The sequence below is a fragment of the Zingiber officinale genome, chromosome 1A (genome assembly GCF_018446385.1).
Source record: "Zingiber officinale cultivar Zhangliang chromosome 1A, Zo_v1.1, whole genome shotgun sequence".
In the NCBI taxonomy this organism is placed as follows: domain Eukaryota; kingdom Viridiplantae; phylum Streptophyta; class Magnoliopsida; order Zingiberales; family Zingiberaceae; genus Zingiber; species Zingiber officinale.
In genome coordinates, this window is record NC_055987.1 from 11,341,730 (window position 1) to 11,413,818 (window position 72,089).

The 72,089-nt window shown below is 41.9% G+C and overlaps 2 protein-coding genes across 2 annotated transcripts; one reads left to right on the plus strand and one right to left on the minus strand.

Moving 5' to 3' along the window:
• Positions 1–12,797: 12,797 nt before the first annotated feature.
• On the plus strand, positions 12,798–13,805 carry LOC122018818. Its single transcript, XM_042576244.1, has 4 exons — positions 12,798–12,942; positions 13,027–13,170; positions 13,269–13,439; positions 13,523–13,805. The coding sequence occupies exons 1-4, from the start codon at positions 12,865–12,867 to the stop codon at positions 13,619–13,621; spliced, it is 492 nt and encodes a 163-aa protein (XP_042432178.1). The 5' UTR covers positions 12,798–12,864; the 3' UTR covers positions 13,622–13,805.
• A 1,306-nt stretch (positions 13,806–15,111) lies between these two features.
• LOC121996516 (WRKY transcription factor 55-like) lies at positions 15,112–16,432 on the minus strand. The gene is made up of 3 exons (XM_042550509.1): positions 16,002–16,432; positions 15,744–15,863; positions 15,112–15,535 (listed from the first exon to the last, which is right to left on the minus strand). Exons 1-3 carry the CDS (start codon positions 16,430–16,432, stop codon positions 15,112–15,114), a joined length of 975 nt encoding a protein of 324 aa, XP_042406443.1.
• Positions 16,433–72,089: the final 55,657 nt, after the last annotated feature.

The window sequence follows — 72,089 nt, forward strand, 5'->3', positions numbered from 1 at the left end:
GATGAGTCGACGAGGGATGCCGAACCGGCAAATGATGTTATGCCATACGAACTTGATGACCATCTGCTCGGTTATTTTGGCTAGGGGCTCGGTTTCAACCCATTGGAGAAGTAGTCCACCGCAATGAGCAGGAACTTCCGCTGACCGGTCGCCATGGGGAATGGTCCTACGATGTCCATGCCCCATTGGTCGAACGGATAAGATACAATGGAAACCTTCATTTCCTCTGTAAGCAGGTGTGAGAGGTTGTGATACTTCTGGCAGGATAAGTACGTGGTCACCGTCTGAGCGGCATCCTCCTGGAGGGTCAACCAAAATATTCGGCTAGTAGAATTTTCCTAGTCAATGAGCGACCGCCCAGATGCCCTCCGTAGGATCCTTGATGCACCTCTCGCAGTATGTAGTCAGTGTCCTCCGACCCCATGCACTTGAGTAGAGGCCTAGAGAAGGCCTTCTTGTATAACTGATCTCTGATCAAGGTAAACCGTCCAGCTCTTTTCCTCAACAGGCGAGACTCTTCCTGATCGGGCGGCATAGCTCCTGTATGTAAGAATTCTATCAAAGCTGACCTCCAATCATTCGGGAAGATGAGCCCCTCCATTCGGTCAATATGAGCCACCAAAAATACCTACTTGATTGGTTGCGCTATGGCGATCGACGATAGTGGACTGGCTAGCTTGGCTAGCTCGCCTGCAGCCTGATTTTTCGATCGAGGGATCTTCTATATGATGACCTCCTGAAAATTGGCTTTCAGCTTTTCGAAGGCTTCAGCGTAGAGCTTGAGCTGGGCGTTACTTATCCCGAACGTCCCGGTTAGCTGTTGTGAGGCCAGCTAAGAGTCCGAGTGGATGAGGACCCTGATAGCTCCTACATGCCGAGCGGCTTATAAGCCAGCAATCAGTGACTCATACTCCGCTTCGTTATTGGTGGCTTTATAATCCAACCGAACGGACAATTGCATCCAGTCTTCTTGTGGCAAGATGAGCAATACGCCGATGCCGCTCCTCTGCTGAGTGGACGAACCATCCACGTATATCCTCCAAACGACCTCTTTCTCGGGGCTTTGGACTTCGATAATAAAATCTGCCAAGGATTGTGCCTTGATAGCCATACGGGGTTGATACTGAATGTCGAATTCACTAAGCTCCGTCGACCATTTGATCAGTCGATCGGACACCTCAAGATTGAGAAGGACTCTTTCCAAGGGACTGTTGGTCATCACGATTATCGAGTGAGCAAGGAATTATGAGCAAAGCCTCCGTGCGGCGAGCACTAAAGCATAAGCTAATTTCTCAAGACCAGTGTAGCGGGACTCAACATCTTTTAATATGTGGCTTAAAAAGTACACTGGTTGTTCCTCGCTGTTCTGCCTAACTAATGCCAAACCTACCGCATACTCTGTAGATGACAAGTAGATCCAGAGCAGTTCGCCGACACATGGCTTAGCTAGGACAGGAAGGGAGTTGAGATATTCTTTGAGCTCCTCGAACGCCCGATTGCACTCCGTATCCCATTGAAATTTTGTCATCCGACGTAGTATTTTGAAGAATGGTAGGCTCTGATCGGACAACTTAGAGATGAATCTAGACAGCGCCATGATCCAACCGGTGAGCCACTGAGCTTCCTTCAAATTTTGAGGCGGTGGCATGTCTTGCAGTGCTTTGACTTTGCTTAGGTTTGCCTCAATGTCTCGCTCGGTGACGATGTAGCCTAAGAAGCACCCGCTCTTTGCGCCGAACAAACACTTGCCTGGATTTAGCTTTATCCCATAGGTCCTAAAGTGTCTGGTAAGTCTCCTCAATATCTGCACATAGGTCAGCAGTTCAGAGTGGTTTTATCAGTATGACATCCACGTATACCTCCATGTTACGGTCGATCTGCTGTTGGAACACTTTATTCATCAGTTTTGATAAGTGGCCCTGGCGTTCTTGAGTCCAAACGACATGATGTTATAGCTATACGTTCCATCGGTCATAATGAAACTGACCTTTTCTTGATCTTCGTGAGCGAGCGACACTTGATGATAACCCTAGTAGACATCCAACATGCATATCAGCTCGCACCCCATAGTGGAGTCTACCATCTGGTCGATCCGAGGTAGCAGGTAGAAGTCATTCGGGCATGCCTTGTTCAGATCATGGAAGTCGATGCAGACTCACCATTTGTTGCCTGGCTTGGAGACGAGAACGACGTTGGCGAGCCAACTCGGGAACTGAACTTATCTGATGTGGCCAGCCTCCAACAGATTTTCTATCTCCACCTGGATGATTATGTTCTGCTCAGAGCTGAAATCCCTTTTCCTTTGTTTGACGGACCGAGCGTCAAGTCGGACATGCAACTCGTGTTGGGCCACGCTCAGGGAGATGTCGGGCAGTTTATGTGTCGGCCATGCAAACATGTCATGATTTTTCTTGAGGCAAAGGATCAATTTCGCCTTCTGCTTCTCCTCCATGTTGGCAGCTATGAAAGTCGTGGCTTCCGACCGGCTTGGGTGGATTTGTACCTCTTCCTTCTCTTCATATATCAAGGTAGGAGGTTTCTCGATAACATCGTTTACCTCTAGCCATGGAGCCTTCTGCGCTGCTTTGGCCTCGGCCTTGACCATCTCCACGTAACATCGTCAAGGGCCAGTTGATCGCCTTTGACCTCACCCACTTGGTCATCTACTGGAAGCATTATCTTCTAGAAGTACGTGGATATTGCCGCACGAAATTCGTTGAGGGTCGGTTGGCCCAAAATGACGTTGTAGGTTGATGATGCTTCCACCTCTATAAAGTTGGTGGTTTGGGTCCTCCTCAATGGCTCTTCTCCCAGTGAGATGGCCAGTCTCGCTTGGCCGATCAACAATACTTCATTGCCCATTAACCCGTAGAGCGGGGTCACCATGGGCAGCAGCTTACCGTGATCGATCTGTAGCTAATCGAACGCCTTCTTAAAAATGATGTTCACCGAACTCCCCGTGTCGACGAAGGTTCGGTGAATGATGTAATTGGCGATCACCGCTCGGATGATCAAAGCATCATCGTGAGGGATTTCGACCCCCTCTTGATCGCTGGAGCCGAAACTAATCTGAGGCCCTTCAGCCTTCTCCTTCCTGCATTCAATGGCATGGATCTCCAACCGCCAGGCGTACGATTTCCTGACCCGGTTGGAGTCTCCTCCGGTCGGGCCTCCGACAATCATGCCTATCTCTCCCCGAGAAGCATTATTTCTGTTCTCCTCTTCCCGTATGGATAGCCTATTCCACTCGGATGGGATTCTGGAGGGATCGGTCTCCTCCCTCCGCTGATGGTGGTGGCGCTCAGGCTACCCTCTTCTCGCCGCTCGGTCGAGAGGCGGCAGTCTCGTCGATCGGGAGATGGAGAGAGAAGGCGATACCCCCTGGGGCTGGTCGGCTGGCGATTGGCATCAGTTCCCGGCAGTTCCATGTGTTGTCCGTTGCCGATTGGTGGAACGAACAAAACATAGGCGTCCATACCTTGCCCTTCAACGCCTTGGGCTGGCCGGACGCCACATGTTGTACGACGTGCGCCCTAGCCTCTTGGTGTAGTCGTGCTCCTTCATTTCTCATCCCCTTGGGCGGCAGATGGCTACTGGGTTGACGCTCGATCGACGTCGAATGCTCGATCGGCGCCTCCTTTCTTCTGGCCGCCTGGGCTTCTTCCACATTGATATACTCATTGACCTTTTTCAGCATGTGGTCAAAGTCCCGAGGTGGCTTCCTGATGAGTGATCGGAAGAAGTCCCCTTCGACAAGTCCTTGGGTGAAGACATTCATCATGGTCTCGGACAAGATCGAGGGGATATCCATGGCCACCTAGTTGAAGAACTAGATGTACGCTCGGAGCGCTTCCTTGGGCCCTTGTTTCAGGGCGAAGAGGCTGACGCTTGTTTTTTGGTAGTGTCGGCTGCTGGCGAAGTGGTGCTGGAAGGCGGCTCAGAAGTCTTTGAAACTTCGTATCGAGCCGCCCGATAGCCTTCTGAACCATCACTGTGTCGATTCGAAAAGAACCGTGAGAAAGACTTTGCACTTTACTCTGTCCGTGTACTGGTGCAGCGTGACTTTGTTGTTGAATTGATTCAGATGATCATCTGAGTCGGTCGTCCCGTTGTACGTCCCGATCGCCAATAGAGTGTAGTGCCGAGGCAGAGGGTCTTGTAAGATCTCCTCTGAGAACTGCCTGTTGATCGATGCTTTTCTTTTCCTCGCATCCCGCACGGGTGCCTCGCCAGAAGATGATCCACACTCTTGATGGACTTGGGCTATCTCTGAGGGGGTTTAGAATAGAGCCCGATGAAAAGGGATCGACGTGGGCGACACTTCCTCTTGGGTGTAGGTCGGCCTTTTATTTTGCCCCCATACGGAGAGTTACTCGACTCGATCTTCTTGCCCTGCTCGTCGATCGACCGTCGAGGTCGCGGGCTGCGGTGCAGAACGATCGGCTATCGCCTGTTGTTGCTGCTGCTCCACTATTTTTGCTGCTCGTGCTTGCACGAGCATCTCCAACTTTTCTTGAGTGAGCGTCATGGTGGTTAGCCGTCCAGCGTCTTCCATTTCCTCGGCTCAGATTCAGGTGACGTTCCCACAGACATCGCCAAATATGATCCTGTCTGAAAGTCGAGGAGACGATTGCTGGGGACGTGACACTCTCACTGACATTCGATGGACTTCGCTCCCTCCTGCAACACAATCATCATCAGTGCCGAGCCAGGGAAGGGGTCCCCGGAGATGGCCCTCTGACGCTCAAGTCAGTCTCCGACGAGGCAAGAAGAAGCAACATAAACTATAGCACAACTGTAGAGATCGCGAGAAAAGCATACCTCCGTCGATGCCTGAACCCCCCTTTATATAGGTCTCCTGTAGTGTGTGTGCATGCTTCTCAAAGCAGGCACGCTGCCCCAAACCTTTCTCGAAGATACATGTCAGGAAACTGCCCCTGACACAGTACCTTAACTGGTCGAGCATATCTCTGAAGTGATAATGGAAGCTTCTGCCGTATGATTTTCTGCCTGACCATGCCGCCCATAGGTGGCACTTACTCCCAAAAGGATATCGAAGGATATCCTGTAGTGTTTGTTGCTAAGCTGAACAGGATGCCCACAGTTGCTCATTGTTAGCACTAATACCCAGTTTTTAGAAGAAGACTATATAATGGATCACAAGCCCAGAAGTAAAATTGTTCTAGAAGAAATTAGAGAGGATACGTCTACTTTAGTACCAATAGTAAAGATGAAGTACCACAAGAAACTGCAACACATGTCACAAATGATGCACAGTTACAGACAATATCTCGTCGTAGTGGGAGGGTTGTGAGGCAACATGAGAGATACATGTTTTTGGGAGAATCTTCGTATTTGATCCCGGGTAAACATGAACCTGATCCCCGGACATATGACGAAGCACTCCAAGATAAAGATGCAGTATCTTGGCAAAAGACGATGAATTCTGAAATACAATCTATGTATTCTAATAAGGTCTGGGAGCTTGTAGAATCACTAAATGGTGTAAAAGACATTGGATGCAAGTGGATCTACAAAAGGAAAAGAGAGACAGACGGGAAGGTAGAAACCTTCAAAGCAAGGCTTGTTGCGAAAGGGTACACTCAGAAAGAGGGAATCGATTATGAGGAAACCTTTTCGTCGGTAGCCATGCTTAAGTCTATCCGCATACTCTTATCTATTGTCGCTCATATGGATTATGAGGTTTGGTAAATGGATGTCAAGACAGCTTTCCTTAACGGAAGTCTTGAAGAAAACATCCATATGAAGCAACCAGAGGGGTTCATTGAAAAAGGTAAAGAGCATCTAGTGTGCAAGCTCAATCAGTCCATTTATGGACTGAAGCAAGATTCAAGATCTTGGAACATCCGATTTAACGAAGTAATCCAGTCATATGGATTTATTCAGTGTCCGGATAAATCTTGTGTATACAAGAAGTGTAACGGAAACGTGGTGGTATTTCTTGTACTATACATAGATGACATTTTGTTAATTGGCAACAATGTCAAGGTGTTATCGGACGTAAGGGTATGGTTGTCCAAACAATTCGATATGAAGGACTTAGGAGAATGTGCACACATTCTTGGGATCAAAGTCATAAGGGATCGCAAGAAAAAGATGTTGTGTCTATCTCAAGCTTCATATATAGATACAATCCTTGCTCATTTTAGCATGCAAAACTCCAAGAAAGGTTTCTTACCTTTTCGGCATAGAGTAGCTTTATATAAAGAGATGTCTCCGAAGACATCAAAGGAGATAGAGGACATGAAGGCAGTTCCTTATACTTCGGCTGTGGGAAGCCTAATGTATGCAATGCTGTGCACGAGACTGGATATTTGTTTTGCCGTGGGCATGGTTAGCAAATATCAAAGTAACTCTGGACAAGGACATTGGACTGTTGTAAAGCATATATTGAACTACCTGAGAAGGACTAGAGATTATATGCTAATTTATCAAGCAGATGATTTGCTCCCTGTGGGTTACACGGATTCAGACTTCCAATCAGATAGAGACAATAATAAGTCTACATCAGGCTATGTGTTTACTTTAGGAGGTGGAGCCATTGCATGGAGGAGTGTTAAGTAGAAATGCGTTTCAGACTCAACCATGGAAGCTGAGTATGTGGCAGCTTCTGAGGCATCCAAAGAAGCTGTATGACTTAGGAACTTCCTAATGGACTTAGATGTGATTCGTGGTTTACCCAAAATCATCACAATTTATTGTGATAATAGCGGTGCAGTTGCAAACTCGAAGGAACCACTAGCCCATAAGGTGAGTAAGCATATAGAGCGCAAGTACTACCTAATACGAGACATCGTCAAGCGAGGAGAAGTTGTTGTCGCCAAGATTGCATCAGAATATAACCTGGCAGATCCTTTCACTAACGCCCTTCCGGCGAAAGCTTTTGATCGGCATGTGGAGGGGATGAGAATCAGATGTATGGCAGTAGATATGACAGCTTAGTCTTTTAGTATAAGTGGGAGATTGTTAGAGTGTATACTAAAACCCTAGCTTTTGTAAATATTTATTTTGAAATAAAGAATCACATTGGTAAAAAATGTCTACATTTATATGTTAAGTGTAGTTGTTCAATTAATTTATATTGTAGATAACATGGTGTGTGGTGTCACACACAGAAGATCATGTTATCAGTTCTTTATAAATTATAAATAGTAGCTCACGACTAAGATGGATAGGAACAAACCATTAGAATAGTCATAGTGTAATTTGGTATTAATTTATCTTAACTATAAAATTACACTAGTACACTCTGAATGTATTGAGCAGGACCATTTAAGGTAAGTTCTTTTTGTGCTGACTTAATAAAAGAACAAGACCTTAGTTATTATGGAAGTGTGTGCTCTTAATCCTAATATAATAACAAGTACATATATTTGGTATTCATTTCATTAACTTATCAAAGGGTGAGATTTAGCTCGATAAATCAAAAGGCCCGATAAGTTGGGAAATGATATTACTTATAATGTGTGTTGTTGATTATAGAAGGAAACTGTGTCCTAGTAATCTAGGTTGATAATGCCCCCAAGAGGAGCTCATAAGGTTTGTCATGTTAAACCTTGCAGGTGGACTTAGTCCGACATGACAATAAAGTTGAGTGGTACTACTCTTGGACTAAGATATTAATTAAAGAGAGTTGTCAGTAACTCATTTAATTAGTGGACATTCGACATCTTAAACACAGGGAGACTAACACACTCATAATAAGAAGGAGCCCAAAATGTAATTTGAGATTGGTGCGGTAGTTCAATAATAATTCTTTAGTGGTATGAATTATTATTGATGAAATTAAGTTGGGTGTTCGGGGCGAACACGGGAAGCTTAATTTCATCGGGAAACCAAAACCAATTCCTCCTCTCGGTCCCTAGCGTAGCCTCTTGTATATAGAGAATTATACCCACCGCATACCCACCTCCTACCCACCCTTAGGTGGCCGGCCAAGCAATCTTGGAGTCCAAGCTTGGGCCGGCCAAGCCAAGGGTTGAGTCAAGATGAGGGGGTCGACCATAGCTTGGAGTCCAAGCTTGTTGTGGTCAACCCTAATAAATATAAAAGGATTTTATTTTAAATCTTTTCTTATGTGCATATCATGGTTTTAAAAGAGAGAGTTTAAAATTTAAATATTTCTTTTTATAGATTTCTACAAAAGATTAAGTGAAAGATTTGATATCTTTCCTTATTTGTAGTTAAAAGGAAGATTTTAATTTTTGATAAAACTTTCCTTTTTTGTAACCATGTTCATGATTTAAAAGAGAGTTTTAAAATTAAATATTTCCTTTTATAAGTTTCTACAAAAGATTTAAAAAAGATTTGATATCTTTCCTTATTTGTAGATTGAAAGGAAGATTTTAATTTTAGAGAAAACTTTTCTTTTTGAAAATCACCCACATGAGAGATTTAATTTATAAAATTTCCTTTTATAACCAATCATGAAGGGAAAAATTATTAGAGAAATTTTTATTAAAATTTCGGAAGCAAATTAGGAAGTTTTAATTCTTGTCTTATTAAAACTTTCCTTGTTTGAAGCTATGAGATAGTCGGTCACTTGATATAAGAAAAGGAAATTATTTTTAATCAATTAAAATTTTCTTTTTATGGAAAATAAAATAAGGAAGTTTTTATTTAAATTTTCCTTATTTGCCAAGACCAAGGATTATAAAAGATAGGGAGGGGGTGCCTTCATAAGGTACAACTCTATTCTATTTTCCTCCCTCTCTTCCTTGGTGGTGGTCGACCCTTATACCTTGCTATTCTCCTTTTCTCTTCCTCCTCGGTGGTCGGCGGTATCAACACAAGAGGAGTCCTTGGTGGCCGGTTCTAGCTAGGAGAAGAAGGAGAGAAAGGAGGCTTTGCTCTTGCGTCCCTTGGAGCTTGAAGGTTAGTGGCCGAATCTTGCTAGAAGGAAGGTGTTGGTGGTTCTCATCTTGGTAGATCGTTGCCCACACAACGTCCGAGATAATAAGAGGAATTCGGTAGAAGATCAAGAGGTTATTGCTTACAAAGAAAGGTATAACTAGTAATTATTTTTCCGCATCATACTAGTTTTTCTTTGTATGAATTCCAAACACAAGAGGCTAGTGATTCTAGATTTTTGGATTAGATATTCGAAGTTGTATTTTTTTTTTTGTTTTTTTTTTGAATTTGTGGTTCGATTGTTCCTTTTGGTTAAACCTAGAGTTATATAAGGAAATTAAATATTAGGTTTCTTTAAAAGGCTTTGTCTAGGCGGTGGTGGATGATCCCATACCCAAGAAGGCCTAGTGCCTCGCCATGCAACCCTGGAAGCCAATTATAGAAATTAATATTTAATTAAATTTATAACATAGGTGGATTTAGATCAATAATGTTAAGTATCGTTTGTGATTCAAGTCTAAACCATTAAGAACAGATAAGTTAAATTTGGAATCAATAATGTTAAGTTCCGTTTGCGATTCCGAATTTAATTTCTAAAGAACACAATAGGTTGTTAGGAAAGATTCAAGACTTGTACAAAATTTTTGTACAGTCGAACAAGTACGATTTTCCTAGGACCAACCAATAGTGGGAACAGAGAAGCGAGAAAATCAGGTCAACAATGAGAATGAGGCCCATGAGGAATCTGTCCGATCGGCAAGGCCGATCGGGAGTTAGGGAGCTGGGTCAATGTTCGATCCGGTTCATGTTTGCAATAGAGTTCTTAAAGAGCTTATCTGATTAGTAGAGCCAATCGAGAATGAGGAGTTGGATCCCTAGTAAGTCCTGTCCAAGATGAGAGTGGGGTCCACAAGGAATTTGTCCGACTGGCAAGGCCGATCGGGGAATGGGAGTTGGGTCCTTAGTAAGTCCGGTCTAAGCTGGGAGTAGGGTCCACATGTGACCTATTCGATCATCAGGGCACCTACCGTGAACTTTGACCACCATCTACACCAGTGCATTGACCTCTTTTCTTACAGGCCGACCTTTTCCTTATTCACCGTATCACGATAAGTTCTTTAGGATCGTCATTTTTCAGATTGGATTTATTGTTTTTTTATACTTCATGAGAATTCTTAAGAAAATTAATTTCCTTAATTCAAAGGCCTAATTTAGCTAGGAAATAATCCAAACAAATAATAAAATAAAACTTAATTCCATCTATCTATTTTAGATTAGAGATATATATTAGCATATTGGTCCTTATATATTTGAAGAAAAAAAATTAGATGATGCAAATTATCATTTAAAATAAAATTTCATAATCAAGATCTAAGTTTATGGAGTAATTTAAATAATTATTTTTTATTCAAAAATTATATGTAAATTGATTTGTAACTTTGTTTGTGAATAATTTTGTTATTTTTTTTGTCATCAAATTGACTTACAAATTTATCTTTAAGTTCAAAAACTTAAAATTTATGTAAAATTAAAGCGTGAAAGATCTTTTTAATGAATACTTAATCATCTAAAAAAGAGTTTACATAAACCATGCTTTCAATTGAGGTTTGAGATTACTAAAGTAGTAAGCTTTCAATAAATTCACTAGTTCAATAAGTCCAAAAGAGTGGGGTCAACTCAACCAAATTTGTATAGTGTTTGGTATTATTTTATTAATATCATTATCTACTTTGGTGCAATTGAAATTGTACGAAAATTACTGCAACGAAACACGACATCCAAATCTTTGGGTACATAATAAATTTGTTCTTGTTTGTTTTCAAATGCATGTGATCCTGTACTTTCATTCGTTCCAAACTCATGTGACCAATCCTTATAATATCAGATATATATTTAATTAGCTAAATAGTAACAATAAATCAATTTGTGCAACATATACACAAACTAGTACTCTACTGATCGATACTGCCATATATCTAATCTTTTATTACTGATAGATGAGAGACAAGATCAAGGACATGAGCATATTTCATCACAATATTGACTCTATTTTATTGGTTCTTGAAACTTTATTTGGGAGATGCTTTCCAATGAAGTTGGAGGTGAAGTTCATAAAAGACAAAAATATTAGTCTTTCAAGCTTCACGAGGAATGGAACTGATTGTGTCACGAGCATTGGTGATGTGCTCTCACAAAGTGTTTTTAGCTTTCTCCTCGCTTGTTGTGGAAAAATGCCAATGGATGAACCAAAATTATGGGACCAAAAAGATTCTCACAACTCATCAAAAACATCTCAGACGCTGAAACTTTTGTTTTTGTTTTCGAATTCATCGACTGTTGATACATTCCTAACAAGTATTTTTTATGATCCAATATAATTGACGACTAATTCCACTAGCTCAATGAACTCAGTTCTCCATTAGTGGGCCAGTGTTTAATTCGTCGGAGCTAAACTTAAGATTCCAACATAAATGGTGATCTAACTATTCATATCGAATTCAATAGATCGAAAGTTAGTTGGACGTATTAGGCCAGAGACAACTAAAAAATCCAAGGAGCAAAATTGGCATCTGACTGATCAAACTAGATCTGTGAATACTTACAAAATATATATATATACATACATATAGATATCATTCAAGGAGCAAAATTGGCATATGATCAAACTAGATCTTGGTGATTACTTTAACCCTAGAAAGTTATCTCATGTTAAAACAACTATCCATCGATATGGAAGGTCCAAAACACAGAGTATGAACATATATAAGCAGCTAAAAGGCTCAGTGAGCTTTTAGAATATGGGAAACCGATGTATACCATTTCAAGCCAACCGTAAAAATCTAACAACTAGGGTATAGGGGAAACCCTAATTCACTATCTCATCTCACAGCACTAAAATCAAACAACTTGGCTAGCTCCCATGCACGATGGAAGTCTCAAATTAGTCGATGGACTCGACTGGGAATGGGGACGAGGCCCAACTGGCCAACTGACGCAACACAAAGTTTGCACGCAGGGAGGAAAGGGACAAGAGGCGTGGACGTATGCGTTGTTGGATTGTGATGATTAGGGAATAGAACGCACACATGTGATCCGGCGCATGTAGTTAATTAAAGCCAGCGTCGGTACGTACGTGCTCTGTGCCCGGCAGCTAGCGTGTGTATATGTGTGCGTATTGATATTGGAATCGAAACTTGTTAACTGTGAAGACAAGGAGACAACCTCAAAGCGTTCTCAAAGGCAACCTTTTTTGTAATCGTGATCAGTGAAATGGCCACAACTTGTCAGCTATGCATGTCAATTGCAGGAACACTATTCGTAAGATTGATTGTTCACGAGAGCATGGTAGGGAGCAGCTAGCTACCCTCATATTCTTCCTTTCTCATGTGACCATAACCCCTGACATATTTATTTATATATATATAAATTCTTCATTTGAATGTTGAACGATATTGCAATGGCGCGTCGACACCTCGTCGTCGTCAGGGGCCGCGACGAGGGAACCGCGTCTATCGGGCGCGGAAACAAACAAACTATGAATCCTCCCCGTGAGGAAGGATTTGGATGCACGCGTACGGCTCATCCGCACCGGTCACCATGCATTGCCAAACATCCACAGGCCTCCTCCTCTCCTTCCAACGCCATCGCTACCCTGCTGGCGCTTCCCGCGCGAGAGACACGTCGATCCCTGCTCGACCCCTAACCTCTCCTGTGAGCACCACGCGCTTAAACTAACCACGACGGCTAGCTTGTTAATAGTGCTACACCATACGTTCCGCCGCAAGGGAATGTTTGTGGGCCGGCCGAAATTAAGCAGGAAGAACGAGGGCAGTTTAGTACTTTTGAATGTCCTACTTTTCAGGTAATTTTTGAGGCAAAGTACATGTGGATATATACGATCGATCGCATACAATCTCTTCGCCTCTTTATAAGCCTCGCCCCTCCGGTGCCCATCGCAGAGGGAGGAGGTCATAGCTAGGGTCAGAGAGGGAGATGGTGTCGAGGGAGCAAAAGAGAGCTGCACTCCATGAGAAGCTACAACTCCTCCGCTCACTCACCAACTCTCATGCAGTAACACACACACACATTTATATGGCTCTTCTTTATCTTTGATTCGTAGATTTAGTTAATTAGTTTATCTATTTGGCATGGCAGCTGAGGAAGTCCTCGATCATTTTGGATGCCTCAAAATACATCCAAGATTTGAAGCAGAAAGTTGGGAGATTGAAGCAAGAGATTAATGCATGCACACAGAGCCAAGTGCTGCAAAATAACAACGGCTCCCTGTGCTCGCCTCAGGTCATCGATCGATCACCTTTTGTCTGATTCGATGTGATATATATGGCTAGCTAGCTATTGACTCCTCCTTTCATTTGTTGCATGATTAACAATCAAAGGTGATCGTTGAAACCCTAGAGAAAGGGTTCCTGATCAACGTGTGCTCAGAGAAGAGCTGCCCCGGACTGCTTGCTTCAGTCCTAGAAGCGTTCGAGCAGTTGGGTCTTCATGTGGTGGAAGCAAAGGCCTCCTGCACTGATGCATTTCGTCTAGTGGCTGTTGGAAGAGAAGTAATTAATTAAGACGCTTTAATTAATTATCAGTTAATCTTTGCTACAAGTATATATTAATTTTAATTTGAATGATTAATTAGGCTGAAAGCATGGAAGCGCAAGCGGTGAAGGAAGCAGTGCAGCGTGCCGTCAGTTGCCTCTATGGAGAAGACAGTGAAGAAGACATGGATGATAATTAATTTATATCTCCCTGATTAATTATGGCCAAATGCGTGTGCATGAATGTTCTTCGTTCTGATCCTCTCGTTCAAAGTTTTGAGGGGCTTGCGAAAGTCCTTTGATGAAGGGAGAGGATACTCTATGCTTAATTGTGTAATCCATCTACAAATTAAATTCATGCCTGATCAAATTAAGTGTGATTAATTAATCTTCGCCTATAAATCTATAATTATTTCACCTAATTTTTAAAAGGTCAAAAAAGAAAAAAAAACTAATTTATTATTATTTTAAAATCCTAGTACCCTAAGGCGTGTCTCGATTCGTTGCTCAATTCGCGATCGAATCCCAAAGCCCCCTCCTCGCTTTCCTCTTGATTTAGGTCGCCATGGATCCTTTGCTCTTTGGCTGTTTTGTAATATGCGAAGAGAAGGTGATCCGATGTCCGCGATCGCGCTGTAGGTATGTCCTCTGAATCTCTCTCGTCTCTCGCCATGGATTGAGCGTGCTGCATTAGGTTATAGTATGGATTTTTATTTCCGTGTAAAGATGAGTTTTTTATGTTGTAGATTCCTGCTTTCTAGAAGATTTTAATGGTGGCTTCCTCGGCCGATTTAGTAGGCAAAAATGCTGGGAGGTATCTAAACTCTGCAATTAGCAGATACCACGTACGATTGGATTCGACTTCTGAACCTTAAAAATTTGGATGGGGAAAAAGCAGGATGGGCTGTTGCGGATGATTACATGGATCATATCGACGTCCAAGCAGCATACTGAGCACCGATGATAAGTGAGAAACACTAAAAAAGGGATGCCAATAAATGAAAAAGAAAGCTGGTAGTTCCCCGAGTCTTGGTTTTCTAGAATTATGGAAGTGCATGATGATACCCAAACTTTTACTAAGTTACAAATGTGTTCCTCCACTGATGGCATCATTGGATCATTTGCTGAATTTTGTACGTCTTGAAATAATCCTGTGGTAATGATTGGAGGGCAATTTAACTTCTTTTGTTTTGAACTCTCGCATCAAACTGATGCCTTTTCAGCATGAAAATAGTACTCATGAAAGTTGTAAAGAATATCACCAGCACCACAAGTAGGCTCTAATTGTTCTCCATTACTAATATTTATGTGCTTAACCTCTAGCTTGTTTGACTGGCATAGTTTAGTTGAAGCTGCTGCTATCAATTCTCTGTATTCCAAGAGGAAATAGCAAAGTCTGTGTGTCACTGGGTTCTTCTTATAAATCGTGGTAAACATGTTGTATGACTTGTTCACTAAAGAAATAAAAAGTACAAGTAGCTACTTTTTGTATCACTGAGACATTCATCCACACGACAAAATTAAGTTTTCCTCATTGAGAAATTCAGAATCAGTGATGAGGATAACTGCACAATTGGTCAGACTCAGTGGAGAGTAGCAGAAGTTACAAGACCTCAGTGCTTCTAGTTAGTATCGAATTATCCAGTGAATATACAAATTAATTGTGATAAAAGTAAAATTCAATTGGTGTCTAAAAGAACGGGTCTAGCGCCTGCAGTTTCCCTTGGCTTTGTGTGAAGATGACATCCAAGGTACTGCTACTGCTCCCTGAATTGAACATGGCATCTGCAAATTCTGCCACTGAATAATCAATGTCTCTACCACCCTGCATCTGTTCTATGTATCTATTGCTACTATCTCTGTTGAACCAGTTACGAAGTTGGATCAATGTGGTTTCTGGTGCTACTGTTTGCATATTATTTTCACCATTCTTGCTGTTGCTAACAGCACTTGGCATGAGCTCATTGGGGATCATTATTGGGGTCGGAGAAGTGCGGCAAGTGTGTGCACCGCAGTAGGTTACTTCAAGTGTGGATGGATCATCATCAAGCCGTTGCACTTTCTTCTTTCCTTTGCAACCATAGTGATTCTTGTGGGTGCAGTGATAGTAGCTTCTGCATTAGGTAAAAACTTCATGTCACTTAAATGTGTTGAGTTTTGAACCAGTAATTTATTTTATGTCATTGATCCGTATCCAAATCAATCACAAATGTTCTTAGGAGCCTAAAGTGATCCAGAAATGGAAGTAGTTGCGGAAAATTGAGATAGCTTTGAATTTTAAATTATCAATAAGTAGTACACTTACAGAAGGATATAAAATACCTTTGAAACCTCGAATTAAGTATCACTTTCTGACCATACTTCTTCCAGGTATATCCGTCATCAGGAGCATTCTCCATGTTAGGATGTGCCGGCACCAACTTTACCAAAGTGCCTTCCTTTCTGCAAATTCAACTGGTATGATCTAACTTTCCAATACTTTATGCTACAACATAATAGTATCGTTAACTTTCTTCCATATTGGTGGTTGGCAAACATGCAAAGGAGTTGGAGTAAGACATCAAGTTTTCAACATTTCACCTCTTCTTGGAAGATTTTTGCACCAAACACCTGCCCCCTCTCTGAGCCGATGATGCTGCCGAGTAGACATAGCTTGAGCCACCTGCAAACTCTGTCACTGCCGGCTGAATTTCCAGTGATCTCTGCGCCGGCATGCCAGCGCACAGAGGATTTCCCGTTCCTTCACAGGCACTCATGAGGAGCATTTGGACACTGCAAGAAGATTGGTTCTGCAGGGTATATAATCCTTGGATGGCTCTGTTGAAAGCACCAACAATCTCCTCGCAAGATCCCAAGAGGTAATGCGCATCGGATGCAACGTCGACCTGGAAGAGAAGGCTGCCCTCCAGTTCTTTAGCAAGCTTGCATGCGTCAAGGATTTGAGACAAGGCTGCCTCCATGAACCTCGCACTGCTTCTGTGCCACTGAATCAGAAGAAGAAATGGATACATAACAGCGAAAATGGAGGTCATTTTAAATCAAAGCAGTCTTATTTTCTAGACGTTAGTGTATTGAATGGGTAGGAAAGGGAGGACTCGGTCGCATTCTTGAGTCTTTGGGGTGACTCTCTTGTTCTAAAACAATCTTTGAACTCTTCCACAATGCGGCAGATTGCGTGGAATTTTCATCAATTACTTCGAACTCGCATTTTCCTCGTGTCATGTAAGTAATCTTGTTATCTTTGAATCAATAAAATTATCAATGCTAATGCTTTTCCGATTGTTTATGCCCTCTTGCGTTGCAATGTTATGGTACTGATGCATCGGCATGTCGATCTCACTAGCAGTTTGAAAGCTTTAGTTTTTAACTTTGAACTTTGACCTCGTGCTCCCCTGTTTGCAGTCTACAATTAATATGAGGTCCTTAATTACGTCATGCGCTACATTAATTTCTAAGATACATTGAACCATCATAATAATTTAACGTCAACTTTTCAATAATTTTAGTTCCAATTGATGCTATTTATTTATTTTGGGAAAAAAAAATCAAAAAGACATTTTTTTTATTAAAATTGTAAAAAGAGCGTTTTTTTGTAATTATTTATCATCAAAATCCAAACAACATTCCATCCTAGCTATTACCGTCTCATTTTATTTTTGTTTTGGAAAATGATGTACTATTTTTATTTATCATGAAAATAATATTCCATCGTACGGCTGTGGGCTATGATCGTTCACGTTGGCATCATCACCCTAATAACTAATTTGTCCCATGGTAAATCCTAATTTGTCCCTTTTTAAATGCCATCGGACCCCCCGGGTTAAACGTGATTTAACCCTTGATAATAACTACAATATAAATATTTCATCTCTAATCAACATTGATTAATATTATACTATAGTAATTATAAATAATAATTGCTATAAAATAGATACTTATCTTTAATATTAATATTATATTGTATAACAACTACAATTGCCAACTATTGGACCTCCTAGGTTTGGTGTTATATGATTTATCATTTTTTTAAGGGTAAATTATCCTAAACTCTCCGCATACAAACTCAACTTTATATTAAGTCCCTACGTCAGAAACATTTATTCTCACTCCCTAGAAATTTTTCTTTGCTTCAACTCCCTAATATACACTGATATACCTAATTGTCCTTATTTTTTAGGTATAAAAAGTTTAAAATGAGATATAAATCTTTAATTTTAAATTGAGCACATTTAAACTAGAATCTAATATATTTTCTATCAAATTACGGATGACTATTTTTTCGCTTAACTATAGATTGATATACTCGATTCTAGTTAAATGATGCTGAATTTAGATAAAAATAATGGTATAATTTTTCTTAAATTTAACATCACTTAACTAAAATTAAGTATATCAATCGATTAGTTAGATGGAAAAAAAGTCATGCTCAATTTTATAGAAAATATATTAGATTTTAGTATAAATATGCTACATTTAGAAGTAATTATATCTCATTTTAGATTGTTTTTAAAAAATATAGATAATTAAATAAATTGGTATGTATTAAAGAGTTGGAAGGGAGCTGAAATAAAAAAAAAAAAAGATTACATGTGGTAGCTTTTATAACAGTAGGTATTATAATTAGCCTAAAAAGTAAAGATAATTTTGAGAAAAAAAATATAATCCAATATGTTCGGTTCTATAAAAATTTTTCATCGATTATCAGGATAAATCGAGAAGCACACATGATGATCAACCTAGAAACCCAACATCCTTTGGTTACGCCTCCCATTTGGAGGAAAAATTTCTACAAATATATCGTAGCTGGGGTTTGAATTACGGATACTTAGATAATAATCTAGATATTCTATCGTGGTATCATGACCCTGGGAAAGGGGTTGTTTTAATGGTAAATGAAAAAAATGTTTTTATTATTATATATTTCAATATAAAAAAAGAGTATCCTAATTATTTTCGCTCATTTACTTTCCCTTCGAGTGTGGACGCAACTATAAATCAAAGAGATCGATATAGATGACAAATAGTCAAAGCCGTGTAAGAAAACAACTTTGCGAATAATAGACGCGTTAATTAAGTTTATGGATCAAACAGGACCAGAGAATTAATAGTTGAGGAAAGAATGATCAAAGCTTTTGGTTTTGTCCTGGTGTTTCGACTAGTTCTCATCGATGAATTCAACTCTCCAACGAAGTGCTAGCTAGCTGAAAGGTACGTACACAGGGCAGGAAAACTTCAATTGGGCGCCTTTGGAGTGGGGACACGTCCACGCACGTGAGGACCACAGTTGCCACATTCAACGGCACCCTTCGAACTAGGAAGACAGATCTTCCGGTAAAGAGATGGACTATTTGTAATTACGATCATGATTGCGATCTAGTAGTAATTAGTTATGATTCTTTCTTAAATTTACCGTCTTCTCGAGGTTATAGTTTGGATTTGGATGAATAACCGGATACTGTTAGTAGTGGATAAGTGGTTAGGTAGTTTGACGCTGAGCAGAAGACGATCTCCGGTTAGCCGGAAATCTACTTATTTTATTAACCAAGAGATTTGGACCACGAACCAGGGACATGACAGAACACAATCAGAACAGGGCGATGATTTTCTCGAAAACTTTTTTGTCGCATTGTTTATTTGCCAAGGTTGAGGCAGAGAAGAATCAGGCATGATAATGAATGAATTCGATGGGTGCTTCCTGTTTGTGTAGCAGAATCATGTCTCACTGTCGCACATCAACGGGGCAGTTTGACCGATCGCTAATCGAACCGGCTGATAGAACCAGACTAACCTGGTCGATTGATCGATTGGATACATTTATAGTTTGTAATCTTGTTGAATGGATCGACCTTGGGGTCATCTCGGACTACTGCTATCTAAATGACTCGTATAGAATGAGGCGACTGGTGGATTGAAGAATACTAGAAAATCGGAAAGCAAGCTCGTCGTTTTTAAAGAAAGAGACGGTGAAAATATTCTTAATCAACCTAAACGGTCTGAGAATAATTAAACAAATCCTAAACTCTAATTTGTAAACGATGAAAAATATCCTTGAATGCTAAAATCTATTTTTTTTTTCGTAATAAAAGTAATAAAAAAGATGTTCAGAATTTCTAAAAAAACAAAACTCTAAATAATATTTTTTAATCTGAAATATGAGTTGATACAGTAGTAGATATAGAGCCTCTGAGTCGGATCAAAGTGAAGATCGATTAACATGGTAGTCAAAGGTAAGGAGAGGTCAACCCTCAAAGCCAGTGCAGTCGATCGTCACGACCGAGAGTTTGTCTGACCAAACCGATGGGCCCGTCAGACACTGATCTACTGGATACTGATGCATAGTTAAAGACGAGTCAACACTTGCCAAAGCGAAGACTTCTTTTCCACTCGAAGATAGCATGATTAATCAGCTCGGTCGAGCAATCTAGTCGATCGGAACTATAATCCAATCAGACAAACTGGATGCCCGATCCGATTGGGTTCTTTGGCCAAACAAATAAGTCGAGTGAGGACGAATACCTAGCAACCCTTCATAAATCCGATCTGCCTGTCCTTATAAATTAATAATCGATGATCGAGTCGCAGGAGAAACTTGATTGGCTTGCCAAGTAAGCATGTGGTAAGCCCCTCAACCTAATGACCTCATATTTCTTGTTGTCATCTTATGCCACAGAGGATAGAGAATATTTTATCTATAAGCTGTACACTAGAAGTTTCTATCTTGTTAATCGTAGGGTTTGCAGGTCTATTTCAGAAACGGTGTCAAAGCGTCTTTATAGTATGTCATTTTTTAAAAACACTTTGAGATTCATGTATAAACAGTAATACTATAAAAGTGGTCTCTATCTACAGACACAGGTACACGAGGCTACGTGATTACACACGTTCATAGCCACTATTTTTTTAATGGAAAGGTAAATATATATCATCACAAATGTACAAACATACAAAAAAAGATCACGTAGCCTCTTATGTCTTGTCTGATGAACTGTCATATCTAGAAGGGGAATTGCGATCGTGTACATATGTTCACCTGTGTATAATCTCTCACACTCTGCTACTCATGTTGGCTATCTGATCATCCTCAGTATAAGATACCGAAGCTGAGGAATCAATCAGCACCGCCCATGATCTCTGTCCATACTGCTCGTGTCTCCTCATCACCACTAGCCATTCTCTGTCTTGTGTCGTCCGTCCTGGCTTCACCATCATGGGTGTCTTTGTACCCTCCATATCATGTGTCTCAAGTATGTGTCTAGGAGCCATTGATGTCTCCCCTAACTGTTAGGATCTCTTCGTACGGCTAGAGAGGGGGGTGTGAATAGCCGACCCCAATTGCTCGCGTTTCTTTCTACAAACTAGGGTTAGCGCAGCGGAAACTAAATGCAGAAAGAAAACAGGAGAAGAAATCAAACCTCTACGCAAGGATGTAACGAGGTTCGGAGATGAAACTCCTACTCCTCGGCGTGTCCGTAAGGTGGACGAAGCCTATCAATCCGTCGGTGGATGAGTCCCCGGAAAACCGGCTAAATCAAACTCCTTGTGGGTGGAGAAACCTCGCCACAATCACTTGCAACAGCAAGCTAAGAGTACAAGAGAATAGCAAGAACAAAATACAACGGGAATGTAAACACAGTAGCTTGCCTTCTCGTCGACTGGGGTCCCGGATGAAGTAGCAACTTCACGGACAGATGCAACAAGCAACTCAGCAGCAGCTGATCCAGTCGTGGAATGAAGCTCACGCCAAGCTTCGACAAGAAGGAGCTCAACAAAGCTCAAGCACAACAGCACTTCGCAACAGGAAGGAAGAAGAAGAAGTAAGAGTGCAGCAGCAGCCCTCGATCTCCTTTATACCTGCAAAGCAGACCTGCAAAGCAGACAGCGAAGAAGACGGAGATACCCGTTGAGAGAGCCAACGGATATATCTGGACCGATCAGATCTTCCTCTGATCGGTCCCCAGGACCGATCAGAGCTTCCTCTGATCGGTCCAGGGACCGATCAACATGCTATCTTCTTTTTCCTCCCGAACTTCTGTTCGCTTTCTGATCGGTCTGCAGACCCATCAGATGACAAACAGTAACATACTGTTTGGTTACTGATCGGTCACCAGACCGATCAGATAACCGTGTATCACTGGATCGATCCACTGATCGATCCAGGTCTTGGTTTTTCCCAAACCAAGTCCTACACCTTCCAAACCAATATCTGGTCAACCTTGACCTATTGGTATCTTATGCTTAGCATCCGGTCACTCCCTTGACCTGCTAAGCCTCCCCACCAAGTGTCCGGTCAATCCCTTTGACACACTTGGACTTTTCTCTTCGTGTCAAGTATCCGGTCACTCCCTTGACCTACTTGACCTTCTCAACACCAGATGTCCGATCACCCTTGATCTATCTGGATTTCCCTTGCCCGGCTTCACTCACCAGGACTTTCACCTAGCTTCACTCACTAGGATTTTCACCTGGCTTCACTCACCAGGATTTCCAATCTGCCCGACTTCACTCACCAGGACTTTCCCACTGCCTGACTTCACTCACCAGGACTTTCCCTTTCACCTAGCTTCACTCACTAGGATTTCCCGATTGCCTGGCTTCACTCACCAGGACTTTCCAAACGCCTAACATCCCAGTTAGGACTTTCCCACTGCCTGGCTTCACTCACCAGGACTTTCCACACTGCCTAACATCCCAGTTAGGACTTTCCCCGTGCAAAGTCTCCATACTTGGACTTTCCGCGTGCCAAGCTACCTGCTTGGACTTTTCCCCGTGCCAAGTCTCCGTACTTGGACTTTTCCAGTGCCAAGTCTCCATACTTGGACTTTTCGCGAATCAGGTCAACCAGGTCAACCTTGACCTAAGGTTGCACCTACAATCTCCCAAGTCAAACATCAAAATACAACTCGAGTCAAGTCACCTCGAGTCGGGTCAACCAGGTCAACCTTGACCTAAGGTTGCACCAACAATCTCCCCCTTTTTGATGTTTGACAAAACCCATAATCAAGTTAGGTTAACCCGATAACCTAACTTAGGTTTTCCAACCATCTTCCAATGTCCAATGTTCTTTCCTTGAACATTCTCTGGACATTCTCCCCTTAGGTTAACCCGATAACCTAACTTGGGTTCTCCAATAATTCTCCCCCTTTTTGACACACATCAAAAAGAATCCCAATGTTCTTCCTCGAACATTCCTTGACATTCTTCCCCTAGCTTAGGTTAACCCGATAACCTAACTTGGGTTCTCCAATAATTCTCCAATGAACACTCTCCCCTTTTTGACACACATCAAAAAGAAAAAAAGAGAGTATCAAGGTCAAGAGTTTCTTCCTAATGAAAATCCCATACCTTTCATTGAAACTCTTAATTTCCCCCTTAATACTAAACTCAACAATCAACTTAGTGATAATCCCATATCACTAATCCTTAAAAGTCTTAAGAAGTAAAAACTCCCCCTAAGAGTCAACTCCCCTTGACAATTAGGTAAAAACTCCCCCTAAAGGTCAACTCCCCCTTGACCATTGCACAACAATGTCTTGAAGAGTTTCAAACCTTTAGAAATCCAAAACACCTGAAATTTCAGACAAAACAGTCGAAAAATCAGCATTTGGCACGCCCTGATCGGTCACCAGACCGATCAGGGATTCCCTGGATCGGTCACAGTGACCGATCCAGCATCCCCTGGACCGATCAGGCAACCTCCTGATCGGTCCACAAGTCTGATATCAGATTTCTGATTTCTTCTCCCGAAATTCAGAAACCTCTAGAAAATCACAGAAAATTTCAAAAATTGTAAAATTTTAAGGATACATTCCTCATAACATACACTATCATGGAAAAATAATTTTCTATGAAAATAACTTCCATTTTTCAATCTTGATACAAAGTTCAAAAACTTTGAAATAGTTCAAGTTTAACTCAACTTTGTATCACAATGTTCAATGATGAATGCTATCACTAGGAAAGCTTCATCAAGGTTTTTCAAATCAATTTTAAAATGCTTTTAAAACCATTTGAATTTAGGACCATAATCTTAGGGCTAGATGTACATGACTTGTACACAAGCTTTCCCTATGATCCTCCATTTCTTGAATTAGGCTCATCTAGGTACAAGAACTATGCACCTTGATCCTAATTCATGATCCTAATATCTCACACACATCTAAAGTGTATCAAACACATCCATGGCAATTTTGATGTGAGATATGGGTTTAGGTATCTTAGACTAAGGTCTCATGCATTTTCTAAACACAAATTTGATCTCAATATCAAAATGTGTTTTTCATCCTTAAATCAATTCAATTGATTATTAATGCAAGAGATGATGACATGGCATATAATGATATCATAAGTAAAAACATGTGCCAATGTCATGATGTCATGGCATAAAGTTTGAAAATTTAAATAAAACATGACATATAAACTAGCCTAAGCATTATCATGACATTTCAAATGATAATAAAACTAAACATGATGTCATGACATGTGAGGGCAATCAATCATGGCAAGATTTAGCATAAATAAATATACCTAGATTACCTATCTAAGTATCCTTAACCACTTTGCTAACCTAAAATTTAACCCTTGATTGTCCTAAAATGCCAAAATCCTAATTTTGACACTTCTTGAACTCTAGATTAATTCATGCCACTTAAAGATCAAATTTATCCTCAAAACTTGGCATGTTTCATTTTTCCTCGAGAGTTCTCTAGATTTTCCCAAATTGTGCCAATTAAAATCATTCTTTTCCATAATGGCACATTTTACTCTTCCAAGGAGTAAATGATAATTCCATTTCATTTTCAAAAGTTCACAAAACCTTGAAAATGCTCCTTGAGTGTCAATTTCCTCAAAGTTGGGTTAACTACCCTTCTTATTGGAGTTGACACTCTCTAACCCATTTATGGGGTAGAAGATGCTCCTAGGAACCCAATATCTATGTGAGCTCATTGGGTTCACTAAATATTCACTAGGGATGACTTCCCTAGCAACCCTCCTAATGACCCTCTTAGGCTTTGAAGCCTTGGTCATTTGGGACTCATCAAGATCAACTCTAAGGGTGACTCCCCTTGTGACCTTGGTGGTGGTCTTCCTAGCCCTAGGTTTTGTTCCATAATCGAATGGAACACTATGATAAGTGGGCTTGACCACTTGGGACTTAGGTTTGTGACCCAAACCTTTCTTGTCCTTGGACTTGAGTTTTTGACTCTTAAACCCTAGAGATGACTTCTCCATGTTTTTAAGAGCCTTTTCTAAATTATCAAGTCTTGACCTCAAGACTTGATTTTCCCTCTCTAATACCTCAAGTGTTAATTTGTCATTTCCTCTTGAGATATTCCTAGGCATGTGTCTAGTCTTCTTGGGATTTCTACCTAGGTTTTCCTTAACTTTAGAAGCGTTAATCCTAGGGTTGGTATTTCTAGTGTTATCCTTACCTAGGCTAACATGTTTAGCTCCTAAGCACATGTATTGGTTCCTAAAGTTAACATGCTTATCATTATTAACAATTGCAACAAAACTACTAGCATGAGTTTTATTAGAATCGCAATAATGAACCTTAGAGATTACCTTAGGGTTTGCCTTAGCCCCCCCTATTGATGTGCTTGGTTTCTTGTCCTTGTGAGGTTGCCTCCCCCTCGGACATTGGCTCCTATAGTGTCCCCTTCGCTTGCATTGGAAGCACACCACGTGCTCCTTGCCTTTGCGTATCGGGCCTCCGGCTTCCTTGACCTTAGGCGCCGGTGGAGTCTTCCTAACTCTCTTTGGACATTTGCTCTTGTAATGTCCATACTCCCTACACTCAAAGCATAATATATGTAATTTGCTCGAAACTAAAGTGTTTGAGTTACCTAGGTTTGTGGATGGAGATGAGCTTTCTTCTTCATCCCTTCCGGAGGTAGAATCTTCTTCTTGCTCCGATCTTGAACAAGAGGAACTCTCCTCCTCTTCTTCCTTGGATGTTGAGTAGCCCTCAACTCCCAATTCGCTCCCTCCATGATGTGAGCTACTTGGCTCACTAGGCTCCTCTTCATGGCTTGAAGTGGAGCTCTCCTCATGGTACTTGGCCAAGTTATCCCATAATTCCTTGGCATTGTTGTAACCTATCTTACACAAGATGTTAGTAGGCAATGAAAATTCAATTATTCTCGTTACCTCTTCGTTGATTTCGGATTTGTGAATTTGTTCTCTTGTCCACTCCTTCTTCTCAAGTGGTTTTTCTTCCTTATCCACCGGAGGAATAAAACCTTCTTGTACACAAAACCAATTCATTATGTTAGTCATAAGAAAGTACTTCATCCTTACCTTCCAATACGCGAAGTCACCGCATTCGTAGAATGGTGGAATGGTGACATCTTCTCCGAGTAGATCCATCCTCTAGCTCGTGCTCCCCGGGTGTTAATCCGATGAAGAGCAAACCTTTGCTCTGATACCACTTGTTAGGATCTCTTCGTACGGCTAGAGAGGGGGGTGTGAATAGCCTACCCCAATTGCTCGCGTTTCTTTCTACAAACTAGGGTTAGCGCAGCGGAAACTAAATGCAGAAAGAAAACAGGAGAAGAAATCAAACCTCTACGCAAGGATGTAACGAGGTTCGGAGATGAAACTCCTACTCCTCGGCGTGTCCGTAAGGTGGACGAAGCCTATCAATCCGTCGGTGGATGAGTCCCCGGAAAACCGGCTAAATCAAACTCCTTGTGGGTGGAGAAACCTCGCCACAATCACTTGCAACAACAAGCTAAGAGTATAAGAGAATAGCAAGAACAAAATACAATGGGAATGTAAACACAGTAGCTTGCCTTCTCGTCGACTGGGGTCCCGGATGAAGTAGCAACTTCACGGATAGATGCAACAAGCAACTCAGCAGCAGCTGATCCAGTCGTGGAATGAAGCTCATGCGAAGCTTCGACAAGGAGGAGCTCAACAAAGCTCAAGCACAACAGCACTTCGCAACAGGAAGGAAGAAGAAGAAGTAAGAGTGCAGCAGCAGCCCTCGATCTCCTTTATACCTGCAAAGCAGACCTGCAAAGCAGACAGCGAAGAAGACGGAGATACCCGTTGAGAAAGCCAACGGATATATCTGGACCGATCTGGACATATCCTGATCGGTCCAGGAAGACTCTGATCGGTCCTGTGGACCGATCAGATCTTCCTCTGATCGGTCCCCAGGACCGATCAGATCTTCCTCTGATCGGTCCCCAGGACCGATCAGAGCTTCCTCTGATCGGTCCAGGGACCGATCAGCATGCTATCTTCTTTTTCCTCCCGAACTTCTGTTCGCTTTCTGATCGGTCTGCAGACCCATCAGATGACAAACAGTAACATACTGTTTGGTTACTGATCGGTCACCAGACCGATCAGATAACCGTGTATCACTGGATCGATCCACTGATCGATCCAGGTCTTGGTTTTTCCCAAACCAAGTCCTACACCTTCCAAACCAATATCTGGTCAACCTTGACCTATTGGTATCTTATGCTTAGCATCCGGTCACTCCCTTGACCTGCTAAGCCTCCCCACCAAGTGTCCGGTCAATCCCTTTGACCCACTTGGACTTTTCTCTTCGTGTCAAGTATCCGGTCACTCCCTTGACCTACTTGTTGGAGTGTATACTGAAAGCCTAAGCTTTGTAAACATTTATTATGAATAAAGAATCACATTTGGTCTAATTGTCTACATTTGTTTGTAGTTGTTCATTTAATTTATATTGTAGATAACATAGTATGTGGTGTCACATACAGAAGATGATGTTATCAGTACCTTATAAATTATAAACAGTAGCTAACGACCAAAATGGAAAAGGAACAAACCATTAGAAGGTCGTAGTGTAATTAGGTATTAGTTTATCTTGACTATATAATTACACTAGTACACTCAGAGTTAATTGAGTAGGACCATTTGAGGTCGTTTCTTTTATACTGACTTTATAAAGGAACAAAGACCTCAGTTATTATGGAAGTGTGTGCTCTTAATCCTAATATAATAACAAGCACATATATTTGATATTTATTTCTTTAATTTATCAATGGGTGAGATTTAGTTCGTTGAATCAATAAACCCGATAAGTTGGGAAATGATATCACTTATAGTGTGTGTTGTTGATTATAGAAGGAAACTGTGTCCTAGAGATACTAGGTTGATAATGTCCTCAAGAGGAGCTCATAAAGATTGTCATGTTAAACCCTGCAGGTGGACTTAGTCCGACATGACAATAAGGTTGAGTGGTACTACTCTTGGACTTAGATATTAATTAAATGAGTTGTCAGTAACTCACTTAATTAGTGAACATTTGATATCTTAAACACAGGGAGACTAACACACTCATAATAAGAAGGAGCCCAAAAATGTAATTTGGGATTGGTGCGGTAGTTCAATGATAGTTCTCTAGTGGAATGAATTATCATTGATAAAATTAAGTTGTGTGTTCGGGGCGAACACGGGATGCTTAATTTTATCGGGAGACCAAAATCAATTCCTCCTCTCGGTCCCTATCGTAGCCTCTTATTTATAGAGTTCTATACCCACCTATACCCACCTTCTATACCCACCAATAAGGGGCCGGCCAAGCTAGCTTGGGAACCAAGCTAGGGCCGGCCTAGGTATATTATTGGGTGGCCGGCCCTAACTTGAACCCAAGCTAGTGGGGGCCGGCCAAATTAAATTAAAAAGGGATTTTAATTTTAATTTTTATTATTATGTGGAAGATATAATTTAAAGAGAATTAAAATTAAAATATCTCTCTTGTAAAAGATCTATAAAAGATTAAAGAAAGAGGTTAGATCTCTTTCCTTATTTGTAGATTGGAGAGATGTTTTATTTTTCTTTAAAATTATTCACATGTTGATAAAATTAAAATTATAGAAATTTCCTTTTATCAACCATGAAGAGATTTTAAAGAGAAATTTTATTTTTAAAATTTCGGAAACAAATTAGGAAGTTTTAATTGTTGATTAAAACTTGTCCAATTTGTTCTCCAATGATGTGGCCGGCCATTGAAGATTGATTTGGAAAATTTATTTTATTTTTCTAAATTAAATCATCTCAAGGAAATTGAGGAAATTTTATTGTAATTAAATTTCCTAATTTGCCTAGGCCAAGGAATATAAAAGAAGGGGTGAGGGTGCCTTCATGAGATACAACCTCTATTATTTTCTCTCCCTCTTTTGTTCCTTGGTGTGGCCGGCCATCCTCTCCCTCTCTTCCTCTTGTGGTGGCCGAACCTCTCTCCCTTCCTTGGAGCTCTTGTGGTGGCCGGATACTACTTGGAGAAGAAGAAGAAGAAGGAGAGAAAGCTAGCATCTCTTGGAGCTTGGTTAGTATTTTGGTTTTCTTCTTTGGTGAAGTTCTTCCTTTGTGGCCGAACCTTGCTTGGAGGAGAAGAAGGTGGTTGGTGGTTTCTCATCTCGGTAGATCGTTGCCCACACAACGTCTGAGGTTAGAAGAGGAATCTGTAGAAGATCAAGAGGTTTTTCTACAAGGTATAACTAGTAATTTTGATTTCCGCATCATGCTAGTTATTTATGGAAATAATACCAAATACAAGAGGCTTACGTTCTAGTATTTCGAATATATTTTTCGATGTTGTGTTCTTTTGTTTTCTTTCTTTTCCTTGTGATTTGATTGTTCTCTTTGGTTAACCTAAAGTTATTTTAGGAAATTAAATATTAGCTTTCTATTAAAGGTTTTGTCTAGTCGGTGGTGGTTGCTCCCATATCCAAGAAGGCCATGTGCCTCGCCACGTCGATCTTGGGAACCTTTTATGGAAATTAATATTTAATGGAATTAATAACTTAAGGAGACTTGGGTCGAACGTGTTAAGTTCCGCAGGAGATCCAAGTCAAAACCTAAAAGAACAAATAGATTAAGTTTTGGATCAAACGTGTTAAGTTCCGCAGGCGATCCAAAATTTAATTTAAAAGAACACATGGTAGCTAGGAAAAGGTTCATACCTTTGTACAAAATTTTTATACAGTGGAACCTCTAGGTTTTCCGAGTAGCAACCAACAATTGGTATCAGAGCTAGGGTTTTGCCTCTGTGTATTTGGTATTTAGTTTAATTATGCACATGTCATACATAATTTAGGCAGGTTAATAGTAGGATGTGCTAACTTTGTGGATGCAGGATCCAACTATTATGGCTTTTAGTTAATTATGTGTGTGATTGGACCCTTGGACATGTCAAGGGCAATTTATATGTGTGTGCATGATTGTATTAAAATACAGCAGGAGCTGTATTTAGTTTTATTAGGATTTTATTTTTGATCTAGATACATGTACATTCCTTTTATGGAATATAGGATCAAAATGTAAAATTCTATTTATGTCGCGGATCGAATCTTGCAAAGCGTGGAACCTTCTAAGGACCAGAGGCGCAGCGGAACAAGGAGCAAGATGGATGCGACAGCTAGACCCGGAGGCGGTGGCCAAATATGGCAGCAGCTTGGGATGACAACACACGGAGGACAATTAAGAGATAAAAGTCATAATAGTTGAAAATTAAATTTTCTATTTATTGCTTTTATATTGTGCTGTGTGTGCATGTTAGTTTACAAGTTTAGTAGGCTAGCATAGTTAAAATTCCTCATTTATAAATAACTAAGTGGGAGAGGGATTTTTAAATAAATCCCATGGTCTCCATTACTGGTTTGTAAGTGATGCAAACAAGCTTGCGCGTTGGCTCTGAGTGCCTTCCTCCATAACGGATGAGCTTGTTTGTGGATCACTAGAACAGACTTCCATTTTTGGATGACTATAGGAAGTTAATTAAGAGCGTGTGATCTTCCCCAACGGAAGGGGCATAATCTTATTAATGGACTTAGTGTCAAGTAATGGTATACACTTAGACACATCTAATAGTATCCTCCCCAACGGAGTCACTATTATTATTTGTGTGACCAAATAATACCAACTATTAATTTTATTTGTCAAAAAGTTAGGTTGACAAGATAATAAAATTAATGGGTTAAAACCCTCCTTTTACAAATGTTGAATTTGTATACGTCCACACTAACGTGGCATACAAAATTCACGGTGTTTTGAGGTGTTGGTTAATTTAAAATAGTATTGTTTGAGGAATCAATATTATTCTAAATTTAGAGTTCTGACCAAAAGTTATTTGTGATTCTTAGGATGACTTTCAACCCTTGTCCATCATACTTCAACAAAATAAACTTCTGGACCTAATTACATAGATTGGAAAAGGAACACGGGCATTGTTACTTCTGAAAGCTATAAATTTGTCTTGACCTTGCCCTGATGCACCCATTGGTGAATCTACCCAAGAGGAGGTTGAGTATCATAGGAGGTGGGTAAGGGGGGATGAGATGGCGCGGTGTTACATTTTGACTTCAATGTCAAATGTATTGCAACATCGACATCAAGATTTACCAACGACTTATGATATTATGAACAATCTCAAGGAGCTCTTTGGTCATCAGGATAGGGCTTCTAGACAAGAAGCTATGAGAAAGATAATGCAACCACCATGCAAGAGGGTACTCCTGTGAGGAATCATATCCTAAAGATGATGGCTTATCCGAACGAGATACGGATCCTTGGAGGAGAAATTGATGGGAAACCCGGATCGATATGATCCTCCAAACACTACCTAGAAGTTTTGAGCAGTTCCTGAACTATAATATGAATAAAAGGATTTATTCATTGGGGAACTACTAACTTCAAGCAGCTGAAGGATTATTTCGTCACAATTCTCAAATTCACTTTCTTGAAAATGGTTCTACTTCTAAACCGAAAGGAAAGAAGAAGAAGAAACAAGTGGCTCGCAAAGAAAGTGAATAAATCTCAGTCTCGGGATTTAAAGCTAGAGTGAAGAAGAAGGGCAAGTGCTTCATCTGCAAGCAGGACATTGGAAGGCGGATTGTCCTCGTAGGAACCAAAACAAAGGTATATCTCATGCTCGGTTGTTGAAACATGTTTAGCGGTGTTATCTACCAAGACCTGGTGTTACGGGAGCCACCGATCATGTCTGCAATTCCTTGTAGGGGTTCCAAACCGACGACTATCTGAAGGGAGATTACCGTCTACATGGGCAATGCTACTAAGGTGGCAGTTGTTGCAGTGGGAGACGTCTACTTGTCTTTTAGTAGAAATAGAAAGTTGGTGTTAAGAAATTGTCTTTATGTACCCAGTTTTAGAAAGAATTTAATTTCAGTTTCTAAACTGTTTATAGATGGATATTCAGTTTCTTTCAGTAACGATGTAGTTATTAAAAGAAATAAAGTGATTATCTATTCTGGTGCATTAGTTGGCAATTTGTATATTTTAAATCCAATTTCTTCCACAAAGCAAAACATGGAAATTTATAACTCATCTTCTAATTCTAATAAGAGAAAAGAACCTTCAGAAATGAACCAAGCATATCTTTGGCATCTAAGACTTGGTCATGTTAATTTAAGTAGGATTCAGAGGCTTATAGCCGATGGACTTTTGAGTTCATTAGAGTTGGAAAATTTTCCAACTTGTGAATCTTGCTTAGAAGGTAAAATGACCAAGAGGCCGTTCAAGGCCAAGGGGTATAGAGCCAAAGAAGTGTTAGAGTTGGTTCACTCTGATTTGTGTGGTCCTATGTCTGGTCATGCTTGAGGAGGTTTTTAATATTTTGTCTCTTTCATGGACGATTATTCAAGATATGGATACATTTACCTAATGCGCAAGTCCGAGTGCTTTGACAAGTTCAAAGAATACAAGGCCGATGTGGAGAAGCGATTAGGTAAAAGTATCAAGACACTACGATCTGATCGTGGTGGCGAATACCTCTTAGGAGAGTTTAGGAATTACTTATCAGAGGCTGGTATTCAATCCCAATTGTCTGCACCTGGAACACCCCAACAGAATGGTGTAGCAGAACGAAGGAATAGGACTCTTATGGAGATGGTTAGATCGATGATGAGTTATTCAGAATTACCAAATTCATTTTGGGGATATGCTCTGGAAACAGCAGTATACGTTCTGAACTTAGTACCTTCTAAATCAGTTTCTTCTACTCCCATAGAATTGTGGAATGGGCGAAAACCCAGTCTAAGACATATTCGGATTTGGGGTAGTCCAGCACATGTGCTGAAACCAGATGCTGATAAGTTAGAATCTCGTACAGAAGTTCGCGTGTTTGTAGGATATCCCAAAGGAACGAAAGGTGGTTTATTTTATAGTCCTAAAGACCAGAAGGTCATTGTTAGCACCAATGCCCGTTTTAGAAGAAGACTATATAATGGATCACAAGCCCGAGTAAAGTTGTTTTAGAAGAACTAAGAGGACACGTCTACTTTAGTACCAACAAGACAAGATGAAGTACCACAAGAGACCGCAACACGTGTCACACATGATACACAACCACGATGCCTCGTCGTAGTGGGAGGGTTGTGAGGCAACTGAAAGATTCATGTTTTGGGAGAGTCTTGGATTTGATCCGTAAACATGAACTCGATCCCGGACATATGATGAAACACTCCAAGATATAGATGCGAGATCTTGACAAAAGGCAATGAATTACGAAATAGAGTCCATGTACTCTAATAAGGTTTGGGAGCTTGTAGAACCACACGATGGTGTAAAAGCCGTTGGATGCAAGTGGATCTACAAAAGGAAAAGAGACGGATGGGAAGGTAGAAACCTTCAAAGCTAGGCTTGTTGCAAAAGGGTACACAAAAGAGGGAATCGATTATGAGGAGACATTTTCACCGGTAGCCATGCTTAAGTCTATCCGGATACTCTTATCCATTGCTGCTCATATGGATTATGAGATTTGGCAAATGGATGTCAAGACAGCTTTCCTTGATGGAAGTCTTGAAGAGAACATCCATATGAAGCAACCAGAAGAGTTCATTGAAAAAGGCAAAGAGCATCTAGTGTGCAAGCTCAATCGGTCCATTTATGGACTGAAGCAAGTTTCAAGGTCTTGGAACATCCGGTTTAATAAAGTAATCCAGTCATATGGATTTATTCAAAGTCCGGATGAGTCTTGTGTATATAAGAAGTGTAACGGAAACGTGGTGGTATTTCTTGTACTATACGTAGATGATATTTTGTTAATTGGCAACAATGTCAAGGTATTATCAGACGTAAGGGTATGGTTGTCCAAACAATTTGATATGAAGGACTTAGGAGAATGTGCACACATTCTTGGGATCAAAGTTATAAGGGATCGTAAGAAAAGAATGTTGTGTCTATCCCAAGCTTCATATATAGATACAATCCTTGCTCGTTTTAACATGCAGGATTCCAAGAAAGGTTTCTTACCTTTTAGACATGGAGTAGCTCTATCTAAAGAGATGTCTCCAAAGACATCAAAAGAGATAGAGGACATGAAAGCAGTTCCTTATGCTTCGGCTGTAGGAAGCCTAATGTATGCAATCTTATGTACGAGACACGATATCATTTCTGGTGGGCATGGTCGTGAGATATCGAGTAACTCGACAAGGACATTGGTGCGATAAAGCATATATTAAAGTACCCGAGAAGGACTAGAGATTATATGCTAGTTTACCAAGCGGACGATTGGGTTACATGGATTTTGATTTCCAATCGGATAGGGATAACAGTAAGTCTACATCAAGCTATGTGTTTACTTTAGGAGGTGGAGCCATTTCATGGAGGAGTGTTAGCGGAAATGCGTTTTGGACTCAACCATGGAAGCTGAATATGTAGCACCTCTGAGGCAGCTAAAAGCAGTATGGCTCAGAACTTTCTAATGGACTTAGATGTGATTCTGGTTTGCCCAAAATCATCACAATTTATTGTGATAATAGTGGTGCGATTGCAAACTCGAAGGAACCACGAGCTCATAAGGCAAGTAAACATATAGGGCGCAAGTACGAGATATTGTGGAGCGAGGAGAAGTTGTCATCGCCAAGATTGCATCGGATAACCTGGCGGATCCTTTCACTAAGGCCCTCCGAAAGCTTTCAATCGGCATGTGGAGGGAATGGGAATCAGATGTATGGTAGAAGATATGGCAGCTTAGTCATTAGTATAAGTGGGAGATTGTTGGAGTGTATACTGAAAGCCTAAGCTTTGTAAACATTTATTATGAATAAAGAATTACATTTGGTTTAATTGTCTACATTTGTTTGTAGTTGTTCATTTAATTTATATTGTAGATAACATAGTATGTGGTGTCACATACAGAAGATGATGTTATCAGTACCTTATAAATTATAAACAGTAGCTCACGACCAAAATGGAAAAGGAACAAACCATTAGAAGGTCGTAGTGTAATTAGGTATTAGTTTATCTTGACTATATAATTACACTAGTACACTCAGAGTGTATTGAGTAGGACCATTTGAGGTCGTTTCTTTTATACTGACTTTATAAAGGAACAAAGACCTCAGTTATTATGGAAGTGTGTGCTCTTAATCCTAATATAATAACAAGCACATATATTTGATATTTATTTCTTTAATTTATCAATGGGTGAGATTTAGTTCGTTGAATCAATAAACCCGATAAGTTGGGAAATGGTATCACTTATAGTGTATGTTGTTGATTATAGAAGGAAACTGTGTCCTAGATATACTAGGTTGATAATGTCCTCAAGAGGAGCTCATAAAGATTGTCATGTTAAACCCTGCAGGTGGACTTAGTCCGACATGACAATAAGGTTGAGTGGTACTACTCTTGGACTTAGATATTAATTAAATGAGTTGTCAGTAACTCACTTAATTAGTGGACATTCGATATCTTAAACACAGGGAGACTAACACACTCATAATAAGAAGGAGCCCAAAAATGTAATTTGGGATTGGTGCGGTAGTTCAATGATAGTTCTCTAGTGGAATGAATTATCATTGATAAAATTAAGTTGTGTGTTCGGGGCGAACACGGGATGCTTAATTTTATCAGGAGACCAAAACCAATTCCTCCTCTCGGTCCCTATCGTAGCCTCTTATTTATAGAGTTCTATACCCACCTATACCTACCTTCTATACCCACCAATAAGGGGCCGGCCAAGCTAGCTTGGGAACCAAGCTAGGGACGGCCTAGGTATATTATTGTGTGGCCGGCCCTAGCTTGAACCCAAGCTAGTGGGGGCCGGCCAAATTAAATTAAAAAAGGGATTTTAATTTTAATTTTTATTATTATGTGGAAGATATAATTTAAAGAGAATTAAAATTAAAATATCTCTCTTGTAAAAGATCTATAAAAGATTAAAGAAAGAGATTAGATCTCTTTCCTTATTTGTAGATTGGAGAGATGTTTTATTTTTTCTTTAAAAATTATTCACATGTTGATAAAATTAAAATTATAGAAATTTCCTTTTATCAACCATGAAGAGATTTTAAAGAGAAATTTTATTTTTTCCGGAAACAAATTAGGAAGTTTTAATTGTTGATTAAAACTTGTCCAATTTGTTCTCCAATGATGTGGCCGACCATTGAAGATTGATTTGGAAAATTTATTTTATTTTTCTAAATTAAATCATGTCAAGGAAATTGAGGAAATTTTATTGTAATTAAATTTCCTAATTTGCCTAGGCCAAGGAATATAAAAGAAGGGGTGAGGGTGCCTTCATGAGATACAACCTCTATTATTTTCTCTCCCTCTTTTGTTCCTTGGTGTGGCCGGCCATCCTCTCCCTCTCTTCCTCTTGTGGTGGCCGAACCTCTCTCCCTTCCTTGGAGCTCTTGTGGTGGCCGGATACTACTCGGAGAAGAAGAAGAAGAAGGAGAGAAAGCTAGCATCTCTTGGAGCTTGGTTAGTATTTTGGTTTTCTTCTTTGGTGAAGTTCTTCCTTTGTGGCCGAACCTTGCTTGGAGGAGAAGAAGGTGGTTGGTGGTTTCTCATCTCGGTAGATCGTTGCCCACACAACGTCCGAGGTTAGAAGAGGAATACGGTAGAAGATCAAGAGGTTTTTCTACAAGGTATAACTAGTAATTTTTATTTCCGCATCATGCTAGTTATTTATGGAAATAATACCAAATACAAGAGGCTTACGTTCTAGTATTTCGAATATATTTTTCGATGTTGTGTTCTTTTGTTTTCTTTCTTTTCCTTGTGATTTGATTGTTCTCTTTGGTTAACCTAAAGTTATTTTAGGAAATTAAATATTAGCTTTTTATTAAAGGTTTTGTCTAGTCGGTGGTGGTTGCTCCCATATCCAAGAAGGCCATGTGCCTCGCCACGTCAGTACTGGGAACCTTTTATGGAAATTAATATTTAATGGAATTAATAACTTAAGGAGACTTGAGTCGAACGTGTTAAGTTCCGCAGGAGATCCAAGTCAAAACCTAAAAGAACAAATAGATTAAGTTTTGGATCAAACGTGTTAAGTTCCGCAGGCGATCCAAAATTTAATTTAAAAGAACACATGGTAGCTAGGAAAAGGTTCAGACCTTTGTACAAAATTTTTGTACAGTGGAACCTCTAGGTTTTCCGAGTAGCAACCAACACTACTTGACCTTCTCAACACCAGATGTCCGATCACCCTTGATCTATCTGGATTTCCCTTGCCCGGCTTCACTCACCAGGACTTTCACCTAGCTTCACTCACTAGGATTTTCACCTGGCTTCACTCACCAGGATTTCCAATCTGCCCGGCTTCACTCACCAGGACTTTCCCACTGCCTGACTTCACTCACCAGGACTTTCCCTTTCACCTAGCTTCACTCACTAGGATTTCCCGATTGCCTGGCTTCACTCACCAGGACTTTCCAAACGCCTAACATCCCAGTTAGGACTTTCCCACTGCCTGGCTTCACTCACCAGGACTTTCCACACTGCCTAACATCCCAGTTAGGACTTTCCCCGTGCCAAGTCTCCATACTTGGACTTTCCGCGTGCCAAGCTACCTGCTTGGACTTTTCCCCGTGCCAAGTCTCCGTACTTGGACTTTTCCAGTGCCAAGTCTCCATACTTGGACTTTTCGCGAATCAGGTCAACCAGGTCAACCTTGACCTAAGGTTGCACCTACAATCTCCCAAGTCAAACATCAAAATACAACTCGAGTCAAGTCACCTCGAGTCGGGTCAACCAGGTCAACCTTGACCTAAGGTTGCACCAACACTAACCTCTATCAACCTCCTCCTATGTCATGGGCCTAGGCCGCCGCGTGTCATCTCCGAGTCTCATGATATCACTTTTAGCAAGGGACCAGCTATCAACAGATTTGATGTATCTTTACTATGAGTCATTTGCTACGAACTAGATAGGCCTTTGTGGTGGGCCTATGCATCCTCATTCATACTATTGTTCACTCTACTTGATAAGATCACTGACTTGAGCATTGGAATGCCTTCGCCAGGGACCTTTTCCTTAACCCAGGTGTTAATGATCTTTTTGACATGCAGGAGCGCTTTAGAGTTATTTTTTGGACAGCGAGGAGTCTTAGTTCAGACAATCTTAGAGCCACCTTTCCCAACCTACCATCTTCTCAACTTTTGGATAGGATCATATTTGACACCGTTTCTAGAAACTTCAACTGCATCCGAAACGTGAAGATGAACGAGACTGGGCGACTCACCATAGTAACTCTAACACAAAAGGATTTAGAACTATTGATAGCCACCCAAGCGGCTAGAATGGTGCAACATCAACAAGCGACGACTGAGTGCCCTTTGCCGAATGATCCGGCTATATCTGCAACTTGCTTGCAGAACACGGAACCCGAGTGGAAGGCCTGACTGGGTTCCAACCTATCTACCTTCCCCAGGCCACCTTCCCATAAGCACCCGTGCAACCGACTAGCCTTCCGCTCGTGCTTCTATCACTGATTGTATATCATTGGGCATTGTTCCGAATGCCCCTTGATCACATGGGCCGAGCAAAAAGGCCTCAGGGATCATCTTCTAAAAATGCACCGGCCCGGGACCAACATAAAAGTAAAGCTCTAATGGTCAGTAGCTCCCCCGAGCGGGCGAGCATACTATTCTCTCAAGAGATCTTGGAAGACAAATTGTCGGTTCATTTCTGACCCTTGTCGATCAGGGAATATAGAGAGGCAACTGACCCTAAGGATCACCTGCTTAAATTTGATAATACATCATGTTGAATCGTAAAGATGCTCGGGGGGTGAATAGCATTCGGCGTTTTTTCTAGGGCTGGAAAAAATATCGAAATATCGAAATACCAAAAAATCATACCGAAAAATACCGTATATATCGAAATTTTTGGTATACCGAAAAATTCGGTACGGTATCATACCGTACCAAATTTATCGGTAACGGTAACGGTAACGATTTAAAATATTTCGGTATACCGAAATACCGAGTAACTATAGATTAAATAATTAATTTAGATTCCCCTAAAGCCTAAACCAAACCCTAAACGACCCCAAACCATGTTCTCTCCTTACGCCGTCGGTGCACACGTCGCGACTCGCGATTCTTTCCTTCCACAGTCGACCACCGCACGTAGTCGCCGGAGAAGATGCACAACAACTTAGAAACTTCTTCTCCAGCCCTAATATTTTTTTCCCTTCATTGAATACGAAGAAATCTAATCACCGAGCTCTGTTATGAGAGTTATGCTTGTGCAAGTTCTTGTCCGATTTTTCGGTGAGTTTTAGCTTTTGTTTCTTTGGTGGATTTGTGGTATTTTTAGTAGGGATTGAAGCCTATATGCTTCCCCTATTTTTCCAGCTAGCATTTAGTTATTTCTGGCAAGATTTCGACAAATCTCCGGCGAGCCACCACCCTGGGACCACTAGCTACTGGTTTAATCTTGCATATTTGGGTCCGAAATCCCAACTCTTGTTCTTATATGATCATTGCCTTCATTACAAGAGAATTATTTTTTATATATTATATGTAATATATATATAACTTCGGCATGACGGTATTTTACCGATACCGTACCGATATTTCGGTATACCGAAATTTGATATACCGAAATTCGATATATCGAAATGTCGGTACGGTATCGGTATCATTTCTTAGAATATCGATTTTTTCGGTACGGTATACGGTATTCGATTTTGGGTACGGTATACCGTACCGATCCAGGCCTAGTTTTTTCAGAAATCGAGAGTACGCAGCGGAAAAGGAACACAAAAGTGCAAATGTTAACACAAGTAAATTTTACTTGGTTCGGAGCCTTCAACGACTCCGACTTCAAGGTCCGCACTTATTAAATGCTTTTATTAGGCAATCACTATCAGTTCGAAAATGAGTTACAAAGATTTGAGTAAAAGAACTGAAAAATAAAAGATTACCGATAATAAGAAAGAAAGAACAGAGTTCTTTGATCGTTGATTATCGGGGCAGCTTTTCATGATTGTCGGAGCCTTCTAGGAGCGGCGTGCAAGAACAAAACTTGTAGTAAATGTTGTTATGAAGCTATTTGTAGAAGGATACTTTTATAGGTCCGTCCGGGCGCCTGGATCCCCTCTCGGGTGCCTGGACTTTGCTAACACAGCGAGCTCTCATCGAAATTTCATCCTCAAAGTTTATCCACCTCTGAGCGCCCGAACCCCCTCCAGGCGCTTAGACAGCTAACGTGGGTTGACCAATCACTGTGTTCTACCACACCGAGAAGATCAAACTTGCTGGTACCCCATGGTAGTTTTAATGTGATCAAACAAGTTAAGTTATGTCCTATTGTGTTTAACCCTGTGTCTGAGTGTGCAGAAACTTAGGAGCACAAGAAGTCGAGCGAAAGACGCAACTAGCGAGAAGGACAATACGGGAGAGAGCTGACAAGATCGGTGGATTTAAGGGACGAGGTGTTGCGGAAGAGTACACTGGCGGGCGAGAAGGGAGCGTATGGTGTTTCTGAGGGATGAGAAGTTGGAGCGGAAGATTGCTCGAGGAGCAAAAGATGTAGTTGTTCGAGGGACGAAAAGCTATGGAAGAGTATGTTGGTGGACGAGAAGGAAGCACGCGGCGATTCCGAGGGACAAGAAGCTAGAGCGGAAGCTTGCTCGAGGAGAAGGCCAAAAGTTGGGTTCGGGTGAGCCCTATTCCAGATGACCGAAATCACCCAAACGAGCAGAGCCGGAGCGGAAGACCCCAAACTGATGTGAGCGGAACCGGAGCAGGAGACCGAGACCAAAAATCAGCAATGCTGATTTTTAGCCTCGGGGCGCCCGGACTAGGCCGGGGCGCTAGGACTGAGGGTGCCCGGACTCCGGGCGTTGGAACTCTTCCGAGCGCCCGGAACTCGATTCTTAGTCATTTCGGCGTGTCATTTGAACGTTGCGTCGGGGATAGAATTCTATCCCATTTCAGGCGGCTGGAACCCTTCCAGATGCCCGAGCATGGCTATATAAGCAGCTCTGCTCCCAGAAGCTAAAAACAACAACAATTACAAAGTAACAACACTTGTGCTTGAGTTTATTTGAGTTTAGCTTTGTTTTGTTGGCTTTGAATGCTGCAAGAGGCTTCTCTGCCCAGAGGAGATTTTTAGTGTGCTTTTTCATCTGTCTTGGATTAACAACCTCTCCAGTTGCAACCATGTAAATCTTTTGAACCTCATCTTTTTAGTTTATTATTATTTCTATGTTTATACAAGTGTTTTAATTAAGTTATAAGTTTGAGAAAGGTCTTTTTGTTTTGTTTTTGTGCAGGGGCTATTCACCCCCTCCTCTAGCTGACCGCCAAGGGTCCTAACAAGTGGTGTCAGAGTTAGGATGCTTCAAGAGGACTAACCGCCAAACGAAGTACACGAGATGGCCGGACCAAGCATCTACCCACCAAAGTTCGAGGGGAACTTCGCGAGCTGATGGCGCAGAACAACAAAGATAGTGGAGCAGCAACAGCAAATAGCATTAGCCGAGCAGATGGCGCAGCAAGCGACCTCGGCATCGGGCGGTCGAGCGGCTCAAGAAGATTGACCGGAGCAGTACTCCACTTGGGCACAGAATAAAGGTCAGATCGGCACACCAAGAGACGCGCCACCCGCCCCTATTCCGTTCCATCGAGCCCTGTTCCAGACTCCGTCCGAGCTAGCCCAAGCCAATCAAGGGTCATCTGATGAAGCCCCCGCCCGGGATGTTAAAAAGGGCAAGGCACCTCAGACCGGGTCATCTCCCGAGCGGATTAACCGCCAATTTTCCGAAGCAATCTTGCAGGACCCGCTCCCGAGGCACTACGCCCCATTGGCAATCGGGGAGTACAGCGGTACAACCGACCCGAACGACCATCTCGGAAAGTTCGACAATGTCGCTACTCTCCATCAATACACCGACGGAGTCAAATGCAGGGTCTTTCTCACCACCCTGTCCGGCTTGGCCCAACGTTGGTTCCGAAGACTGCGGGACGAGTCAATTCGGAGCTTCAAAGACTTCCGAATGACATTCTTCCACCACTTCGCCAGCAGTCGACGCTATCAAAAGATCAGTGTATCAGCTTATTTTCCATGAAGCAAGGGTCGAGAGAGAGCCTCCGAGCCTACATCCAGCGTTTCAACCAGGCGGCCATGGATATCCCCACAGTCTCATCCGAGACAATGATGCACACCTTCACTCAGGGCTTAGTCGACGGAGATTTCTTCCGCTCGCTCATCCGAAATCCACCCTGCGACTACGACCACATGCTGAAGAAGATAAACAAATACATCAATGTGGAAGAAGCTCAGGCGGCCAGGAGGAAAGAAGCCCCATCCGAGCCTTCAGCGCCGGCCGAGCGAAGGTCGTCGGTCAACCATTAGCCACCAAGAGGACCCCGCGCTGAGGGAACGCACCCTCATCAGGAAACAAGGTCGCATGCTGTCCAACTTGTGGCAGCCGACCGACCCAAGCAAAAAGGAAAGGTATGGACTCCTATGTTTTGTTCACTTCACCAATCAGCAACCCACAACACCCATGATTGTCGGAGTCTCGACCCGATTGCTCACCCGACGCCGAGAAGCTATCGACGCCGATCACCTTCGCCCGATCAACGCCATCAACACTACACTACCGGATGACGGGTGTCCAGGGAGTCCCTCGAGCGGCAACATCATCATCAACTGAGGGTCAATCCCCGAGTTTCACAGGAACGAATGAGACCGTCCACTCCGGAGGAAGAAAATAGAAACAACACTGCTCGGGGCGAGATCAACATCATTGTTGATGGACCAACGGGCGGTGACTCAAACCGGGCCAGAAAGTCACACGCTCGGTAGCTAAGGATCCATGCAGTAGGCTGCAGTCAGGAGCGAGCACAGGGCCCTGAGATCAGCTTCGGGCTAGAGACCTTGAGGGAGTTGAAGTACTGCATAACGATGCACTTATCATCTGAGCGGTAATAGCAAATTACACCATTCATCGCATATTCATTTATACAGGTAGCTCGGTCAACATTATTTTTAAGAAGGCCTTCGATCAACTGCAAATTGACCGAGCCGAGCTACTGCCCATGACAACTCCGCTGTACGGATTTACTGGCAATGAGGTTCTGCCGGTGGGACAAACCCGGTTGGCCATCTCGCTAGGAGAGTCACTACGGAGGGCGCGGACCACAAACTTCATTGTGGTCGACGCTTCCTCCGCCTACAATGTGATACTGGGACGACCGACTCTCAATGAATTTCAGGCGGTCATCTCCACCTTTTGTCAAAAGGTCAAGTTCCCTGTGGAGGACGAGGTGGGCGAAGTCCGAGGAGATCAGCTGACCGCTCGGCGATGTTATGTGGAAATGATCCGAGCATAATCGAGATCTGCTCGGAAAGCGCTGCGCCTGGAGGTAAACACTATAAATGAAACGCCTCCGATTTTAGTTTATGAGGAAAAAGAGGAAGTGCAGATCCAGACGAGCCGACCGGAGGCCACCACATTTGTTGCATCCGACCTGGAAGCAGGCCGGAAGGAAGAGCTGATCAAATGCTTGCGGCGCAATCACGACGTCTATGCATGGTCGACACACGAGCTACTGGGCATCTCGCCCAGCGTCACGCAGCATGAGCTCCACGTCCAACTGGACGCACGACCCGTGAAGTAGAGGAAAAGGGACTTCAGTGCCGAGTAGAACGTCATCATCCGAGCGAAAGTCGAGAAGCTCCTAGAAGCCGACCATATACGGGAGGTGCAATCCCCGAGCTGGCTAACGAATGTGGTGTTAGTCTCCAAGTCAGGCAACAAGTGAAGGGTCTGCATCGACTTTCGGGATCTGAACAAAGCGTGCCCAAAGGACTTTTATCCTCTGCCCTGAATCGACTAAATGGTGGATTCCACCGCTGGGTGCGAACTCATATGCATGCTGGATGCCTATCAAGGATACCACCAAGTCCCGCTCACCCGAGGAGATCAAGAGAAAGTAAGCTTCATCACGGCGGACGACACCTACTGCTACAATGTGATGTCGTTCGGACTAAAGAACGCCGGTGCCACATACTAGCGGCTCATGAACAAGGTGTTCCGGCAGTAAATCGGGCGAAACCTAGAGGTATATGTTGATGACATACTTATTAAATCAAGTCGAGCGGCCAACCTTTGTGCAAATATAGAGGAAACCTTCCAGACGCTGAGGACATACGGAGTCAAGCTAAATCCCCAGAAGTGTCTGTTCGGAGCACAGAGCGGTCACTTCTTGGGGTACATTGTTACCGAGCGGGGCATAGAGGCGAATCCCGACAAAGTGAAAGCGCTACAGGACATGCTGCCACCCAGAAACTTAAGGGAAGTGCAATGCCTTATCGGTCGGATAACGGCCTTGTCGCGGTTCATCTCCAAAATGACCGATCGGAGCTTGCCTTTCTTCAAAATTGTATGCCGAGCCACCAAGTTCCATTGGGATGAAGAATGCGACTGGGAGTTTGAAGAGTTGAAGGTTTATTTAAACTCTTTACCTATATTAGCTAAGCTGACTATCGGCGAGCCGCTCCGCATCTACTTATCCTCGACCAAACATGCTGTTGGCTCAGCGTTACTATGGTCGGGCGGCAAAAAACAACCAGTGTACTTTCTGAGTCACATTTTAAAGGATGCTGAATCCCTCTACACTGGCCTCGAGAAGCTTGCCTTCGCATTGGTCCTTGCCGCCCGGAGACTCCGACCTTACTTTCTAACACACACAATCGTCGTCATGACGAACAACCCTCTAGGAAGAGTACTTCTTAATCTCGAGGCGTCTGGATGATTGATCAAATGGAAAACAGAGCTCAGTGAGTTCGACATACAATATCAGCCTCGAATGGCCGTTAAAGCTCAATCATTGGTGGACTTCGTTACCGAGGTACAAAATCCCGAGCCCGAAGCCACTTGGAAGGTGTATGTGGACGGGTCGTCCACGCGGCATCGACATTCTGTTAATTTCACCACAAGAAGATCGTATGCATCTGTCCGTTCGGCTGGATTACCGCGCAACTAACAATGAGCCAGAGTATGAGGCCCTCATAGCTGGTTTGCAAGCCGCACAACACGTAGGAGCTGATAAAGTTCTAATTTATTCAGACTCACAGTTGGCCGCTCATCAGCTCTTGGGAGCCTCCGAAATAAACAACGCAAGGTTGAAGCTGTATGCGAAGGCTTTCAAAAGCTCAAGGTCGGCTTTAAACAAGTCAATCTGCAGAAACTTCCCCGAGCGAATAACCAGGCGGCTGATGAATTGGCTAAACTTGTGAGTTCGATCTCACCTATCGTCATCCAACAACCGATCGAGCAGGTATCCTTAGTGGCTCACATTAACAGGATGTAGGGCCTCGCATTTCCGAGCGACTAGAGGACGACCATAGTGGAATTTTTGCGATCTGGAGCTACGTCGTTCGATCGGGAAGAAGCTCAGTTGTTGAGGAAGAGAGCTGGTCGGTTCATCCTCATCGGGGATCAGCTTTACAAAAAGGCTTTTTCCAGACCGTTGTTAAAATGTGTCAGCTCGGAAGATGCGGAGTACATTTTACAGGAAGTGCATCAAGGATCCTGCGGAGGGTATCCGGGCGGTCGCTCGTTGGCAAGGAAGATTCTGCTAGCCGGGTACATTTGGCCGACCCTCCAGGAAGATACCGCTCGGACCGTCGCCACCTACCTTTCCTGTCAAAAATATCACAATTTCTCCCATCGGCCAACGGAGGAAATGAAGACGTCTACAGTATCCTGCCCGTTCGACCAATGGGGCATGGACATTGTGGGACCGTTCCCTATGGCGACCGGGCAGCGGAGGTTTTTACTCGTGGCGGTGGCTTATTTCTCCAAATGGGTCGAGGTTGAGCCACTGACAAAAATAACCGAGCAGATGGTCAAGAAGTTCATTTGGCAGCACATAATATGTCGGTTCGGCATCCCACGTCGGCTCGTGTCTGACAATGGGCGGCAGTTTTTCGGCCAGCATCTCCGAGAATGGTGTGAGGAGTACGACATTCAACAACACTTTACCTCCGTGGCCTACCCGCAAAGCAACGGACAAGCCGAAGTCGCTAATCGGGAGATCCTTCGGATTCTTTGAGTTCGGCTCGACCATGTCAGAGGCAGCTGGGTGGACGAGCTCCCAGGCGTATTATGAGCGATCCACACGACCCCTAAGGAGGGAACGGGGGTCACTCCTTTCCACTTGGTGTACGGAGGGGAGGCTGTCGTTCTTGTGGAGGTCGGAATAGAATCCGATCGGGTGCAACAATACGACGCGGATAACGCTGAGCGGAGGCAGCTGGAGCTGGACTTGATAGAGGAGGCGCGAGCCAAAGCAGTCGTCCGATTATTGGTGTACCGGCAAAGAATGAAGCAGAATTACAACAGACGAGTAGTTCTCAGAGCGTTCCAGGTCGGCGACCTAGTATGGAAGAAGGTGAGGCCGGTCGGCGATGTAAGCAAGCTGGAGGCTCTATGGGCCAGGCCCTTCAGAATCATCAAGAAGCTCCGATCGGGCGTATATTACCTTGAAGATGAGGACGGATGGTAGCTAGAATGACCATGGAGCGCTAACCATCTTCAGTCGTACAGAGCTGGGTGAAAGGTGCGCCAATGTAATTCATTATATGTACTTTCCCTTCTTCAGCTCCTTTTGAATGCAGGAATGAAATAAAAAAACAACATATGTGTCGAACGACCAAGCTCTATCAAAACCTCGAGTGGCGACGTTAAACTCTAGAGTCGAATCGGCCACTATAAACCCCCCGGCCCGAAGACCGTCGAGCGGCGACGTTAAACTCTAGAGTCGAACTGGCGACTAAACCCCCCCCCCCCCCCACTCGAAGACCATCGAGCGGCGACGTTAAACTCTAGAGTCGGACCGGCGACTATAAACCCCCCGACCCGAAGACTGTCGAGCGGCGACGTTAAACTCTAGAATCGGACCGGCGATTATAAATCCCCCGACCCGAAGACCGTCGAGCGGCGACGTTAAACTCTAGAGTCCCCCCAGCCCGAAGACCGTCGAGCGACGACTATAAATCCCAAAGGAAGGAAACAATGACCCACTAGCAAAGCACCCGCTCGGACCACACGGTTATTTGCGCTGACAAGGGAAAATAAGCTAACAGAGCAAAAAGCAAAATTCCATTCAAACTAAGGTTTTCCGACCAAGCTGCAGAATTACAAAGACACTTCACTCAAGGTAGTTAAAAACATGTTTTGGTATAGTAGTAAGAAGCGCAGCGTGTTCCCGAACGGGGATGATAAAGGACTCCGGGAGGTGACCCTTGGCTTTCAGATGATCGGGCGTGGCAGTGATGGCCACCTCGAAGGCGATGATGAGCTGATTGCAGACTTTCTGAATGAATTCATCTGAGCGGATGTAGCTCTGCCTCATTATAGCAAAGCGGCTCGGCTCGGCTCGGCCTCTTGGTACTCCTTGCGGGCAGCGCGCGAGGCCTCGAGGGCCTCCTGAAGGGCTTTCATTTCGTCCTTGAGAACCACCACCTCCGTCGAGCGGCCCTTTTTCTCGACGTCCAGCAGGTCGACCAATTCCTTCACCCGTTGCTCCAGGGCTCGGGCAACGACGTTCTTCGCATCCAGATCGGTGATGTCACTATTCCTCTGAGTAGTCGCTAGCTCTATCTGTGGTCGAAGGCTTGGACCTGCTTTTCGAACTGGCTCAGTAGGTTCGCCTGATCAGCCGATTTCTTCCGCTCGGCCTCCAATAGTTCCTTAGTCTGGACCAGCTCCTTTTGCAGCTCGGCGTATGATGGCGCCTGAGAGGAGGACGGTCCACCAGAAATTTTGAGCTTCTTCAGCTCTTCCTCTAACATCGCCATACGACTGTTGATGGCCACGCTTTCCACCCAGTTCTAACAAATAAATAGTTGTTCAGTGCCGATCGTAAAAAACATGTGAATGAGTATGGACAGAAAACTTACACCAGTGGCGTGCTGTAGGTAACTAATGGCCAGCAGACCGACGGGCATTACGGCGACACGGGCGCGGGCGTCCTCCCACACTTTGGTGAGTGGCCCTCTGATGGTAATCATGTGTTCAGGGGTCCTCGGTTGCTCAGATTCTTCCATGTAGGCCTCCGTTGGAAGGTGCAGAATGACTTTTATTGTGCGGCGCCCGCCTGGCATTGTATGAGCGGACGTTGAAGGACCCGATGGCTGGTCGGAAGGCGTAGAAAGTATGCCCAAGCGGTGAATCCTTTGACGTACTGGAGGCAAAGAACTAACCGGCTATGCAGCGATGGGGTCAGCGAGCAAATCCAACTGGGAGGGAGTCCGATCGGAAGAGAGGGCCTTGACAGATGGGACATTTTTTTGGGGAAGAACGCACCCGTCTGTTCGGACGCCTATATCGTTGAAGTGGCCGAAAGCATAGGGGTCCCTGTCCTGCGCCGCTTGCGTCCAGAAAGGGGAAGATCGTCCTCTGGCTCAGAGTCGTCGCCCCGAGCGACAGGCTGTCAACTTGAAGTTACTTCGCCCACCACCTCCACAGGAGAGGTCTGAGTGGCAGACTCCCCAATATCCGCCTCGCTCTCACCCTCATGAGAGCCAACCGGAGCAATGTCAAGTCGCTCCATTTCTTTGGCCGCTGCTGCCTCGATCGCGGCGGCCTTCTTCTTCAGGATGCCGAACAGCACTGATTCCATCACGATATTTGCTGCGAAAGAAAGGGAAGAAAATCAGTTAGACTCAAGGTAAAGACACAAGTAAATTCCTTACCAAAGTTGCTCGGGAGCTTCGTTCGGATCGAACTCGGACCAAAAATGTACATCACCCCCTCTGGTAGCAGCTTGTGGATATCGAGCTTCAGGCAGCTAGCATATTTGCTGCTTGGAGATAGTCTGGTTGGGTCTTATATCTCTTCAGCACGGGAGGAGTAGGAAGCCCGACCTGCCACTTTGTTCGGAAGGGAGGCAGTTCGGGGAGTCGCAGGTAGAAGAAGTAATCTTTCTAGTGTTTATTAGAGGATGACATCTTATCGAAAAAGACAAAGACGGTCCGAGACTGGAACAAATAAGTGCCCAGCTCGGACTGCTTGGGATAATAAAAGTAGTAAAAAACCTCAAGACGAAGAGGTATGTCGTGGATTTTGAATAACAACACGACCCCACACAAGAGGCGAAAGGAATTAGGACGAGCTAGGCGAGCGGAATGCGAAAGAAGTTACTGTTGGATTGAGAAGTGCTAGAGGGGGGTGAATAGCGCTCATGGCTATTTCGTTCGATTTGTAAAACGTTTGAGAGTTTAAGCAGCGGAAATAAAAAGAACAACACACAAAGAAACAGATTATTTACTTGGTTCGGAACCTGTGGTGACTCCTACTCCAAGGCCCGCGATCGTTGATCGCTTTTGGTGGGCAACAACTATAATATCATAAATGAGAGTACAACTTTGAAGTGCAATATTAAAAATGGAATACAAATTATACCGATAATGAAAATCACTATCTTGAAGCTTCGAGTCGTCGAGGTCTTGCCGTAGTTCAGCTGGATCGTCTTGTTAGCAGCACATAGGAGAAAGAGCTCTAGAGGATTGATTGTCTGAGTGTTGCCTCGACAACCCCTTTTATACACTGCTGAAGGTGCCTCCAAGCACGTCTGAGGTGCCTCCAGGCTGCCCGAGTCGCACGCGTAGATCAGCACAGAACTGGTCGCATTTATCTGCTTTAAGGCGCCTCCAAGCCTCTTCAAGGCGCCTTCAAGCCTTGGTCTAAGGTGCCTCCGGCATCATCTGAGGCGCCTCCAGCACTGCTTCGCAGCCAGCTCCCGCTTTGCACCCGAGGCGCCTCCAAGCTCCATGGAGGTGCCTCGGACACTGTTCATCTGAGGCTTAGCTTGTTCCTTTCGTACCTGCAAGACACGTTAGTCCCAAAACAATAACATACCCTGTAAGACAAAGTTAGAATAGATATAAATATGATCAATCAAGTAATTGACAGCTATCGGACTGTCCGGGTCTGACTTCAGATTTTTGACCGGAAACCCTAGGTCGACCTGACGCCTACTGTTCCCTCTATGGGGAATGTACCCTCACCCACTCCACTGAGGAGAGTTACCTGATGCCAGTCCGGTCCTCCAGACTGACTGAACTTTCTGCCTAGAGTTACCACCCCCTAGGACCTAGGGCTACCGCCCTTAGGATTTTTCTCCACTTAGGGTTACCACCCCCTAGGACCTAGGGTTACCGCGCCCTAGGGTTTTCCTTCACCTAGGGTTACCACCCCCTAGGACCTAAGGTTACAGCCCCTTAGGGTTTTTTACCACCTAGGGTTACCACCCCCTAGGACCTAGGGTTACCACCCCCTAGGGTTCTTCACCCACCTAACCGCAGTTAGGACTTTCCTGCAATCTCATTTAAGCACATTAGGTACCGACACGGTTGACTTCTTGTGGCGGAAGTATGCTTAGCAGATGGAATTCTGCTTTCTAGTTTGCCACGTACTCTGCCTGCTCTTTCTTTGTCCATTGAATTTTTGCTTTGCCCTCGGGAGCTTCTAAAACGAGTTCCATTGTTAGTAATAAATCGAAATCGGTACTGAAAAATACCTCCATGTGCTTCTTTTAGCTTGCAAAGTCCCCCTCAAATTTTGGCGGGTGGATGTTAGATCCGACCATCTCGTTGCTTCGTTCAGCGGTTAGTCCTCCTGAAGCGTCTCGACTCTGATACCACTTGTAGGACCGTTGCGGCCAGCTAGAAGGGGGGGTTGGATAGCCTGCAAAAATAAGACAACCCTTTCTCGAACTCTCAACAGTACACTTGTATAATAATTAAAGCAGTAAATAAAAAGCAGAAAGAAAGAGGTAAAAGTTTTTACTTGGTTACAACCAAGGAGGTTGTTAGTCCAAGGAATGTAGCACTAGTATCTCCTTCAAGCGGAGAAGCCTCTTACAGCAGTGAAAGCGTAAAATAGAGAAACTAATCTAGAACAGTAGCGTACAAGTGTTGGAAATGGAATGCACTGAGTTGATGAAAAGCTTCTGGACCAAGACTATATTTATAGCCTTAGTCGGGGCGCCTGGAAGGGTTTTGGGTGCCCTAGGGGGGGGGGATAAATTTTATCCCCCAACGTTCAGATCGAGTCAAAGCTCGATCCGGTCAAAAACTCACTTTTGGGCGCTCGGAAGGGTTCCGGGCGCCCCGGGCTGGTCGAGGGGCCCGGATGCTAAGTCAACTCAAATTGACTTTCGTCCGGGTCCTCTGCTCTGGATCCGCTTGATTGTGTGATCTCTGCTATCCGGAATAGGGCTCACCCGAACCCAAGTTCCGGTCTTCTCGAGCGGACTTACCTCCGACTTCTCGTCCCTCGGAATCGCCGCGTGTTCCCTTCTCGTCCACCGGCGTACTCATCCGCAGTTTTCGTCCCTCGGACGCACCGCGTGCCGTCCTTCTCGCTAGCTGCGTCTCTTGCTCCTCGAGCAGTCTTCCGCTCTGGCTTTCGTCTCTCGGAACCACCGCGCGCTTCCTTCTCGTCCGTCGGTGTACTCTTCCGCAGTGTCTCGTCCCTCGGACGCACCGCGTGCCGTCCTTCTCGCTGGCTGCGTCTTCCACTCGACTACCTGTGCTCCTAAGCTCCCGCACACTTAAACACTAGGTTAGAAACAAAAAAGGCCTAACTTAACTTGTTGATCACACCAAAACAACCTTGGGGTTCCAACAATCTCCCCCTTTTTGGTGTGATCAATCCAAGTTAAGCTAGGGTTAAAATAGACATTAGATAAAATCAAGTAAATTAACTTAATTTACAATTTTAAGTGCAAAAAGATAGATAAAAAAAATCTATCTACCTCCCCCTAGACTTATACTTTCCCTTCTCCCCCTATGATCACAAAAAAATGGGGTTCCAAGAAAAATAATCTAAGGGTTAAAACTTAGAAAAAAAATATTTCTAAAAAAGTTCTAAGTTTTTAAGAAATTTAGAAAATTTTTCTAAGTAATTTAAGCTGAGATTTCTAGTTTCAGAAAAAAAATTTTAACTTTTAGGAGAAAATGAAATATTTTTTTTAAGTACAAAAAATCCTAAGTAACAAATTTTTGAAATTAAAAAATTCTAACTTAAATCTTTAAGAATTTTTAAGCACATTTTTAAAAAAAAGACTTAGGAAAAAAAATTCTAAGTAAGTAATTTCTAAATTGAAATAAAATATTTTGAATAACCTTTTTAAAGCACTAATTAATTCTTGTATTAATGCTTCATTAGTAAGTTAATTAAACATTTATTTCAATATTTTGGCTTCCAGGTCGTGGCGAGGCACTAGGCCTTCTTGATTATTGGAGCAACAACCACTTCCTTGACAAAGCCTCATAAAGAAATTCTTTGTTTAATTTTCTCACTTAAAGCGCTAATTTTAATTTTAAAATTAGTTTAAGCATGATTTAGGAACCCAATATAGGTTCCAACCCACTGGATTAATTAAAAAGTTTTTAGGGACATATTTTCTTGAAATGTTTCTAATTTGTCCAAGGTGATATTTAAAGTGCCAATTTAAATTATTAGATCTTCTAAAATTGGTTTTAGATGGACATGTATGGTTTTTTAAGTTTTCTACTTGAATTTTCAAATTTTGAATTTCTAACTTCAAATTTTCATTTTCTAGTTTTGATTTGTCTAACATTTCTAACGGGCAAGATTCAGCTAATATTCCTTTTAAATTGTTAATTTCTTTTTCTAACTTGCAGCAGTCTTTAGTTAGTAATTTAATAAATTTAAAAAGTTTGTCGGGAGGAAGTGAACGTACCTGACTTACCTTGATTTCGTTGTCCGTGTCTCCCCCTGAGTTGCTGCTTTCTTCTGACGAAGCTCCCCCTTCATCGATGCTTTCGATGCTCATCTCGGAGGAACTTGAATCGCAGTCGTCGTCTTGATGACTCGCCATCAGTGCGAGTCCGGAGAATGCTTCGACTTCCGATTCGGACGATGTATCGTCCCACGTTGCTTTTAGGGCCTTGCGCTTTTGAACAAGCTTTTTACCTTTATCTTTATCCTTGTTCTTTAGCTTGGGGTAGTTGTCCTTGACGTGCCCTTCTTCGTCGCAATGGTAGCAGCGGATCGTTCTTTTCTTTCTACCCTGTGGATAGTTAGTTTTTCTAGAATTGTATAACTTCTTAAATCGTCTTACCATCATTACCATTTCCTCGTCGTCGAGAGAAGATTTTGACTCAGGTTTGTCTCTCAAAGCTTTGAGGGCGATGTTATTCTTGGGCTTCTTCATTCTTGCACATCTTAACTCATGCACTTCAAATGTTGAAAAGAATTCGTCTGATGAAATTTTTTCTAGATCTTTTGAAATGTAAAAGACATCTACTAGTGATGCCCATTTTGAGTTTCTCGGAAAGGAATTTAAAGGATACCTGAGCGAATCTCGGTTACTTACCTCTTCTCCGAGATTCGAAAGTCCGGTGATGAGCTCATGTATCCTCGAGTGTAGATGTGCAATTGTTTCACCTTCTTCAAGACGGAGGTTGGTGAGCTGGTTGCGAAGTAAGTCCCGTCTCGCAAGCTTGGCTTCGGATGTTCCTTCGTGTAGTTCAAGGAACTTCTCCCAAAGCTCCTTTGCCGAGTTGTAGGTACCGACACGGTTGACTTCTTGTGGCGGAAGTACGCTTAGCAGATGGAATTCTGCTTTCTAGTTTGCCACGTACTCTGCTTGCTCTTTCTTTGTCCATTGATTTTTCGCTTTGCCCTCGGGAGCTTCTAAACCGAGTTCCATTGTTAGTAATAAATCGAAATCGGTACTGAAAAATACCTCCATGTGCTTCTTCCAGCTTGCAAAGTCCCCCTCAAATTTTGGCGGGTGGATGTTAGATCCGGCCATCTCGTTGCTTCGTTCAGCGGTTAGTCCTCCTGAAGCGTCTCGGCTCTGATACCACTTGTAGGACCGTTGCGGCCGGCTAGAAGGGGAGGTTGGATAGCCTGCAAAAATAAGACAACCCTTTCTCGAACTCTCAACATTACACTTGTATAATAATTAAAGCAGTAAATAAAAAGCAGAAAGAAAGAGGCAAAAGTTTTTACTTGATTACAACCAAGGAGGTTGTTAGTCCAAGGAATGTAGCACTAGTATCTCCTTCAAGCGGAGAAGCCTCTTACAGCAGTGAAAGCGTAAAATAGAGAAGCTAATCTAGAACAGTAGCTGTTGGTGCAACATCCCTCAGGTCAAGGTTGACCTGGTTGACCAAGCTTGAGTCTTGGTTTGGGTTTCGATGTTTGACAATGCAAGGTTGATTGAAAAAGAGTCAAGTAGGTCAAGGATGTCCGGATACTTGACTGGGAAGTCCTAACCGGGATGTTAGGCAGAAGGAAAGACCTAGTGAGTGAAGCTAGGCAGTGAGGAAAATCCTAGTAAGTGAAGCTAGGTGAAAGTCCTGGTGAGTGAAGCCAGGCAGAAGAAAATCCTGGTGAGTGAAGCCAGGTGAAAATCCTAGTGAGTGAAGATAGGTGAAAGTCCTGGTGAGTGAAGCCAGACAGAAGAAAATCCTGGTGAGTGAAGCCAGGTGAAAATCTTAGTGAGTGAAGCTAGGTGAAAGACCTTGGTGAGTGAAGCTAGGTGAAAGACCTTGGTGAGTGAAGCCAGGCAGAAGAGAAGTCCTAGTGAGTGAAGCTAGGCAGATTGGAAGTCCTAGTGAGTGAAGCCAGGCATAGGGAAATCCAGATGGGTCAAGATTGACCAGACATCTGGTGAAAGTCCAAGTAGGTCAAGGGAGTGACCGGATACTTGGCATGATGAAGGAAAGTCCAAGTAGGTCAAAGGATTTGACAGGATACTTGGCAAGAGGAGAAAAGTCCAAGTGGGTCAAAGGGATTGACCGGACACTTGGTGAGGGAGTCCTAGCAGGTCAAGGGAGTGACCAGATGCTAGGCATGATGTACCAACAGGTCAAGGTTGACCGAATGTTGGTTTGAGAGGCTTGGGACTTGGTTTTGGGCAAAAACCAAGAGCTGGATCGATCAGTGGATCGATCCAGGCTTTTCCCCAGCGAACAGAAAGCCTCTGGATCGATCAGTGGATCGATCCAGGCCTTTCCCAGCGAACAGAGAGCCTCTGGATCGATCAGTGGATCGATCCAGAGGTCTCAATCGATCAATGGATCGATTGGGACGCTGCTGGTTCGCGCGATAAGCGCTGGATCGATTCGTGGATCGATCCAGGCGTTTTACCAGAGCACAGAGGCGCTCTGGATCGATCCGTGGATCGATCCAAAGCCTCCCCGATCGATTGGGAGCTTTCGAATCGATCGGGATCCGACCGTTGCGTCGATTTAAGCCGCAGGCGTTCATTTCCTTCGGCAGAACTTCACCGATTCACTCCAGATACTCTCGAGGACCTCCATAGCTTTCTCCAAGCTCTAGATCGCCAGTTCTTGAAGATTCTTGGAGGCTTTTCCAAGTCAAGAGGCGGATCAAAAACAAGAAGAAGAAGTTAGGGTTAGGGTTTTTATTGCACATCTTGTAAGCTTTTGCTTATCTTGTATTTCCCTTTCTTCTTCTTGTATTGAGAGTGTTGTAGGGCTTCTCCGCCTTTGGTAGTTACCATAAAGGAGTGTTATTCATAGTGGAGGGTGCGTGAGTAGGTGTGGATCCTTGGACTAGTCACCTCTTGTGAGGTGGATACCAAGTAAATCATCCTTGTTAGCGTTGTATGCTTTTGTTTCTTATATTTTTGCTGCATATCTCTGAAGAAACGAGCAACACCGACGACGAGCACGCGAAGAGCTATTCACCCCCCCCCTCTAGCTACTTTTCGGTCCCAACAAGTGGTATCAAAGCCAGGTTGCTCTTCACCGGAATCATCGCCGGAAGGGGCAAACAAAACAAGCAAAGCTAGAGGGTGAAGAAGTTGAAGCAAATTCATCAAAAGTCAAAGATTTCAAGAAGCTCAACTTCAAGATGCAATTCCAAGATGGACTTGGATTTGACACAAGGGTGGCTCCACCGTACACATCCACAAGCTTCGATTCTTGGAAATCAAGAATCGAAAATTTTCTTATGATGGAGATAGAGCAATGGTTTGCTCTAATGGAAGGCTTCAAAGCTCCAACAAACTCCAAGGGCAAGCTTCTCAAGAAAAGCAAATGGAGCTTGGAGCAAATTCAAAGGAGCGAGGCAAATGATAAAGTGACCAAGCTTTTGGTCAACTTATTGCCTAGCCACATTTTGGCTCAAATCGGAGAATTCAACGATGCCAAGGAGCTTTGGAGCAAATTGGCAACAATCCATGAAGAACCCTCCACTGTACAAGAGCAAGAGGAATCCAAAGAGGGAGACTCATTGGAGCAAGATCAAGAGGAGGACTCCGAAGTTGAGAGATGCTCAACTTCCGAAGAAGAGGAAGTCCAAGAAGCTTCATCCTCAAAGGAGTGCAATCAAAAGAGCAAGGAAGGAGCATATTCCTTGTTTCATGTACAAGAGGATGAAGAAGAAGGTGAAGCCTCCACCTCTAGGATTGAGGGGGAGCAATCTTCATTGACACCGGATCAAGAGCAAGAAGAATCCTCCACATCCGGGTCAAGAGAAGATGAGGATGAAGAAGCTTCCACCTCCGCAAGTCAAGCAAAATCGAATGGAGGAATATCTTCGGATCAAGAGGAAGCTTCTACCTCCGGATCAAAAGGAGAAGATGTCACCCCTACAAGCAAAGGTATAAACATTTCAATTAATGATAAAAATCATATCATATGCTTTGAATGTAGGGAACATGGGCATTACAAAAGTAAATGCCCTAAATTGGCCAAGAAGAAGGGCCAAGTGGCACAAAAGGGCAAGGTGAAGCCCAAGGAGACCATCCCCAATACAAAGAAGAGCAAGGAGCATATTATATGCTTCTCTTGCAATCAAAAGGGGCATTACCGAAGTCAATGCCCCAAGGGGAAGAAGATGGTCAAGGCTCAAGGAGGAAGCTCAATTCAAGGGGGAGTCTCTAAGGTAAAAAGAAAGGTAACTTTCATTGAGCCTATTCGCTTGCATAATGGTAAAAAGCATGCTAATTCAAGTTTATATCATTTTAATGCTATTTACCATGAAAATAGGAGGCATGATAAAATTAGAGACAATCATGTAGCTTATCATGTTAAGACTACCACACCTAGGATTAGGAAGATAGATAAAAATCTAGGCAATCACACTAAGGACCATAGTTATAAGCCTAGAAACAAAAATGCTCATGGGTGTAATGAAAAATCAAAATCTAAAGATTTAATGATAGAAAATCAAGTCTTGAGGTCAAGACTTGACAAACTAGAAAAGACCCTAAAAAGGATGGAAATATCCTTAAAGGGCAAAATGAGCAAAATCTAGTTTTAGGACAACAAGGGTCATCCAAGGGCCATAGAGGTTTGAGATATAAACCTAAAATCAAAAAGGATGTACCTACTTACCATAGGGTTCCATATAGCTATGGAACCAACCCTAAGTCTAGAAGTCAAGTCAAGGATACAAGGGAAGTCATCCCTAGAAGTATCTTTGCAACAACAAATGTGACTAAGACTTCTAAGAAGTCTAAGAAAGTCACTAACAATGTCACAAGGGAGGCTATCCCTAGAGTTGACCTAGAAAAAGTGACAAAGGCTTCTAAGAAGCCAAACAAGGTCACTAGGAAGGTATCTAGGGAAGTTATACCTAGTAAATACCTAGAGCATCCAAGGAGCACCAATAGGTTTTGGGTTCCTAGGAGCATCTTCTCTACCCCATAGAAGGGTTAGAGAGTGTTAACTCTAAGAAGAAGGGTAGTTAACCCAACTTTGAAGAAATTGACACTCAATGAGCATTTTCAAGGTTATTATTAACCTTTGAAAATAAAATGGATTTATGTTTACTCTTGGGAAGAGTAAAATGTGTCACAATTTGATAAATTGGATGATATTTTAAGTGACACAAATTGGGAGAATCATAGGAACTGTCAAGTTGGGATTTTGGTATATTCTTAGGAAATTTAAGGTCAATCTAAGCCTTAATTTAAAGTGCTACCCTTGTGGAAAAATGAAATTTGCCAATATTTGAGGAATACACTTAATTTCAATTGGAAAAAATTAATCAAGAGAATTAGAAATGCCAATATAGGTTTTGGCATTTTCTTGAAGCACTTTTGGGCAATCTAGGTTTAATTTTTAAGTTAGCAAAGATTAAGGATACTTAGATAGGTAATCTAGGCAATTTTATTTATGCTAAACCTTGCCATGTTATGTTTGCCCATCACATGCCATAACACCATATTTAGTTTTATATTTTTCATTCATGACTTATTATGAAAAATACAAAAATACCATGTCATGTCATACATACATCATGTAATTATAGGAATCTTTCTTTTGAAAGCTATTTCATTTTGATGTATTCCATAACATTATCATGCATTATGTTTAATTCCTTAAAAGCAAGGACAAATGGCATTTATCAACAAGTGTTGTCAACAAGTGGTATTAACAAGTAACATCCTAAGTGGATGTTCAATATCCACAAAATGCCTAGATAGATATGCATGATCCCTATATTAGGGCAAAACCAAACTTTATATCTCACAAAGACCAATAAGATGACTTGTATGTGTTTTAGTGCACATTAGATACAAGTGAGATGTTAGGATAATGAACAAAACTCAAGATGTTGATTTAGTGCATTCTTTTGAGTTTTAAGTTCATCAAAACATATAGTTATGTGTTTTCCCATCATTGGGAAAGCTAATGTACAAGTAATGTGCATTAAGCCCAAGGAATATGGTGGGATATTGGTTTTGAAAATGTTTTTAAAATAATTTTGGAAAACCTTGGTGAAGGCTATCTTTTGATAGTAATCACCATTGAATAGTTAGACACAAACTTAAAGAAAACACTAAAGTTTTTGCAAGTTCTCAAGTTTGTGTCAATTTTTAAAAATATGATGTATTTTCATAGAAAACTATTTTTCCATGATAAATTATACCCTAAATAATGTCTACACAAATTTTTACGAATTTTGGAATTTTGTAGAATTTTCTAGGGGTTTCTGAAATTGGCTGAAATTGAATTTCAGCAATTTCAGGCCTTCAATCGATCCGTGAATCGATTGGAGTGCCTCAATCGATCAGCCGATCGATTGAGAAGGCATTTCTCGCGAGCAAAAGCTCGCTGGATCGATCAGCCGATCGATCCAAGAAGACTGAATCGATCAGTGGATCGATTCAGCAGGGTTCAATCGATTGGAACCCAACTCCAATCGATCGAAGATGCTGATTTTGGCTGGGAAGGTCTGATTTCAGCATCTTTGAACCTATTTTAGTCTAGGTAACCATTCCAAACCCCTAAAAATACATTTGTATACATAAAAAGGGTGTTTTCGTGTGGAAAACAAGGATGGATTGGTTAAGGAAGGCTAAGTTGAAGTTTAGGTTGAGGTATGTTTCAAATTTTGAATATTTGAACCTCAAAACTTATAAAATTGGGTTTCCTAAAGTTTTAGGGATTCCAAGTCATTGTTGGTGCAATGACAGAAGTTACCGCCATGTCTTTAGGGGGAGGGACTCTTTGAAGACATGAAAATTATTTTTCATGAACTTTGGAAGGTGGTTAACCTTCCGTTAAGAACATGCTCAAGGTTGAGTGTTTGAACTTTAATGGGGAGTGGATATCCTCATTGTTCAAGTGGTTTCAAGTGGATAATGCTCTAGGATAGGCATTTGCCTACATTGGGGGAGAATGTAGGGTTAAGGATAATGAAGGGTATGGGACCTTCATTATCGTGTTGATCACAACGAGTGAAGTTGTGAACAATGATGAGCAACTCTTCAGGGGGAGAGTTTTCAACAAGTGAGTTTGTTGATGTGTGCCCAAAAATGGGGCATGGTTTGATGTGTGCCAATAGGGGGAGAATGAAAGGGAGTAAGTTAGGATTTCATTACCTAGAGGGAGTTTTCCCTCTTAGGGGGAGAATGAAGGGCTTAACTTATGTATTCATTGCCCAGTGGCATGAAGCAGGTTTAGGCTATGGGATTAGCCTAACTTACACGTGGTATTGTAAGTGATAGTGTTGGTATTGTCAAACATCAAAAAGGGGGAGATTGTTGGTGCAACATCCCTCAGGTCAAGGTTGACCTGGTTGACCAAGCTTGAGTCTTGGTTTGAGTTTCGATGTTTGACAATGCAAGGTTGATTGAAGAATAGTCAAGTAGGTCAAGGATGACCGGATACTTGACTGGGAAGTCCTAACTGGGATGTTAGGCAGAAGGAAAGACCTAGTGAGTGAAGTTAGGCAGTGAGGAAAATCCTAGTAAGTGAAGCTAGATGAAAGTCCTGGTGAGTGAAGCCAGGTGAAAATCCTAGTGAGTGAAGCTAGGTGAAAGTCCTGGTGAGTGAAGCCAGGCAAAAGAAAATCCTGGTGAGTGAAGCCAGGTGAAAATCCTAGTGAGTGAAGCTAGGTGAAAGACCTGGTGAGTGAAGCCAGGCAGAAGAGAAGTCCTAGTGAGTGAAGCTAGGCAGATTGGAAGTCCTGGTGAGTGAAGCCAGGCATGGGGAAATCCAGATGGGTCAAGATTGACCAGACATCTGGTGAAAGTCCAAGTAGGTCAAGGGAGTGACCGGATACTTGGCATGATGAAGGAAAGTCCAAGTAGGTCAAAGGATTTGACAGGATACTTGGCAAGAGGAGAAAAGTCCAAGTGGGTCAAAGGGATTGACCGGACACTTGGTGAGGGAGTCCTAGCAGGTCAAGGGAGTGACCAGATGCTAGGCATGATGTACCAACAGGTCAAGGTTGACCGAATGTTGGTTTGAGAGGCTTGGGACTTGGTTTTGGGCAAAAACCAAGAGCTGGATCGATCAGTGGATCGATCCAGGCCTTTCCCAGCGAACAGAGAGCCTCTGGATCGATCAGTGGATCGATCCAGAGGTCTCAATCGATCAGTGGATCGATTGGGACGCTGCTGGTTCGCGCGATAAGCGCTGGATCGATCCGTGGATCGATCCAGGCATTTTCCCAGAGCACAGAGGCGCTCTGGATTGATCCGTGGATCGATCCAAAGCCTCCCCGATCGATTGGGAGCTTTCGAATCGATCGGGATCCGACCATTGCGTCGATTTAAGCCGCAGGCGTTCATTTCCTTCGGCAGAACTTCACTGATTCACTCCAGATACTCTCGAGGACCTCCATAGCTCTCTCCAAGCTCCAGATCACCAGTTCTTGAAGATTCTTGGAGGCTTTTCCAAGTCAAGAGGCGGATCAAAAACAAGAAGAAGAAGTTAGGGTTAGGGTTTTTATTGCACATCTTGTAAGCTTTTGCTTATCTTGTATTTCCCTTTCTTCTTCTTGTATTGAGAGTGTTGTAGGGCTTCTCCGCCTTTGGTAGTTACCATAAAGGAGTGTTATTCATAGTGGAGGGTGCGTGAGTAGGTGTGGATCCTTGGACTAGTCACCTCTTGTGAGGTGGATAAAGAAAACTAAAAATCATCTCCATAGAAAATTCCCTAGCAATATCTAAAAGATAGTAAAAAGAATTTAACTAAGATCATCTTAAAGACCACTAACAATCATGAATACAATCCAAACAATAATCAGTAGGTATGGTAGTTTCAATCCAATTGAAAAATTAAGCAAGTTGCAATATCACAAGGAATTTGCCTATTCTATCTCTCACACTCAAACATGTGTATAAGTGGAGCTCACTCAATGCAACTCACAACATTTCACTACCATAAGCTTGCCCATTTTCTAATTCTCCACCACTATAAACATAGCATACATGAATCAAAAGGAATTTATCATCAAGAATTGAAATGAAAGCAAGAAGAACAATAGAAGTGGATGAAATAGGCAAAAGAAAAGTATTTAATGAAGAAAATGAGAAGATGAGAGTATTGGAGGAATATACTTGATGAGTTGACCATTTTGATGTGAAAAGAGATAAATATCATTTGTTTTTATCAATTCAAAAGATCGAGCTAACCTCCCCTTCAATTTGATGGCTATCCAAAAATTTTGATACTCTATCTCCACATTTAATACACTCTTGATTTGCCAAAATTTTTTCCTTCACTGTTTTCCACTTCACTTTCAGCACTTGGAAACAAAAAACAAACTCACATCAACTCATGAAGAATCATTCGCTCCCCCACACTTAAAAGTTGGCCGTCTCGGACAATGAAACTCAAACATGATATCCAATTAATTGACACTCTTCTAGCCATCCAGATCAAATTCTGCACAGCGTCTGCATTTCCAATTCCAGCAACCCCTGATTGCATTGTCTAACAAATACTAGCTTTCCAGAAGGATACATAACAAAAAAAACATTAAATCGATAGGAGCTTCAATTCAAACATCATCAGATTTATTACACCAACATGTAATTGTTGTTCCATTAGTGTCATCTCTGCAGAATCAAATGTTGCAGAATTTATCAGTTTGAAATCTGGATTCTGAAAATCAGCAACTTAGAATTCAATACCAACAGAATTTAGCTTCAACAAACATAGCTCCAATTCGAAAATTCTGGAAGAGTACAATGAAATTTGAGTTCTATATGCAGAATTGATCAAAGTTTACTGCATTCCAACATTCTGAAAGTACTCCAGCAGATACTCAATGAATTGAATTGCCACAGTTTCAGAAATTCCTGAAAGCACTGCTGTCCACAACATATGTACAACTCTGAATTTATTTTTCTGAATTCATATTCAATAATTGAACATGCACATAATCAGATCAAACTTTGAAGTAATCTCTTTTAAACTTGCTCTTAGATAACAATGAAGAACATCAATTTGATTTAACCTGCTGTTCAGATATCAATTTCAAAGTACTTCTGCACTCTAGAATTCAGCAACTCATTTCAGAATTCCAGAAATTAGCTAGGTCCTGAAATCTTCAGTTTTACACTATTAGTTTCAGACTTAGGATTTAAGGACAACTTAGCTCAACTCGTGAAGAATTCAATTTGGAAGAGAGTATCATTTAACACTGAATTTACTGATATTTCAATTCAAAATGCTGATGATCCTAAACAGCATTAAGAGTTTGCCCAATTCAACACTGTCCTAACAAATTTTGTTGACCCCAATTTTGCACAATTTACTCAACCATTCCTCCCTTTGAATTTAACAATTTGATTTGATATCTAACTAGATTAAATCTCAACAACCTTTTGACTTTTGGAAATTTGGAATTCACTTTAAGAAGTTCAAAATGGGTTCTGATTTCTGTAATCTGCTGCTACAAATTTCGGTTAAAGAAATTGTGAGTCAATGAAAAGCTTTTTATAGGACTGCAAGGGCTATTACTGCCTTGATGAAGTACCAATTCAAACTCCATGCACTTGCAACAAGCAGAGTTGAACCTGCTGTTCTCGTGGTTATCTTTGTTCAGAAAATCTGCAAATTCAAACTTTTGTTTCCCATCCAACAACAACCATCATCTCTTCGAACTCAAATTATTAGTTAGGGCTTCCTCTGATGGAAGTCCTTGTTTGCATTTCATCAGTTCAATGAATGAGGTTCAAAAACTAGTTTCATAAATCAGATTCTAGACAAACAACTGTTCAGATAATCAGTTCAAAGCTTCAGTGTCAAGAATTTGATTCAAGGTAGTTGCTGGTCTTGAACAGTGTTGATAAATTCTCAAACCTTCCCTCTAATAAAAACAGCTTAAGAGAATTTCCATCTACACTTCCATAATCTTCCAAAATTTAATGTAGATTTGCAGATATTGTACTGCCATCAAGCAGAATAAAATTTCAGAATCAGTCTTAAAGAATCAACTTCAGTCCAGAAATTAGTTTCTAGGAATGCAGCATTCGGATCATGGAAGGATCTAGAAAGAAAAGGATACCAAATGACACTGAAGGAATAACTCCAGCTCAAAGAGTTAAGGGAACCAGTATATGTAATTTCAGTGATGACTACAGTGCCATTTGGCAATTACAGTTTGAGTGTTTCAGAATTTGAAAATCCAAAGAGTCTTGCATCACAAACCAACAGCTATAGCAGCAAAATCTGATATCAGAAATTACAGTTCTATGCTTCCACGTTCAACAATCAGAAATTTAGGTAAGAAGCTTAAATAAGAAGTTTAGGTTCTTTACTGCTTAATCTATTCTGCATTAGCAGCAATCCTAAGAGTTGAAATTCAAATAAAGCATTGAAATGCAACTGCCAATTTCAGAAATCAGCAGCTCCTACATTCAACTTTTCTTGAAGTTGCTTATGATTAGAATCTGCAATTAACTTTGGCACAAAGCAATGTTAACTTGATACTTTGCTGCTGGTTAATGAACTCATTAAAATCAGCACAACAACCATAGCCCTTTGTATTCTTAATTCTAGAGTTCACAACTCAACAACAACTTTTGACTTCTGCAATTCTAGTTTCCAGATTTAGAATTAAAACTGATTCTGGATTTTAACATCTATGACTTGTTTTGTGCCTAATTCACAAAACTGCAGCAACAAATCTTTCTATACCAATACTTGATACTTTTCATTCTGCAGATTTTTCCTTTACTTGCTCTGTTTCTCTTTTAACTTCCAGCCCTTTTCCTTTACTTGCTCTGATTTATTTTCAGAATCTAATTGAACTCAGCTCTGCCTAATTCATAAATTTTAGAATTGCAGCTGATTCTCAGTTTCAACGTTTCAGAATTCTGAATTTGGAGACATTTGGGCTTGGTTCGGAAGGAGTTGGAACTAGGTAATGAACTCATTTGGCACTCCATTGTTTTGAACTCGAATCCAAAATTTCTGTAATTCAGAAACAACACAAAGATTTGACACAATTCAGCATTCCATTTATGATTTCTTTGAATTCTTTCAACACAAAAGCTAAGCTTTACAGTAAAAAATCTGGTCCACCAGCAGCCTCAAACAATGCAGTTTACCAGATTCTCATTTTAACATTTTTGTTTCTAAGATTCAAGGTAATCTCAACTTGGTTAATAGAGAGTTATGAATTGGAATTCGAATTATTGTTGTTCCAGATCCTCCAGTAATTGGTTGAGCTCAGAATCCATTCATGAATTGAGACAACTTGAAATTCCTTCAGAATTTTATTTATGCAAAAATAAAATTTAAGCTCTGCCTCTATAATCAGACAACACCATACACTTGTAACAAGTTGTTCACCATTCCTTGCTTTTCTTTTCAAACAACATCAGATTTCATTTCTTGATTTCGCTAGCCACTCACTGATTTCTTGCATTGCAGTGCAGCTAGGCAATTCCAGGTTCTCTCTTATTTACTTTTGGCATTGCATCCAACAAATTCAAAGATCTAAGGATTCAAGTTCAGCAATTGAACCTGCTGATAATCTGATTCAAGTTATTCTCAAGGTTTTAGTTGGCAGCATAAAGGAAATTGGGTTGTCTAATTCATTTATCTGATATGGCTACCCAGAATTGTTAAAATGCTACCTTCAGCGGCTACAATGTCTCCGAAATGGAGTTAAGCCATGCATTTCATGAATTTATAAATCAAATTCAGAAACTAGAATTAAAACTTTAGAATTAAAACTGCTGGATTTCTGAACCTTTGTCTCAGAGGCTGGTTTTCAAGTAAATCTTGGTCCTGATCACCAGATGGATTGAGAAGTTGGCACCATTTCATTACTGCACTTTTTTTTCTACAAATTCTGCAAAGTTCAAACACTTTCCACACTTTGTTAATCATTCAATTTAACTCATCACTTCCACATAAAAATAACACCATTCGATTTAGCTAGTCATATAGCTCCTGAAATCACAACTTCTGAAACAGAATCAAAATTGATTCTGAAATTGCAGTAACATTGAGTTCTGTTTCCAGCTTCACCTCACTATTTTGAGTATCAATTGTTGCTCTTTTCTTCAACTTTCTAGAGTAAATGATACTCCATTCAAGTGCTTCGTTAATGAAATAATAATTACCAATTGAATTCCGAATTTTGATCCATTTAAATCACATTCCAGTGGCTATACAACTCACTGTTCTTGCATTGTTTTGTGTCCAGATAAATCCCTGAATTCATCTTTTCTCATCTTGCAAATGCCATACAAGATAAGCATACCATTTGTTTTCAGCAACTCTTAAATTCAACTAAGCTTCCACTCGTTCGGATATTGCATTCTAATTTTTGATACAAACCTGATACAAACTTTTCAGCCCTGCACTTCCTGCCCAAAATGCCATATCTGTGCTGATTTCTGCACTTCAGTGTGGATTGGATCCTGATTCACATTCCAGCTTGTAACTCAACCGAACTCACAAATTCCAGAATTCAGCTTCAATCAGCACAGCTCCTATAACTTGAGGCTATGAAATTCATGCAATTATAGCACACATTGGAAGTGATACAAAATTTCCAGGCTTCTTGTTGCTGCAAAATTCTCTGCTGCACACTTGTTCCATATAAATCCCAACATTTCAGAGATTCCAAATTCATATTCAGCAAGAATTTAAAGGCTTGCAGCACAAATTTATATAAATCTGTCTATTCCATTTATATAAGACATAGAAACACAAGTGTTGGACCCCGTAGTAGTTTTGATGTGATCAACCAAGTTGGTTAGGTCCTGCTGTGTTTGATCCCTGTGTCTGAGTGTGCAGGAGCTTAGGAACACAGGAAGTCGAGCGGAAGACGCAGCTAGCGAGAAGGACGGCACGGGAAGGGAGCCGACGGGCTCGGTGCGTCCGAAGGACGAGAGAGCTGCGGAAGAGTACTCCGGTGGGCGTGAAGAGCGTGCGCGGCGTTCGAGGGACGTTAAGCCGGGACGGAAGGCTGCTCGAGGAGAAGGCCGGGAATTGGGTTCGGGTGAGCCCTATTCCGGTTGGTCGCAATCACCCAAAAGAACGGAGCTTCGGAAGCTAAAGAGGAGAAGAAAAGAAGACAAAAGAGGCTGAAATTACTGTAGCAGAAATTACTGTAGCAGTAACCTTGAAGGCGCCTTGAACACATTGAAGGCGCCTTGAACACATTGAAGGCGCCTTGAATGATTGTTTAAGGCGCCTTGAGCAGTCCAGTTTGACCGTTTGCGCTGCGGATAAAGTTTTATCCGCAGATCGAGTTGGAGGCGCCTTAAACCTTGTTGGAGGCGCCTTGGACCCTCGAGATAGACTTTTCAGGAGCTATAAAAAGGCCCCTGGAGCTAGGAATTCAATAACAACTCAAGCAATCATTGTGTAGCCATTCCTAGCAATAGTTCTAAGCTTCCAAAGTGTAAAAGGCTTCTCCGCCTTCAGATGAGCTTTTCATTGCCCTGGATTAACAACCCTCTTGGTTGTAACCAGGTTAAATTCTATTTATGCTTTTATTTTCTGCCTTTACTTATTTACTATTGCATTAATTGAGTTGAAATCCGAGGAGGGTATTTTTATTTTGTGTTTTCAGCAATTCACCCCCTCTTGCCGGCCTCCGCTGCACCAACAAGTGGTATCGAGCCTGATCGCCTCGAAGGACTAACCGCCAACTGAAGCACTACGATCAAGACGATGGCCGGAGCGAACATCCATCCCCGAAGTTCGACGGAGACTTCGCCACATGGAAGCGCAAAATGGAGGTATTTTTTAAAACAGACTTTGATATTTTAATTACTATGAAATATGGTTTTGCAGCTCCTAAAGACAAAGAAGAAAACACGTGGAGCAAAAAGGAGCAAGCGATTTCGTCGCCAACGGAAAGGTGAGTTCCACCTACTCAGCGTTCTGCCACCTCAGAGGTAAGCCGGATCGGAAGCTACGACTCCGCGAAAGATCTCTGGGGCGAAGCTAGCAAAGTGCGACATCCTCCGGAACCAGTTGACGAACCCCCGGATGAACCAAGGCGAGAAGGTAGCGCAACTCCAAGCGAGAATCAAGGAGCTGATAATGCAACTAACGAACCTTCGAGAAGAGGTAACCAACCGGGACTTTATCCGATACGCGCTCAATGCCTTCCCGAGAACTCCAGAGTGGGCCTCCTTAGTAGATGCATACTACATCTCTAAGGACCTCGAGGTAAGTACGTTAGAACAGTTATTTTCGACTTTTGAACTTCACGAATCTCGAGTTTCAGAGCCAAATGGAGTAGAGAAGACCGGTCAGAACATAGCTCTAAAGGCAAAAGTAATCGATTCTGACTCCGAAATCTCGGTCGATGAATCCGAAGCAGCACTACTGGTAAAACGGTTCAATAAGTTTTTTAATTCTAATAAATTTAGACCGCAGAAAAAGAGGCATCAACAAAGAAAAAGGACGGTTCGCTGCTACAACTGCAACGAAGAAGGGCACATCAAGGATGACTGCCCGAAATTAAAGAGAAAGGAGAAAGAAAGGGAAAAATCAAAAAGCAAGAAACCAGAATCCTCCAAGCACAAGAACCTGAAGGCTACTTGGTCAGATTCATCATCCTCCGAGTTAGACATCGAAGAATTCTCGGGACTAGCACTGATGGCCAACCATCAGCTAGAAGAAACGTCTAGCTCAGAAATGAGCATAGATGAAGGGGGAGGAACATCAGAAGGAGAAAGCAATGATGAAGGGGGAGCATCGTAAGATGAGGTAAGTAAGGTACGTGCCCTAAACTCTAAACAGTCTTTTGAGTTTATTAAAGCTTTGTCTAAAGAATTAGATCAATTAGAAAAAGAAAATAAAATTTTGAAATCTGAAAATAAAAATCTAAAATTAGAAATTGAGAAATTAAGAAATAGTACATGTTTAAATAGATTTCCAAATTCAAAAATTAAAGTTTATGGAAAATTGAACTGGTATATTAGAAACCATCAGGGCCAGCTTAGAAGGATACCCAAAAATTATGTACCCCCTAAGTATCTGAATAACCCTGTAGGTAGGAACCTCTATTGGGTTCCAAAATCTGTGCTTAATTAATTTTTCAAAAATTAAAAGCTTACAGTGAGAAAATTAAATATTGAAATTCTTTATGAAAGCTTTGTCTAAGGAAGTGGTTGTTGCTCCAATAACCAAGAAGGCCTAGTGCCTCGCCACGACCTGGAAGCTAAAATATTGAAAAAAAAATGTTTAATTAACTTCATGAAAAAGCATTAAACTAGAATTAAATAATGCTTTAAAAGTTCTTAAATCTTTTTAAAATTCTAAAAAGTCAGATTGTGAAAATTCAAAAATTTAAATTTGACTTAGAAATTTTTTTATTGACTTAGAATTTTTTTTAAAATTAAAAAATTTGACTTAGAAATTTTTGTTTGGAAAAATTCATATTGACTTAGAAAATTTTTTTTGAAAATTCAAAAATTTGACTTAGAATTTTTTTGTTTGAAAAAATTCGTTTTTGAATTAGAATTTTTTTTAAATTCTATACATTTCACTTAACTTAGGTTATTTTTTTAACCCCATTTTTTGCTGTGATCAAAGGGGGAGAGAAAAATACAAGTTTAGGGGGAGTTAGAAAATTTTGAAATTTCTGTTATTATAAAAAGTGTTGCAATTTTACTAATTGCAAAAAATTATGCTTAACTTGTTAGTTTAGTAATTTTTTCTTTAAAATTACTTTTTATGTCTATTTTAACCCTAACTTGAACTTGGGTTGATGCACATCAAAAAGGGGGAGATTGTTGGACCCCGTAGTAGTTTTGATGTGATCAACCAAGTTGGTTAGGTCCTGCTGTGTTTGATCCCTGTGTCTGAGTGTGCAGGAGCTTAGGAACACAGGAAGTCGAGCGGAAGACGCAGCTAGCGAGAAGGACGGCACGGGAAGGGAGCCGACGAGCTCGGTGCGTCCGAAGGACGAGAGAGCTGCGGAAGAGTACTCCGGTGGGCGTGAAGAGCGTGCGCGGCGTTCGAGGGACGTTAAGCCGAGACGGAAGGCTGCTCGAGGAGAAGGCCGGGAATTAGGTTCGGGTGAGCCCTATTCCGGTTGGTCGCAATCACCCAAAAGAACGGAGCTTCGGAAGCTAAAGAGGAGAAGAAAAGAAGACAAAAGAGGTTGAAATTACTGTAGCAGAAATTACTGTAGCAGTAACCTTGAAGGCGCCTTGAACACATTGAAGGCGCCTTGAACACATTGAAGGCGCCTTGAATGATTGTTTAAGGCGCCTTGAGCAGTCCAGTTTGACCGTTTGCACTGCGGATAAAGTTTTATCTGCAGATCGAGTTGGAGGCGCCTTAAACCTTGTTGGAGGCGCCTTGGACCCTCGAGATAGACTTTCCAGGAGCTATAAAAAGGCCCCTGGAGCTAGGAATTCAACAACAACTCAAGCAATCATTGTGTAGCCATTCCTAGCAATAGTTCTAAGCTTCCAAAGTGTAAAAGGCTTCTCCGCCTTCAGCGAAGGAGATTTTTCTACTGAGCTTTTTCTTACTGCCCTGGATTAACAACCTCCTTGGTTGTAACCAGGTTAAATCCTGTTTTCTACTTAATTTCTATTTCCTTGCTTAGTTTAATTTTATTTCTGCCTTTACTTATTTACTATTGCATTAATTGAGTTGAAATCCGAGGAGGGTATTTTTATTTTGTGTTTTCAGCAATTCACCCCCCTCTTGCCAGCCTCCGCTGCACCAACAACAAGGACACCATTTGTTACTGAAATTCAAGAGCTTCAATTGAGTTCATAACTATTTTGAAGTTCTTCCACAGATTTTGATACTATCCTGATACAAATTCACATTTCATCCTTTACTATTCCAGCTTCCTTGTTTCTGCCTTCGGAATTGTTAATTAGCATTGCTAACATCTACCTCTAACACTATTTTTGGCTGAAATTCCAACATCCTTCAACCTCCAAAATTGCAACCCTTCCCCCACACTTAAACTATTGTTCGTCTCGGACAATGGAACACATCATGCTCTCCAAAGACTTGACATTCTTCTAACCACTTTTTCATTTGCATTCTGCAGATTCTTTCTAATCCTCTGTTCTGTTTTTGCGGTTTTCATTCAGATTCGAATTCATTTCCACAATAAGCCAATTTCATCAATGAACCACTAACCAAATCAGAAATCAAATTCCCAGTATCACTTTCAGAAACAACAAAACCTTCTAACAATTCTGTCATTCAAACTGTTTAATTTGAATATATGATGTGCTGCTATTTCTGTAATCTGCAACAAAGATTCTAGTAACAGGGTATCACAGCTGGATTGCCTCTGACATAGCTCTTGTAAAAACCACTTCTGGAATCGCAGCACATAAATCTCAAAATTCAAATACAGCAACAAAAACTGCTAGACAAATTCTGCTGGCCCAGTTTAAGTATTGATTTAATCAGCCTAATATCAGAAAAGTTGGAAGCAAGTCAACCACAAGTGATTCTACAGCTTTTAGTCATGAAGAATTTCTGATATTGTTTTCATCAACCCTTGTAATAAGAATTTCTGGAATCTCTTTCAGCAGCAATGTTGCAACAGGAAACCAAATCATTTAGCAGAATTCTCCAGTCGCTATCTCTGAAATTCTCTACAATATATTCTGATCTTGCCATTTGTGTCATCACAACACAGAACTTGATTTGAGTTTCACATTGGTTTTAAGGTTGTTCCGAAATTTTGATACTCCATTGATACAAAACAATTTCAACTTCCTTGTTTCTGCTTTCTTTGTTCTGCAGATTTTTATTACTGAACTTAAGTTCAGAATTCACAATTCTAGGTGATCTCAATTCAAATCATAGAAGGTTTAACATGGAATAAGGAGCATTTCTTAATAGAATTCCACATGAAATTCGATTGATCAGAAAAATGCAAAGACTTGGATCATAACATTCAATTTCATTTATTTCCAGCAACAAATTCTAAAACCAACTGAAACATATATACTCTTCTAACTGAAAACCATTTGATCTAGCCATAAACATAGCTCCTGAAATCACAACTTCAATAACAGAATTTAAGTTGATTCTACCATTCCAGTATTGCTATTGTGCCAATTTGTTCCTTCAGTAACTACATAGCAAGATATGGATCATTATCATGTTCATCTGCAGCTTCCGAGAACAGAATCCATTCCAATCTTCCAGGAACTTCTATAATATAGTAATCCAGAATCCAATTCAGAGTTTAGACCTGAATTCTGGTTTCCAGATTCTAGTTTCAGAATTATGATTACAGCTTTCTTCATTAACAGTTTCCAGTTCAGCATTTCAGAAATATGCTTTTAATTCTGATTTTGACCAATAACATATGAAATTGTTTTCCTGTCAATTTCAGAATTGGCGCAATGCATGAGTGTTAAGGTAAATTGAAACTCATACCAACTTCTTGAATTCTTCACTGCAGTTTCCAGCAAATCTGGATCTGATGTTAGAATTTCAAACATCACTGCATTTCCGGCAATCAAACCCCAAATATGCTTTACCTTTACTGAAATCCAGAATTGAAACTCTTTCCTGAAATTATTGTTGAAGCTGAATTCTGGATTCTGGATGCAGGACAAGAATCTGTTTGTCACAGAATTAAAGCCTCAACAGAAAGTTTTAGAAGCTCAGCAATCTGGTTCAGCATCAAACCTGAAGTTACAGCATTCTAAATTCAGAAGTTTGATTCAGCATTTACAACTTCATCTCCAG

What these genes read in the sequence shown, in the direction of transcription:
- LOC122018818 (XM_042576244.1), top strand. Translation starts at nt 12,865, where the DNA reads ATGGTGTCGAGGGAGCAAAAGAGAGCTGCACTCCATGAGAAGCTACAA. An exon ending in CACTCACCAACTCTCATGCA is followed by an intron (nt 12,943 to 13,026) that starts GTAACACACACA and finishes TTGGCATGGCAG; the next exon opens with CTGAGGAAGTCCTCGATCAT. An exon ending in TAGTGGCTGTTGGAAGAGAA is followed by an intron (nt 13,440 to 13,522) that starts GTAATTAATTAA and finishes ATGATTAATTAG; the next exon opens with GCTGAAAGCATGGAAGCGCA.
- LOC121996516 (XM_042550509.1), bottom strand. Translation starts at nt 16,432, where the DNA reads ATGTATCCATTTCTTCTTCTGATTCAGTGGCACAGAAGCAGTGCGAGG. An exon ending in CAAAAATCTTCCAAGAAGAG is followed by an intron (nt 15,864 to 16,001) that starts GTGAAATGTTGA and finishes TTGAATTTGCAG; the next exon opens with AAAGGAAGGCACTTTGGTAA. An exon ending in CTTAATTCGAGGTTTCAAAG is followed by an intron (nt 15,536 to 15,743) that starts GTATTTTATATC and finishes TACCTAATGCAG; the next exon opens with AAGCTACTATCACTGCACCC.